The 72089-nt window shown below is 33.7% G+C and overlaps 3 protein-coding genes across 4 annotated transcripts; 2 read left to right on the top strand and 1 right to left on the bottom strand.

The window, feature by feature from the left end:
• Window positions 1-19217: 19217 nt before the first annotated feature.
• On the top strand, window positions 19218-21482 carry LOC145958585 (uncharacterized). The gene is made up of 3 exons (XM_083076090.1): window positions 19218-20371; window positions 20716-20769; window positions 20873-21482. Exons 1-3 carry the CDS (start codon window positions 19218-19220, stop codon window positions 21480-21482), a joined length of 1818 nt encoding a protein of 605 aa, XP_082932216.1.
• Window positions 21483-23908: 2426 nt separating this feature from the next.
• Window positions 23909-27164, bottom strand: LOC114916496 (uncharacterized). Of its 2 annotated transcripts, none has more exons than XM_083076821.1 (4): window positions 26883-27164; window positions 26607-26683; window positions 25766-26380; window positions 23909-25113 (listed from the first exon to the last, which is right to left on the bottom strand). In XM_083076821.1, the coding sequence occupies exons 1-4, from the start codon at window positions 27052-27054 to the stop codon at window positions 24208-24210; spliced, it is 1770 nt and encodes a 589-aa protein (XP_082932947.1). In that variant the 5' UTR covers window positions 27055-27164; the 3' UTR covers window positions 23909-24207. The 2 variants fall into 2 exon arrangements, with proteins under 2 accessions (XP_082932947.1, XP_029129109.1); XM_029273276.2 differs by having other exon boundaries at window positions 23909-25122; window positions 26883-27160.
• An 8508-nt stretch (window positions 27165-35672) lies between these two features.
• LOC109808966 (uncharacterized) lies at window positions 35673-42632 on the top strand. Its single transcript, XM_020372167.3, has 9 exons — window positions 35673-36133; window positions 38142-38273; window positions 38633-38767; window positions 39125-39259; window positions 39859-40211; window positions 40612-41356; window positions 41593-41689; window positions 41787-41841; window positions 42205-42632. Exons 1-9 carry the CDS (start codon window positions 35779-35781, stop codon window positions 42286-42288), a joined length of 2091 nt encoding a protein of 696 aa, XP_020227756.2. The 5' UTR covers window positions 35673-35778; the 3' UTR covers window positions 42289-42632.
• The last annotated feature ends 29457 nt before the right edge of the window (window positions 42633-72089 follow it).

The raw sequence follows: 72089 nt of genomic DNA, 5'->3' as shown, positions 1-72089 counted from the left end.
AGATTCTTCGGTGCACTTTGACAATGTTGTAGCGGCCTAGAAAAACTTGCTTGCTCATTTTTTGATTTGCAATTAGTCTTCATTTCTTCTTGGACTTCTTTTCACTCTTACTGTTACCATAGGAAGTAATCGTCAATAAAATAAGGTCTTTGGGTTCACCATTGTTTCAGTGATTGCCAAAATTCTTATCTCTATTGACAAGGTTGATGGGTCGGAGAAGAAAGATGCAGTTAGGAGTGATTTGATAAGAGTCGGAGGGGTAAGGGGTGCTTATCATTAATTTTTCAATTCCTTGAGCTCATGATCTCTTATTCTCAAGAATCCCTTTTTATCAGTTTTCCTTACTATGTTTTTTCGAAGAAATTTCTTGTTTTTTTGTTTTTTGTTTTTTGCTTCGATTTTTTTTGTATACCTCCTTTTGAAATTTTGAATGACTCCAATCCTTTTTTAGCATGGCATCTTTCTAGGTTGGAAGAAATCCCAGAAGATGTAGACCTTATCTTTTACTGAAAGAATGATGGAAATCCCAAAGTTTGGTCAGACTTACTTAGTATAAGGGCACATGGACTAATGATTCTTGTAGTTTAGAATGTTCTCATTTCTCAAAGATCTTTGCATACTATGTTTATGCCTTCCATTTCTAATGAATGTATATGCTAAACTAAAAGATGCATGATATTTGTTTTTGCCTAAATTTTACCAAATTTTTTTACTAAGGATTATGATGCATGACTTTTTTTTGCTATGCACTTTTTGCTTTTAAAACAAACTATCCTATATGATGCTTTGGGGTTTGGGTATACAGAAGGGAGTTAATTTTTTTTTATTGATATTTGTTTGTTTGCGATTCTTATCTACTTGGAATAAATAAAAAAACACAACAAATGCCACACATATGCTCAAACAAATGTACACCCGCGAACAGTCACGTCCAAATCCTTGGTCTGTGGTCCTTGTCAAGAAAAGTGCGTTGTATAGGACGGTTCTAAGCTCACTTGGTCTTAAGGCCCCCAACGTGCCCCCATTATAGGGACCTAGTATCACTATCGTCGTCACCTAGCAGACTCTAAGGTCTGTCGCAGTATTTCGGGCTAGAGTAACCGGTTATAACCTTAAGTGTGATTTTTGACAAGGCTCGCAGGCTCTAAGGCCAAACTTGGGCAGGTCGGACGTCAACCACTCCCTATGTTTAATACCGTCATGCCCCCGGGTGTAGGGAGAATTGTTGTGTGCAAAGGATTGTGTACAATTGTTATTCAAACAAGTGTAGAATTTGAACAGACAAACAAATATTAAAGCCAAATAAATAAAAAAGACAAAGTAAAGGGAAAAATATTTAAATTATTATTCTTATTTTACTAACTTCATCATTTATATAGGCCTGACCCTCTTTAAACTTCCTAAGTGGAGTCGCCATCTGTCCTAACCCGAAAATTTCTGATCTTGCGACTTATGATTTAGACATCCTTTCGAAAATGATGGAGATCTCCCTTCCATGGTTGAAAGTGATGTGATAAAGAGAGTCACCTTGCCCATGATCTAGGTTCACCAAAGGGAAAATGATTGGGGAAGTGTTTAAGGTGGGGTTGTTTTGGACGTGAAAGTAGAGGTGAGATGGTGAGGGGTGGCGGAAGTGTATGGTGCATCAAAGGTTGGCTCACTCCAAAGGTAGATGGAGGCTACTCTAGGTTTCTCACTCTCCAATGGTGGAGATAGGAGAAGGTTAGCCAAAGGTAACCTAGTGACTAAGGAAGAGATGTTGAGGCAAATAATGCTCACTCAATATCATATAATCCAAAGTATTTATAATGTGTGGTGCATTGGGTATTTATAGGAGGGGAGGCATCTAGGGTTGCATTTGGAGGATGCATGGCCAAAATTCACAAGGCAAATGCACTCAAATGAGATGCAAATTAACCCTAGATGCAACTTGGTGGCCAAGGATGGAATCTTTGGGTTTAGATTGGCTATATCTAGGTGCATGATAAGACCATGCAACATTTGCCCTTCACTTGGGCCTAAGCCTTTCTAACACCAAAAATAGGTCCAAGAACACCAAAAAATTGCGTCACCCCCTAATTTAACACCCTAGCCCAAAATTAAAACCCTAATCATCTAGAGCATCCCATAATACAAGGGTAAAATGGGAAATACAAAAGAAAATAAATTCTAAGTCCTAAACACCCCAAAATACAAGGGTAAAATTGGTAAATAAAATAAATCCTATACTAATGAAGCTTAGGAGAGAACTAATACTCTATGATCATGAGGAGAGTGTCCCTTGGTGTGTGAGCTCCCTCCTCCTCTTCAACTCTCCTAGCCATGGACCTAGTGATGGGGCCCACATGTGTCCTCAAGGATGGTCCTCCATCAGAAAATCTCATCAATTAAGGAATGTATGGACACCAAACTAATCCTTAATTAATGGTTTTGAAAAATAGGTTCATGGAGTCGCCACCAATGTTTTACTCAAAACATTGGGAAAGAAAAGGTTTTTAAAGATCCAATGATGGTCTTGATAACCAAAATCGGGTTCGGGGGTCGATTACGTGTAGGGAAGGTATTAAACATCCTTACAACGCCCTTAATCGGTACCCTTATGATGAAGTTAGCATAGTAAGAATTAATAATTTAAATATTTAATCCCCTTTATGTATTACTATTTACATGCTTAAAATTTAAATTACACGGTTAATCCTAAAACGTCTACATGATTGCTCTTATTATAACAATATTCGAAATAAGGGAATAGAGAAAAGAAGAGAGAATCAACTGAAATACCTCTTAAATGAGCTTTATTGAATCTTCAAATATGGAGAACTTTAGATGCTTTGTGGCAACCTTTCACACTACAATATACCTCACAAATCTCAAGAAATACAATAGGAGGGGGAGAGAGAGAAAATTTTCGAGCTCAAATGAGTCTTATACGAAACTTCTCAACCCTGAGAACAGTGCATGAGTCTGCTATTTATAGACATCAAAAGTGGCCAGAATGGCCCGTTCCAAATTCGGAACGACCTGTTCTAGACCCCTTCATTATGGGTTAATTTCGTATCTAGAACAGCCCATTTTTAAACCAGAGCGGCCCGTTTCAGAGTTAAGTTTAGCACATAACTGCCTGTTCTGGAACGGCCCGTTCCAAACTAGGGTTTTAGGCCTTTTTGGTGGTTTGGAACGGTCCGTTCCATTTTAAGAACGGCCCGTTTCACCTTTGGAACAGGTCATTCCAACTTGAGAACAGCCCGTTCCAGTTTTGGAACGGGCCGTTCTGGATTGGAAATAGCCCGTTTTGGGATACTAAATCAGTCTTTTGTTGGGCTTTAGGCCTTCTGATGTCATGTCCTGTTGTTTCCATGCTTGGGAGCTCCTTTTTTGATAATGGAAGTCCATTTTCTTATTTATACTCCCCAGACTAAATTAGTTGTCTACAAGGCTGTTACTCTTCGACCTCGTGACAAGAAGAGGAAAATAACCAAAAATCTGATTTCGGGGGTCATGACATCAAAGGCTGCCACATCTACAACCCCAATTGATCTAATAGAGAGTCCTCGCCCTCCAATTCCGCCAATTGAGCCTATGTTGGAGGATGCCTCCCAAGGTGCTCAAATAGTGTCTTCTCCTATTCAATAAGTATACACACTTACTTGCTTATGTTTTTCTTAAAAGATTGTTTTGTGTTTTGTCATTTTAGCTTGCTTGGTTTGTATTGTTTTTGTGTTTGCAAGTTACATCGGCGAGCTCAACCACTCTGAGGATCGATGTTATGGCCAATCCGGGAGCTACTCCTTCCACAATGGCACCACCGAGTTCAAGTGTTGTTTCTACTTCGTGATTGTGGTGCATTCACTAGAGGTTCGATGTGAGTCATCCTTTGGCGAGGTAGGACCATGTTAGCATGTCACCAGATGTGACCTCCTTGTGGAACCCGAACCTGACGGTCGAGGGTTTTTATAAGGAGGATCCTATTTATGTGGCTGATAAGGCCATTATTGAGAGGGTGGGACCGATCAAAGGTCTCGACTCGATTGAGGTTTTTATACAGAGATCTATAGCCATAGTGGACCACTAAAAACACAAGTGACAGAAAAACATGGCCGAGTTCGAGAAGGCCAAGAAAGGGCAAGTTGAGATAGATGAGGTGAAGAAGGAAGTCCTTCTTTGCTATAGTCAAATCCAACTAGACTTACGCGACCAAGGTGGGTGACCTGTTCGAGAAGGTTAGGGCTACGGAGGTCGGGGTGGATAGCGCGAGAGCTCAAGCTCGATCTCGTGAGGAGGAGACTACTAGAGATTTGGAGGAGAAATTAAGGGTCTTCGAGGAGCAACACCAAAGTGACAAGGCCTTTCTTGTTGCCATCGCCAAGGAGATTGACGATCTGAGGATGAACTCCACGGTGTTGGTTGTGGCCAAGTAGAATGTGGAGAAGGAACTCTTGGAGACCCAGCGCCAGATTGTAATTGAACATAGAAAGGGGTTTGCCAAGGCAGTCCGACAGGTGAAAGTGCTTGCTCCCGAGGTCGACTTCTCCTCTTTATGATTTGACAAAGATGTTTGTAGCGGGTAGTTGGTGAATGGAGACAACCTTTCTGATAGCACAAGCGAGGCGAGTGCTTAGTTATATGTTTTCTTTCTGTAATGGATTTATTTCGTTTTCTATTTTTCTCTATTTTTTTCAAGTTATGTACTTTTGTCATCGTGATGAATATTCAATTGATGTTTTTATCTATAAGTATTTTCTTTCTGGCTTTCTTCTTTCTATCTCTTTTTTTGTTGTAGATCTTTGTACTTAATGTTTATCGATCAATATGCCCGAGTGTACCTTTGACATTTTGACTCCATGTAATTCCAACATAAAACCATGGTTCGAATTCGACCAATCATGCATGTAAACTTAGACATTTATTTGAACTTGGTTATTCAAACATAGCTCCATGGTTCAAACACGACCAATAATGTATATGCACCTAGGTTATTCATGTGACACCCTCTACCCCGCATATCATAACACATAATAATAAAATTTGAATAATAAAACATTTTATAATTAAAAAAAATCTAACGTGTTTTGATAGAGAGTACCACATGCATAACTTAACAAAATCAACAAAATTTAAAAAAAAATAAAATAAAAGTAAAGTCTCCAAAAATAAAATAAAAGTAAAGTCTCCAAAAATAATTTAATAAGTGAACATTCTAATTTAATCCTATCTACGCCCCGATGTCACATGTCCTATCAGAGCAAAGCCAAACTCTGAAGCCTAAGCTTCATCACCTACATTTCCAGCCTCATGCTGATAATCACCTGTACAATAGTCAAAGGAGAACAACAAAAAGAAAAGGGAGTGAGAAACATCTCACTCTAGCTCACAGTGTAGAAATACACACCGAATAGCCAAACACAAACAAGACAGATATAACAGATTTATTAATAACAATATTATTACATCTCACTCATCCAAGACATAAAAATATCAATTAATTATATAACATTGAAAATGCACGTGTATGGACACGGACTACATGTTATCATGCATGTGGCGCCAGTAAAACATCACATGGCATATTGCCACTAGCAATACACGAAGAGTAGTCTAGGAGTACATGCCGGGTCACACCCTCTGCGCACTCTCACTAGAAGGATATACTACCAGAGTCTCGTCGGGATAGCTAAGCCGCGCAAGATACATCCCATGCACACAATGGGTGAGACTGAGACTTCCAAACCGAGCTATCCCCAAGGACTAATCCCCAAAGCTTTTACACTAGGGGGCCTTCTCTGGCGGTGTATTCCATATCGTACCCTTAAAACACTTATGCAAATGATGCATGAAAATCAAGACTATATGCATTCTCATATCACATTATCATTTCCCATGGTCATATCACATCATCACATTATCTCATCATATTTCATTATCACATTTCATATCTCATGTCTCAATCACATTTCACATTATCACATTATCTCATCATATTCACCAAGCCTTCACAGAGCACTTTAATTTATATCAAAACTCGTTTATTTATAAAATTAAATACATATTTTTACATCTCATCAAACAAGAAATATAACAGAACAATCAGAAATCAAAACAAAAAATATTTATATTTTACCTATTTCTCATAGGGTTTCCCGCAGGAACCCGTAGAGCACTCTAAATCATATCAAAACATATTTATTCTCAAAATTAATCACATAGTTACACATTACATTTAACAAGGAATACAATAGAGCAATCAGAAATCAAAACAGAAAATATTTATATTTTGCCTATTTCTCGTAGGGTTTCCCATAGGAACCCATAGAGCACTCTAAATCATACAATTAATTGCATATAAGAAAAATAATAAGTAAAACAGTTACGATTGGGAGAAACCCCTCATACATGAGCATACAAAAAAATACAGCAAACACAGGATTGGGAGCCAATCCCACTACCCAGCATATATTCCCACACCCAGAGCAAGATTTCTCACTCCCCCTTACCTCGATAAGCAGGAGTCGAATCTTGATGGTCGCCCCCTCTAGGTTCCCCTTCGTCTTCAGATGTAAAGGAAGAAAAAGATTAGAAAATGAAGAAATGAATTTTAAAGAGTGCAAAACGCTCTTTTTATAGGCACTAGGCCGCGGCCAGAACAGCCTGTTCCAAATCCGGAACGGCCTGTTCTGGATTCCTTCGTCACCTCAAAAATATGCCACCGGAACGGCCCGTTCTGGACTTATTAATGCTATGTAAAAAATGTTACCGGAACGACCCGTTCTTCAATCAGAACGGCCCGTTCTGGGTTCCAACTTTGCTTATAAAATCATGTCCTGGAACGGCCCGTTCTTAAATCGGAACGACCTGTTTCGATGCAAGATTTATATGCTATTCTAGTAGTTTGGAACGGCCCGTTCCAATTTCCCAACGGCCCGTTCTGGGTTACTAAAATATAAAATATTTTTTTTGTAAATAATAATTATTAAAATATTCATATTCATTAAAAATATCTAAAATACTTTATAAAACCCATTTAATTAGTTAAAATAATCATAAGAATTAATTTCCATATATAAAAATAATAATAACAATTAATTATTACATTAGTAAAAATTTTCAGGATGTTACAATTCAAATATAAATTATGGTTCAAACTCGACTAGTCATGTATATAAACTTAGGAATTTAAGTTTCACATATGGCTTCATATTCGGCCATAACTTAGGCATTTTTATTCTCCATGATTTTGCACATATGGCTTCGCATTCGGCCATGTTGGCTAGCTAGCCGACTTTAATCCTAGAGTGGCACATCATGGATTCGAACTTGGTCATGTTAAGTTGTCAATTTTTGACTACTTGGATGAGTGCTTATATGGCTTCGAACTCGGCCATATAGGAAATTCTTGTTAAGAAAATCTCGGATAGGTTAAGAAACCAAAGACATAGAGAAAGTATGTAAAAAGAAACATTTTATTAATGACCTCATATGTGCCTCGTTAAAACCTTTTCAGCCAAAAATCATTTTTTTTATTGGAAAAAAAAGGTTGAGGTAGTAAAAAGAGTACATCACTTGAACTTTACAAACGGCTAGCTATAGTAGAATTTTAGATGGGTGACGTTCCATGTCCTTAGGAAAGCTTTGCCATTTAGTTCTTCTAATCGGTATGAACCATTTTCTAGGTTCTCGATAATTCAGAATGGTCCTTCCCAATTCGCCACGAACTTTCCCTTTATTGAGTTCTTCTTTGCTTCTCCTCCTCTAATTCGCCATACAAGGTCTCCTACTCAGAATCCTCGGGGTTTCAACTTGGAATTATATATTTTGGAAGCGCGGAGCTTGCAAACTTCTTCCATAACTCGAGCTTCTTCCTTAACTCAGGCCTTTTCCCTGACTTCATCTAGTAGGTCGAGGTTGTGTATCATTTCTTCATCATTCTATGTTTCATCAAAGGTGAGTCATCGGTGTGACGTCTCTCCGACCTTTACAAGGATCATGGCATTAGACACATAGGTCAACCTGTATGGAGTTTCTTGTGTTGTTGATTGTGGGGTATAGTGACACGCCAAAAGGACACAGGGCAACTCATCCACCCATTGTCCCTTAGTGTGTCCAAACCTCTTCTTCAGTTCCAGGTGTATTACCTTGTTCATGGCCTCACACTACTAGGAAATTACTATTTTACGTCGCTACATTTACATCAATTTTCGAAGAAACGATGTAAAAAATATATGTGGTGGCAAACTTGTAAATTAGTAGAAACTATAAGCACATTTACACCGGTTCTTCATAAAACTAATGTAAACATGAAGTATTCTACATCGGGTTTCCTTTTAATCGATGTAGAATATATGAGCAATTTCTTTTCTCCTTTTCGCGCGCGCTAGCACAGTGCCTTTAGCGCCTCTGCAAAATTTTGCACACGGTCATCTCCGCTGGAAGCACATTACCTTTAGGGCTAGCACAGATTGAACTTCGAAGGTACCTAGCTCGCACGAATCACACACTAGCAGGGTCGTTGATCTTCGAAGCTGATTTTCTGATACACTACTATGCTCGTTGAAACTCTTATAGGTAAACATTGAAACCCTTCTTTCTTAGGTGTTGCGTCTCTGATCTTGTACAAATGGGTGATGATGGTTTAGGGTTTGTAGACGCTCCTGGAGGAGTTTTCCCGAGACGTGGTGGTCTTGTCGTGAGTCCGTTGCTGAACGTATCTCTTTGAGGTATGTTTCTCTCCATAGCAAAACAGAGTAACTCAAATAAGTCGTGGTTGTTTGTTGCTGTCTTGTTTCAAATGCGAGAAAGAAGATAGTATTTTAGGGTTTGTGGGTTGCATTGAAGACGATTCCATTGATGGAGAGAAGAGAATATGCTTTTGGAAGATTAGGGTGAACGAATTTTCAAGCTGCAATGGGAATTCAAGATATTTGGGGGTGGATTTCAGATGTGATAATTTCAATGGCCTGCATATGCCTTCCGTGGGAGTGAAGAAAATCTGAGGTTGATATTCAGGTTTTCTAATCCCTCGGTTTGTTATGTTAGTTTCTGTTATTCATGCTCAATTTGACTAGGATTAGGAGTACTGCGTTTCTTTTGTTTCATCTGTGTTGGATTGCTCAGAACCAAAAAAATCTGTATTGGATTGATGTTTCCCTTTGTTAGTGATTGTGTCTTCTTTGTACTTGTTCCATTTGTTTTTTTCTTGTAGTGTTTCTGAAAAACATTCAAATTGAATAAAAAAGCTGGTTTGCTCTACTGTATGTTTCCAAGTTAGCGCATACCCGGATGCAGAATAAGGTTTTCTCTCCATAGAAAAACAGGGTAACTCAAATAAGTCCACATAGGATTTTTGCATTGTTTTGGTGAGAGAATCAAATAGTATGGTTGGCTTGGTGTGGTTGTTTGTTGCTGTCTTGTTTCAAATGCAAGAAAGAAGATAGTCTTATATTAGAATAATAAGTGCTTGATCTGAGTCATGTTTGCAGAATGAAGAGATAGGTCTTAAATTGTTTTATGTTACATATCAATTTATTCTCCTTAGCATCTTAAGCTTTTTGCTTCCCTAATTAATTTTTTACCCCTTTGAGATGCATATCCATCAAAATAAATTCCTTCTTCACAAATCTATCATAGGCTCTCAGTTTGCTTTTACTATTATTGCAATTATGATGTCAATCCTAGAGATTTAAAATGTTATCTTCTCAAAATAAGGACCCATTCTAAAGTTATTGTATCAGGAAAATGTTATGTTTTCTCATTAAGTTGATTATAACGGTCTCTTAGTATTTTTGTATCACTCAATCTACCACGTCCATCAGGCAACTTATCTGACACTGTTGTTAGTTTTTTATTTCCACTCTTCATGGTATATGCCACTAATTTAGAGGTTTTTGTGGTAGGTTGAAATTCCTCAAGCTTATGAGAAAGGTGGAGCAGCATGCCTAAGTGTTTTAATGGATGCAAAGTATTTTAAGGTAAACCAACTAACTTGGGATTTGTTACAACGTGTGTACTGTTATATAGTATTTGGTTGGTCGAGTACTAGGTGATATTGCAACTAAATGATAACAAACTCTACCTTAATATTGTCCAGGGAAGCTTTGAAAATCTTGAAGCAATAAGAAAGGTTGGAGTAAAGGTTTGTTTTGTGAATTGCTTAGTCCCTGATATTGGATATATTCTACTGGCTACTGCCTTTTGTAGACTGTGTTGATGACTCTTGACAAAATATGCAGTGCCCTTTGTTGTGCAAAGAATTCATCATTGATGCATGGCAACTCTACTATGCTAGAACTAAAGGTGCAGATGCAGTCCTTTTAATTGCTGCTGTTTTGCCTGATCTCGACATCAAATACATGGTTAAGATATGCAAATTACTTGGACTGACTGCACTTGTTGAGGTAAGCTTGGTGCTTTTTCATTCATTTCCTAAATTTAAATGACATTCAACATTGACAAAACATTTTAAGCGTACTGATATTTGATGTTTAATAGCAATTTAGTCCTGAAACAAGATTTGTGTGCTTAAATATTTGATTTCTGTGGGTGCTTATTGCATGCAATACATTAATTAGCATAATAATATAGTAAACACAAGGCAACATAAAGCGTGCTTATTTGAATACTTAATTATTTTGTGTTTGAATCCCCACTAACAAGCAAGAAAGTTTCCTACATTTAGATCATATACGTATAAGGTTATTTACTCTTTTTTTCTAATTGTTATTATTATTAGGAGAGAAAGAGGTAGCAAGTGCCTCTTAATTTAACACTAGTGGAAGAAAAAGTCACTGTCTTTCCTTTTTAAAATTACAAAGTAAATTAGTCAAAATTTGTGAACAACAAAATAAGTATAAGTTATTAAATATATATGATTATGTTCTCGTACAGTTATTAAGTATAAGTATAAGTTATTAAATATATATGATTACTAAGCGCACATAAATCTAAGGGGGGTGTATTGGATTAGGATTTTAAAGGACTTTTTTAGTAAAAAAAAATCCTGCGGATTTTAAAAGACTTTGCAGGATTTTCATGACTTTTAAGATTTTGCAGGATTCTACAAGATTTAAACTCAGGATTTTAATGGATTCTATAAGACTTTTAAAACAAGATTTTAATGGATTTTGTGGGATTTTATGGAGTTTTGACATTTGATAAGATTTAAAAAAAAAATTCATACATTCAAATTTAAAAAGAGTCAAAGATAAAAATAATTAAAAAATAATAATGTCTAGATAAATAATAATAATAATTCTCCATAATATTCTATCATCTTTTTATAGCATCCACTATCAATTGTAACAATTCATTGGAATCCTCCTTGGTCCAAGCTTCATGGTTTTCTTTCTCTTTTCCTTTTTCTTTATTATTTCCATGTGAATCTCCCATTTGAATTACTAAAACAATATATGTTGAAAACTAGTTATATAAATAATTATGGATAAGAGACAAAATCAATAAAATTATATTATTATTTTTAGAAGCACACCAATTATACAAGATCGAATATATCTTGGCTATCCAAATAGATCAAATATCTCAATCATTATAAAAAATATATAAAAACGAAAATATAGAAACAAAAGATAATTTTTTATATAAAAAAAATCAGTATATTCGATACTGAGAAAATATTTAAATATATAATCTTTTTATATAAACGGAAGTATTTAGATATAAAATATATATATATATATATATATATTAATTTTAGTTATATATTATATGATAATTTTTAACGATATTTATAAATGTAAATTATTCTAACAAATATTTTAACAATATTTTATTTTTTAAAAAATAAGTTAATGAAGGCATAAATCCTAAACCCTAAAAAATTAGATACTGCAATGTCTTATGTTAATTTTCTTTTTTAAAAATATAAAAAAAATCTTAATTTCACAATATAAAAATAAAAAGAAAATTTCATAGTAAAAAAAATAAAATAATTGTTGAGTCATAAAAGGAGGGATAAGAGTAACAAATTCAAGGGAATGAGAGAGTTCGCAGTTTTTATGCTGAGAGGGTTCTTCCCCAACTAAGATCTATTTTCATCTCATTCTACTCACAGAAACCCTAACAAATTCATCTTATATATATATATATATATATATATATATTTAGAGATTATGATATCAATTTCATCTTTCACCTTTTTCTTTTCTTGACGTGTGTTATAAAAAAATTACCACTTAAAACTTGAAATTTCAAGCATTTTTTTTGTTATATAAAGAAACAAATTCAACTACATAGAATAAAATAAAGCAAGTCAATTAAAGAGAACGAACAGAAAAATAGAACAAGTCAATGACACTATTATTTACATATCAGAGTTTCTCAAAATAGGAGAATGAGTGAGAACAGTACTACAATATTATGTATGAGCAATGAACAATGGAAAAATCACTTCAAACAATCCTTCAAAATCCATTGGGTTTGGATGGGATTGTTTTATGAATCTGGTATTTATAGATAACACTAGAAAGTCCTTCAAAATCCCTCTCACACAACAATCCTTTAAAATCCTTATATTTTTGAATACCAATGGATTGTTTTTAAGTTGTAAAAAATCTTAAATGAATACCAGTGGATTTTAATGGACTCTTTAAAAAATCTTGAAAATCCAGATTGAATACCATTGGATTGTTTTTAAGTGACATAAAATCCTGATTGAATACCAATGGACTTTTTTACTCAAAAAAAGTCTTTTAAAATCCTACGAAATCCTAAACCAATACACCCCCCTAAGACTTTTGATACAGTTGTTTTTGGGGCCAAATGAGAAATTAACATTAATATATATGATTATGTTCTCGTACCCCTTTTTATTATTCAGTTATTAAATACTATTAATAAAATGGTGTATTTTTATTAAATACTATTAATAAAATGGTGTATTTTTTTTAGCAGAGTAAAGTGCCTTTGATATCTCAGTCAGGGGTGCATCAATTACATATATTTATATTCGTGCTGGCTGTTTTTCACATTTTCAGTCATCAAAATTTTTACTGCAGATACTATATATCTAGCTTACAGTTGCAGAAAAGATTATGACAAAATGTTTTGAATTTGTTCCCCATAATTCAGCTTTGATGAGTAGGTTTCAAATCCTTTGGTATCTTCAACAATTCGATCTAGGGAATATTATAGTTGGGCATCACAATAGATTTGTTTAATGTGTGAATAAAATTTTAGTTGAATCATCACAGGACTTCCAGTTAGTGGAAAAAAGGGAGAACCAAAAGACAAGTGCATGCTGTGACACCCTTACTACCCCAACACATATACTGTAACTTTACAAATAAATGTTTAAATTTCAGTAAAAAGGGTTCACATGAGAAACTTCAAAAATCGTTCTTCAATAACCACAATATTAAAGATTTAGAAAATGAAACACAAAACTTTACAAATTATTTTCAAAATGATATTTACAATTCCAAATCCATATAAAAATTCTATCCTAAAAGTCCTCTGCCCCAATGTCACAATATCAAAGCATACCCCCAATTTAACTGTTGACATTCTAGATGTCACTCGCAGTCAAATCTTCCTCACCTAAAACATCCACAAAATTATACGGTGAGAAAAGAAAACATCTATATGTAAAGTACATACAAACACACAACATATCATCTCATTATAACTCGATACTTAACAAAATATTCATAAACATTTCAATGTATCATAACTTTATCAATCGCGCATCATCATCGTGTCACAATTCGCAATCACAACAATTATCACAAATCTTGCAATCAATCCTATGCCAAGGTCACGCCTATAGCATCTCTTGCCCAAGGTCGTGCCACCCCCGACATAAGTATTAGTTGTCTCACACATCCCACCCTATGCCAAGGGTACACTCGTCCCAGAAATATCACCTACCCAGGGTTCATATCATCCCTAATCATCCAGGGGTACGCTCGTCCCTGAAGCATCACCTACCCAGGGTTCGTATCATCCCTAATCATCCAGGAGTATGCTCGTCCCTGAAGCATCACCTACCCAGGGTTCGTATCATCCCTGATCATCCAGGAGTACGCTCGTCCCTGAAGCATCACCTACCCAGGGTTCGTATCATCCCTGATCATCCAGGAGTACGCTTGTCCCTGAAGCATCACCTACCCAGGGTTCGTATCATCCCTGATCATCTAGGAGTACGCTCGTCACTGAAGCATCACCTACCCAGGGTTCGTATCATCCCTGATCATCTAGGAGTACGCTCTTCCCTGAAGCATCACCTACCCAGGGTTCGTATCATCCCTGATCATTCGTGTGAGGGACCACAAACACATCATAATCACATTCATACAACATCTCATCTCATATCACAATTACATATCACATACAATTACATATCACATACTCAACAGATAAGTCCAACAAAATAAGGGTTTACACACCCCTTAAGCAAATTCACATCTAGATCATCACTTATTATCAAGTAATATAACATTCATAAATTAATATAATAATTAATGGAATTACACATTTAACATAATCTTAACATATAGTAAAATCCCCAATTATTCCAAAACCTAACTCAGGCACTTTTCTACAATTTCGTTCTCTCTCCTAGATCATCATTCTTACAAATTAAATATATATTCGTAGTCCTAAATATATATAGAATAACATAAGACCAATAATTCTCCAAACAGAAAAAATTATAAAATTACTCATAATCCTACGAGCTTCCTCTTCTACCCAATTCCCTCATGTAACTTTGCATACAAATAATCCCCTTTTCCCCCGTACCTTGATAAGTAGTAGCTAAACCTACGCAAGATCTGGTTGGTCTCCCTCGCTAGGTTACCCTCGGTTTGAAGCAGAAAGTAGAGGGAAAGAAGAGAGAGTAGAAGAAAAGAAATAAAAAAATGAGAGATGTGCCTTTTGGGAGTGGCAGAGAGCTCAATTTATAGGCATCAGGCTTCGCCAGAACGGCCCGTTCCAAATCCGAAACGGCCCGTTCTGGACCCTTAAATCACGACTAAAAATCACATCCAGAACGGCCCGTTCTGGGGTGCATTTAATACTGACAACGGTCATATTTTGGAACGCCCCGTTCTCAACTCTGGAACGGCCCGTTCTCAATTTTGGAACGTCCCGTTCCAATTTGGGAACGCCCCGTTCCCATCTAAAATTTGTAGCCAATTTTTGTATTTTGGAACAGCCCGTTCCAGTTTGGGAACGGCCCGTTCTAGGATACAAAATCATTCTCGTTTTAGTCTTTTGGAACGGCCCGTTCCGATTTGGGAACGGCCCGTTCCGATTTGGGAACGGCCCGTTCTGGGCTACTAAACCACCCCTATTGGGCCTTTGGGCCCTCAAACAATATGTGAAAATCGGGCTGTTACACATGCACAATTGTAGGTCCTCCTAAATACAAATCAGAGGAAATTTCTTTGCTTTGATCAAATCCAAGTCACTGTCGTTGTATAAAAATACTGAATCCAATCCTCTTCTGATATTTGCATAGAAGTTTGATAGTGAAATTAACAACTATATGGAAGACATTAATCGCTTCTGCAACATATAGTTGATTTGGATTCCAGGTTTGCACCTAAACTTTGTTTTACTTTCACACTCCAATTTACTCCAATGGATTATAGATAAAAAAAAACTTTAAAAAATTCTTTTAAGCTTGTATGCAAATAGGCTCTTAAAATTATTGTTTGAAAGCATAACATTGTTCAAATGATTGTAGGTTGATTTACTAAAATGATGACTTTATTTTTATCAATTTTTTGTCCTGACTTTCACATTTGGTATGTCAATAGGTTATTGGTACTTGGGATGATCAAGATTATGGATTAAATGATGCAAGAAAAGAATTTCATGGAAAAGTCACAAACCAAAAGTTTCTTCTTGATTTCTTGGATGAACCTCAAGATAGTCCACAGTGGGTATATAATCTCTTTTGTCTTAAAAATAGTTACAATCTACAGATTTATATTGGAATAATTTTCATTACATAATTCATACAATTGTTTATTTGACACCTTATTTTATAATTATCATAAAATTTGTTGCTCATGATTTAAATTTTTCTCTCTTTTATTATGCTTGTATTAGTGATATTTCATATATATGTATCCAAATTTGTTGAATCCATGATGCTAGTATTAGGCATAGTAACTTTCGAGAGAGGGAATGAGTTGAATTTACAAATTTATTTTAAATTTTTAGATTTTTGTTTTCCTTCCCTGTTAGAGGTGTCAGACACTGATTTTAACTTAACATCGCACACATACTGATCTATAGTTATTTATACCTCTGTTTTATTGACTCTTAGTCAATATTATTAAATATTAATTATTTTTAGTGTAGTTTGTTGTTGGTATATACAGTTTTAAGTTGGTTATATTTCTCATGCAAGAAACTTGAACAAGAGTCTGATTTGGGAGAATAATGCAACATGAAATTGAATGGCATAACTTATAAAATATGACATATTTTACATCAGTTCTATCAATAACTGATGTAAAATATGCCATATTTTACATCGATTCCACCCAGAACTGATGTAAAATATGACATATTTTACTTCAGTTATGTCAATAACCAATGTAGAAATGATACTTTTTACATCGATTTTCAAAACCGATGTAAAATGTCTTGCACTTTTTACATCGCTTGAATCTACATCGTTTTCAAAACCGATATAAAATGTCTAAAAAAACCGATGTAAAATGTGCCTTCTGTAGTAGTGTATTAATGAGTTTGGTCGTTAGTTTAAGGGTGTTCGACTGAGGTAACGTGATGCTTGATGTTGAGCTCATGAAGGAAGCTTTCAAATTTTTGGTCAATGAAATGTCTTTCGTTATCGGTGATGAGCGAATGTGGAAAGCCATATCGACATATCACGTTTTTCCAAGTAAACTTTTGCACGTTTTTTACAGTGATCTTGGCGAGTGGGCTTGCTTTGATCCATTTTGTGAAGTAATCAACTATCATGACTAAGAACTTAAGTTAGCTCCTTGCAGGGGGGAAAAGGGCCAAATATGTCCATTCTCCATTGTGCAAAGGGCCACGAGGACTATATTTGGTGAAGAGCTTCTGGATGGAGATGATGTACATCACCAAATTCTTGGTACACTTTTCATTTCTACACATAATCTCTATAGTCTAACTTCAGTGTGGGCTAATAGAACCCAGCTCGAACTACTCGGGTGGCCATAGAGCGCGAGCTAGAGTGCATGCCACATATGCCTTTATGGATTTCCTCAATAACATATCTAGCTTGGGACTTCATTGAATCTCCTTTGCTCGGTAAATTAGTTGCTTTAATGGGGGATACTTATAAAAGAGACTCTGATACTTAAGTTAGTTTTTAATGATGTAAATGTCTCTTATATATAATGCACGTACCTGGATGAATTTAGGGTTATCTTATCTGTCGATTTGACAATAATTGTAATATAGTATTATAATCATATCTTATCTTTCAAATTAATACTTTAAATAGAAAGAAAAATATTTATTTTGTGTAAAGTTATATTTATCAAAATTCTGTCACCAGTCACCACTTCAAAGTGTGAATAGTTCAACCAATACTATAGTTAAAAAAAAAAAAAATAAATCAAGCTCCAGGCGCAGCATACAAGATCACCTTACTATGCATATGCCCAGGACTATCCATGAACCGATTTAGCATGTGGTCGAACTGCTCCGAACCGAGAGGGCGTAGTCTAGTGAAGTAACGGTAAATCTACGTGATCACTATCACGGCGACGAGGCCGAACCCGCACATGGACAAGAACACCGCTGTGACGAGGAAGAACGCAATGAAAAGTGGGACCCATATTGGGCTTGTCTCTAAAGCACGGATACATGAAATCTTATCCCGTATCCGTATCGGATACGTATCCGATACGAATACGTTTTGATACGTGAAAGATACATATCTCATTCGTATCCACAGTGATTTTGTTAAAAAAAGAAAAAAAAAGAAAAAATATTTTTCAAATTTGTTCCAGTACGAAAATATTATTCGGAAATCAAGCATAAAATAGCAAGAAAACACAAACTTGAGAGGGAGATACTTTGCATTCCAAAGCCAGATAGGATTCGTTGCTACGTTTAGGCACCAGATTGGACATAGAAAACAACCACACACCAGTGACCTAGGTAAAGCATATAATCTCCTTTTCTCCATTATTCTTCCGGTCATGCATTGTGAGATGGAAACCTAAAGAGGATGCGCAGTGAGTGCGACACCTTGCACCCATATCTCCCTTGAGTCTCCAACTCTCTGGTCTCGACTTTTGGGGGAAACCGGAGACTATTTTGGCTTTATGCTTTGATTGCTTTATGATGTTGCGTGGCGTACAAATATATTTCACTTTTGAGTTTTGAATGACAAGTGTGTTGTGCGGTCAGTGACATTATATGCTTTCTGATGAAATTATAATATTAAAATATAATATTAAAATAAGTTAAATACTTAAATACTAATTAAAAGGTGCATATAATATTAAAAAAATTAAAATGTAAGCAAAATACTTTTGAGTCTATTGCCATTTCACTTTTTTCTTTTTTTTATATTTTACTGTGTTGTTTGTACCTTTATTTAATTTTATAATTTATTTAAAAATATAAAAGGTGTTAGCATAAAATTATTAATTTTATGAATATTAAAAAAATGGATAATTATTTTAATAATTATACACATTTAGGACAATTACTCACCATTTTTTTATATTTAATTTTATAATTTATTTAAAAAGTTTTTAATTTTATGTAAAACTGTAAATTAATAATAATTAGAATTTTTTAATTCTTTTTTAGCATCTCTAAAATGTATAAAAAATTGTAACAAATTTTTAATTTCTAGTTTTTAAACTAACAAAATTTCAATCTCACATACATGTTTTTTTTTTAATTTTAATTATCTTTCTTAATTTTAATTTTTTAATATATACTAATTTAGATGAAATTATAATATTAAAATAATTTAAATACTTAAATACTCAATATTTATATAATTTCTTTATATTAATATAAAATTATAAATAAAAAAATATTTGATAATATTTAATTTATTATTTTAATATTTTCAAGTTATAGTGTCTTTTGTGAAATTACTTAATATTTTATAATTTATATTTTTATGATTCATATTTCAGAGTGATTAAAATTTTTAAGTTGTGTAATTTATTTAACAATTAACAATTTAACATAAATATACTTTTTTTTTGCAGAAGCATAAAAAATATTTATTTATGATGTCAACAACAAATGTTTCTAGTTCTGATTCTAATAATAATTCTAAAATTCCAAGTAAGTTCGTTTCTGCCAATGTTGTACAAGATGATCATGCTCCTCTTTGGTGTTATGTTAGCATATTAGATAAAAGTTCAGAAGGGGGAGGAAATAAGAGTTGGTCTTGTAATTTTTGTCAAAAGGTTTATAAAAGTTCTTATTCGAGAGTTAAAGCTCATTTGTTGAGGATTTATGGAACTGGAATTTCTGTGTGTGCAAGTGTAAATGATCAATATTTGGTTGAATTGAAATCCATTGTTGAATTGGCTGAAAATAATGTGAAACCTAAGCATGTCCCATTACCTATAGAGAAAATGCATCAGAATTCTTTATTGAAAAAGAGAAAAGTTGGTCCTTTGGAGAAAGCATTTAATTTAGAAAATAGAGATAATCTCAAAGCTCTCATTGCTAGAATGTTTTATTCTTTTGGATTGCCCTTTAACCTTGCCAGAAATCCCTATTATGTGAATTCTTATTCATTTGCTGCAAATCACATGCTTAATGGTTTTCTCCCTCCTGGAAACAATGCCTTGAGGACAACTCTCTTACAACAAGAGAAGGCACAAGTTGAGAGGTTACTTAAACCTATTAAATCGACTTGGAATGCAAAAGGTGTTAGCATAGTATCTGATGGATGGACAGATGTCCAAAGAAGACCTTTAATTAATTTTATGGCTACAAGTGAAGGGGGTCCAATATTTTTAAAAGCTATTAATGCTTCTGATGAGATTAAAAACAAACATTATATGCCTGATAAGATGATAGAAGTTATAAAAGAAGTAGGAGAACAAAATTTTGTTCAAATTATAACAGATAATGCTCCTATATGCAAAGGTGCTGGAATGATTGTTGAAATTTCTTTTCCTAAAATTTTTTGGACTCCTTGTGTTGTTCACACATTGAACCTTGCATTGAAGAATATATGTGCTGCCAAAAATACTGAAAGGAATGAGGTAGCTTATGCTGAATGTAATTGGATTACTCAAGTTGTTGATGATGTTTCTTTTGTTAGGAACTTTATCATGAATCACTCAATGAGATTGGCAATTTTTAATCACTTTTCACCTCTAAAATTGCTTGCTATAGCTGAAACACGCTTTGCATCTATTCTAGTGATGTTAAAGAGATTTAAACTTTTGAAAGGTGCTTTGCAATCGATGGTTATTAGTGAAGAATGAAACTCTTATAGAGAAGATGATGTGGGTAAGGCCCAAGCTGCAAAAAAAAAATTATTTTGAATGATATGTGGTGGGACAAAATTACATATATTCTTAATTTTACCGAGCCTATTTATAGTATGCTTAGGGCTTGTAACACAGATAGTCCCACACTTCATTTGGTCTATGAGATGTGGGATAATATGATAGAAAAAGTAAAGACGTCTATATATAGATATGAAGGAAAAGAGTTAAATGATACATCAACATTTTATGAAGTTGTTTATTCTATATTAATTGATAGGTGGACTAAGAGTTGCACCCCTCTCCACTGCATGGCTCACTCTTTGAATCTTAGGTAAAATTAGCCTATTAAATATTTATTTGTTTTCATTATTTATTTATAAATAATTTGATAGTTACTAAATTATTTTATTTATTAACTTTTTATTTATTCACAGGTACTACAATGATGAATGGCTTCAAGAGGCTCCAAATATAATTTCCCCACATGAGGATGAAAAAAATTCTATGGAAAGAAATAAATGTTTAAAAATGCTTTTCACAACAACTGAAGAAAAAAGAAAGGTTTCTCTTGAATATGCTGATTTTTCATCAAAAGCTCATAATTTTGCTTCTTTTGACTCAATTGAAGATAGATGGACATTAGATGCTAAATCCTGGTGGGTAATGCATGGTTCTTCTGCTCCTCTCCTTCAAAAGCTTTCTTTAAAGCTTCTTGTACAACCTAGTTCTTCATCTTGTTGCGAAAGGAATTGGAGTACTTATTCCTTCATTCACTCCCTGAAAAGAAATAAGTTGAACCCTAAAAGAGCAGAAGACTTGGTTTATGTACATACTAATTTGCGAATCTTGTCTAGGAAAAGTGAAGAATATATGCAAGGGAGTACTAGAATGTGGGACATTGGTGGAGATGCATGGGATAGCTTTGGTGGTGTTGAAAATCTTGAAGTGACATCATTATCTCTTGATGAACCAGAAATGAAAGGTGTCTTATTTACAGATGATGGCCAAGGAGGTGATGAAATTGATACTATTCTTATTTCTTAACAATAAAAAATTATTTATAATTTTTTTTAGTAATATTTAAAATTTAAAAAGCAAGAAATGTATTCTTAATTTTAATTTTTGAATAATATTTATTTGCAATTATTATTATATATATATTAATTTAATTTTTTAATACGTATCTTAAACGTATCGTATCTTATATTTTTAAAATTTGACGTATTTCCGTATCGAATACGTACGTATCGTATCCGATACGCGTATCATATCCGTGCATCATAAGGGCTTGTCAATATGATCAACGGCGCCAAGAGGATCAGGCCCAAAACGGTTGCCACGAAGGTTAGGCCCACTAGGAGGAGCAAAATGGATCCCGTTATGAGAAGGGTCGAAACGCCGAAGAGCTGCCCAGAGTTTGAAACGCGCTCTCCAAGTATTCCAAGCAATGATGATGAAACTGTGGTGGTGGGTCTTCTTCTTTGGGCTTGGGCTTGGGCTGGGCCTGGGTGATGGTCGGGCATGGATGCTGAAAGTGAGGACTTGTGATTAGTTGAAGGGAATGAAGTAACTTAAAAAGGATGACGGGGAGGGTTGTTGGGGTTCTGCGCATGGACAAGGGCAATACTATATCTTAAGAAATTATTATGCACACGTAAAACTATATGTTTAAATGTTATTGGATACATATTAAATTTTTAAAAATAAAAAAATTGATAGAAATTAGAGACACTTGAAATGGTTGACTTTGATTTGGAAAATGTCACCTAAAGTTAAAAGACTAAAATCAGTATATAGGCAACCTTAACAAATCAAGAGGAATCTAAAATTAGAAAACGAAATCAACACAAGTAAAGGTTTTTTTTATTTTTTTTTAATTACCAAAGTTACATTTATGATCATACCTATCATAGAAAGTGTATATTCTATTACAGTGTAACAATACCCGTCATAGAATATGTAATATATTATGAAGGGTAAGGTCATACTTATCATAGAATGTGGATGTCAATGTTATGAAACATCACATTTTATACTCATATTATGAATGACATTGACCATCCGATATAAAAAATAAATTTTTTATGTTGTATATTGATTCGTCATAGAACGTGTGGACATTCTATGTCATGGGGATCTGTCATATCTAAGGCCAACATAGAATGTCCAAAACAACCAACATAAAAAGTCCCTAACACAATAGTGTTCTACCATTAGCTTATTCCTAACACTTGCATCGAAAGTAACTAATCTCTATACTCAATCATATGATATGAACAACTTATGTTAAGATACCAAGATTTAGAGTTATCACCATCAAAATTTGTGGTTACCATCAATAATTCTTGATTAGAATCTAACCCTTTGTCTTGAGAAGGATATGTTTCACCATCAAACTTTCCCTTTCCTCCTTTGCCAATTTTACATTTTTTGAAAAGTGATCCTAATTTTTATAATTATAACACTGGATTTTCTTCTTGTAAATCTCGTCTTGATCATATTCAATTTGACACTAATATTAACCATTTGATTAGTCACTAGTTCCACCATTCTTGCCACCTTTGCACTTGCCTTTTCCTTTCTTGTTCCAACAATCTACACCTTTCTTCTTGTAGTTGGTTTGAGCTAATAAGATTTGTTCTTATATGTTTTCATCATTCCTTCGATCATTTAGACTTTGTTCATGGGCTTCAAGAGAATTCTACAACTCCTCTACCTTTATAGTCTCAATATCTTTGGATTCCTCGATTGCATTGAAACGAGGAGGCAAATTTCTCAACACCTTGTCTACAATCTATTGATATGTAAACTTCTCATTGTAAGATTTCATTGAATTAATGAGAGCTTGAATTTGATTAAAATAATCAACTATGGACTCCTAATCATTCATAGACAACAATTCATATTACCTTCTTCACTTAATCAACACTTTCATAAACTTTATGTAGAGTATCACAAGCTTTTTTTGTTGAACTAATTTAACAAGTTTTCTCAAAATTTGCAAAATCCACACATTGATGCATCAAGAAGAGAACTTTACAGTCTTTCTTCTTAGACTCTTTGTAAGTTGTCTATTGCGCCTTTGTAGCACCTTCTTCCACTTCTTGAATCTTGTTCTTCACGATTTCCAATACTTCTTGGAAACCAAAAAAGACACATCTTCACACACCATTTCTCAAAGTGTTTGACATCAAAAACAAATAAATTGGCAAGGAAAAACCCATAAGAACTAGCCATGATTTTCCCTTTCAACACCATGCAATAAAGTTAAAGTATCCACACATGGATAGTAGAAACTCACAAAAGAAAGAGTTTATCTCACAATATAACACCTTGCAATCTAGTGGGGTTAACACACATCACCCTTAGATCCTTTACAATCAAAAAACTCTTGATACCAATTTGTTGAGGATGACACACACAGAAACATATGCACTCGTACATAGAAAATAACAACAAATAACAGAGAGTGAAAAATGAGTAGAGAAACTTTATTCTCATACTTGTGTATTACACCTGACTACTCGACTCTTAAATAGCAATGATACAAATATATATTTATAGAGCATATTAAACTTTAATGGTCAACTTAACAGATGATACAAACATATAACACAACAGTCTAAAGTATACAGCTGATACCTATAGACTTTACTATCATACTATATGTACAAATTAAACCTTCAAACTATATGTACAAGCCATATAGGCAAATATAGACCATTCATTTGAATTACACTACTCAACACATAATTAATTAAGGATATTGTTATTTGATCATGAAACATGCTAGCAGGATAAGTGAAAAGAATAAAAATGCTACCAGCTGCACCAACATGGTTTTGATCCAGTTATCCTTTCTAGACATGGGCTCATTCCTTGAATACACTTCATCTGAATGACCAGTTTTATTATTCTTGCCACCTTCATTCTCTTCAATGGAATCAATGTTGGTGAAGCTCTTAACACTTGAAGCCAGCTCCATGATCTGCTCACACCTTGTTTCTTTGTCATCTACTGTATTATTCTCAACTTCCTCTGCCATATCTTGATATGTAGATAATTTAACTGAATCACTAAAAGAGACCCTCTTAATTTTTGACATTATAGGACTCTCTAATGATTTGAATGTACTATTCTCAGTTTGGGATAGGTTGATCACTGGACTATTAACACTATCTGATTCAACCATTGACATAGAAAACCTACGTGTCATGCCAGGGCTGCTCGCAAAATTCCTACCCTTTGATGAAATTTTGTTAGAAAAATCTTTGATTTTCCTCCAACTCTTCATTTTTATGCTGCTGCTGCCACTACTTTGGCTACTGGAGGAGCTTTCAAAGGTAGTATTAGTTTCAATTTCATCACTCTCATTCTCATCCAATGTGGCATTAGAAGATACGCTTTCAATCTCAAGATCAGATACTGATGCATGCTTTTCCCCACACAGTTCTTTGTTTGAATTCTGGCTGCAATCTCTTCTCGAGGCCTTTCTACTTTGTTTTTGATGATCCTGGACTTCGAACCTCAACAAAGAGTAAAGCCACCGTTGGTACACAAGTTCCTCAACCATGTCAAATCTGTTTCTCTGCAATCTTTCAACTTGTTCTGAAAGTTCTTCATGCACTTGACGTAAACCAGTGATTTCTTCGTTTATTCGGGCACCTCTTTCCTCCTGCAGAAGCTAAATATAAAACACAATAGTAATTAACACATGATGGGTGCTACACTACTCAAGATGTATGTTTAAGCTCAACTTTGGCACAAAACTTTAAACTAGTGAACTACTATTCTAACTGAAGGTACTTCAAATTAATCCCTTCTTAAGGGGTAATAATAATTTATAGGTTGAGAAGAGTGACATAAGTTTCACCCAAGGCTTTGGTTTTTATGTATATAACTAGCATGGTTTTTGATTGTATAAGCATCACAAATTAATTACAAAGTTCTATCACTTTATCACCAACCATTCATGAGACGCAAAAGGAAGCTACACATGGTAACTAAACCATGTGATTAATACGTAATGTATAAGGAGAAAAATAAATACTAACAAAAATATTATTTTAACTTTTCATTGAAATGTTAATTCTATGTAACATTAATTGACGTTCTTAGTTAACGTGAACTATTCTTTTTGAATCGGAGAAAGTACTTATTATTTGACCAAAAGAAATATCTTCTATTGGATGGAATTTGTTGGGTTCCATTCCCAAATTAGTGAGATTAACTTCAATTTCAACTATAAGGGAGAATGTGTTATGTGTTGGAAAGAATGTGTTAAAGGGTATTATTATTAACATTCCTTTCATCTATGGTTGTGTTACCTCTGTTCTGATTCTTGCTTGGGCAGTGACCAACTTAATTCCCATCTCTCTTTTTTCCAACTCAAGCTCTTTATTTCTCCTCTTCAGTTCCAAAACCTCTACCTCCATGCCTTGAACTTCTTTAAGTTTCTTATTTGCAGTAGCATTTCTACCTGAACTATTATGCTTCTGAAATTCAGTTACTTGCTGTTGGAGCATCAATATTTGCTTCCTCACAACATCCTCCTTCTTCCTTTTCATCTCATTTATCATTTTATTTGTAATATCTAGCTCTTTTTTTGACAAGAGATCCTCTCTTACTTTTTCTAGAATACTTGTATTCTCTGACTGTAAGGAAGCAATGGTCTTCTTAAGAAAGTCCAATTTTTCTGTCTTTTCATCTAATTGCTTCTGCATTTGGACAATGGCTGAATGTTCTTCTCTTAGTGCATTCAATTCAAGAAGCTTCCTTTCAAGGTTTACTTCTCTTTGCTTGTAATTTCGTATTAAATTCTGCAGTACCTCTTTTTCAGTAACATTGTGGATTTTCTCACCACCTACTAACAGCTCCAAGCCCTTAAATTCCCCTTTTATCAGATTTTGTGGCATTCCAGAGTTATTCTGCTCCTCTTCACTCTGCAGCCAAAACAATCAATAGTTGGTATGATGGTCAAATACTTTTTTAGTTCCTGAAATTTTGTCAACGTTTACTTTTAATCTATGAACAAATTTTATTTGATTATATTTCTAAAATTCAAAGACTAAAAACATATTTATTCATTTGTTTGATAGTTTCTTTTACCTTTTTTTTTGTTTTTTTTTGTTTTACACAAATACACATAGAGGGTGCATGACTCTCTACCTGTAGAACATGATTAGCCTTAGAAATGTTATTTTCCCTCTCTTCAAACTCTTGTTCCAAGTGTGACCCATCACTTCCTTTGGGCGCCAGAAGCATCGTTCCAAAAGTGTAGAATAAATCAACATAATTAAGATTATAACACAAAAATGAATGAAGTAAGGAGTTTATCATGATAAGGTATTGAAATTTGAAACTTCTTACACTATCATTACGTAAAGTAGCTTTTTCAGACAAATTAATTGCTCTTACATATTAATATAGGAAAAATGTTGGTACCTTGAGATTTTATTGAACCGTTTCTCTTTGTGGAAGAAGTGGATTTTGTCTGCGAAATCTTGAGTGCAGCAACCGAAGCTACAACCATGAAGCTCACTCTGATTATCATGTAATCCTTCACACAAGTAAGAATGGTTTGGTAATTTGGTTCCCAAATGGGACTTGAGTACATGCCACTGAACTGAAGCTAGTGAAACCCTTTAACAATCACTACATTCTTATCAACATCATAGAACAAAGCCAAATGAAAATATCGACATTAGTGAAGCTCATCACTAAGTAGTGGTTGGCTTTGGTCAAGACAATGGAATTGAATGCAATTGGAAGAGAATGATATATCCACTTTTGTTTCTATTGTAGACACTTTTTGGAGCACGCACGTGCATCAAAGTACAATAGACAAGCATTAGTAGTCGGTAGTATAATCCTTTGCATGATTTCGTGCCACGTTCTTAAGAAATGCCTGAAACCTTGATTTTTTGTTTGTTCCAATGAAAGTATCTCTCGCCAAGAAAAGAAGGTTGAAAATATCTCTTTGTTTAAATAAGGCTTCCATCAATCCGTGTTATCCTCACATGCTTGCAGGTTATTGTAACTAAAATAAATTTGTTTACGTATTTTATATTAGTAAAATAAACTAATTTATAAGTTATAATTTATTTTTATTTTTATTCTTATTAATTTATTTGAATATAACTAAAGATGTTCTTTTAAATAATTTTACACTAATTTACTAAATTTATTAAATATTTCTAATTTTCTTAGTTAATTTATAAATCTTCTAATTTTTAGTTCTTAACTTATAATTTATAAATTTTTATTAGATTATAATCTTGTAAATTAGTTTTATAAACACACCCTATACAGCATAAATGAGGGATTCGGACTTTCTATTATTTGTAATACAATTGATTATATAACTTGTTTTAAAATAAAGTGAGAAATAGAGGGGGAAAAGATAAATTTAAGATAATACGACCGATGTTATTGAGAGATAAACAAAAAATATTATTGTAAAAAATTTTTAAAATTTTTTGTATAAATAATATTACTCTTTGATGGGGTTATTTTATAATATTTGCTTGAGGAAATATTTTATAAGAATTATTTTTATCAGAGGAGTATAATATAATTTTATTCATGAGTTTCTATTTATAGAGAAAATTTGTTATACAAAATTAAATATTGATATTATCCTATTCTAAAAATAAGGAAACAAATCCTAAAATAATCAAAACAAATTAAATCTAAAATATTTGAAATATAATTCTCCTAAAGATATTTAGGCATATTTCCAATGTTCCTCCTTAACTGAATATCTTTATCACTTAATTTGAATTTCAAAATCTCTTTTCTCTTTTTGATCAGTTTCTTCTTTTTGTGATTTTTGTTGCAATCTTTCTTAAGTGGGACCACTTTAGCATTTGTCTTGAACTTCTCTTTTGAAGGTTGTTTTCCATCATTTTCATTCTCCTCTTGATCATCAAACTTCTTTTAAAGATATGCATCTTTGTGCTCTTCACTTGTATCTTCATTTATAATTGACTCTTCCTTCTCCAAATTTAAAGCAAAACTCCTGTCTTTCATATGAACATTGAACACCTTTTTGTTGTGTATATCTTTAATCACACAATTTTTATCTTCAAATAACACTTTATAGCCTTTTTCCAATAACTGAGCAACACTCAATAAATTTTGATTAATATCAGGAACATATAAAACATCAGATATTAATTTCAAACTTGAATGACTTTTAATAACCAGTGTTCCTTTCCCTTTTACTGTAAGGTGTGCTCCATTCCCTATTTAGACTTTAGAGATATTAGTTTTGTTGAGTTCTTTGAAGAGTTCTCGATCATAAGTCATATGGTTTGTACAACCACTATCAATAATCCAAGTTTTTGAGGATTTTTTGGTCATAAAGCATGACATTCAAAGTAGTTGTTCTTCTTCCTCTTCTTGTTGATCTTCAATAATGTTGTCTTCTTCTTCTTGCTCATGAGATTTGCATACATATTTTAGGTGTCCTAATTGTCCGCACTTGTCACATTTTGAATCAGGTCTCCACCAACACCTCTGTTTGGATGATTAGTCTTTTGCAATAAGGACATGGTGAAAAAAATTTAGTGATTTTATTTTGATTGTTCTCTTGGAACAATTCCTTCTTCTTATTTTTAGCACCATTATTGTTCTTCCATTTAGCTAAATATACACCCTCCATAGATCCTTCTTCTCTCATAAGTATCCTTTTTTATAATGCTTGCAATGCATGTAACATCTTTGCCAAAGTGATCTTACTCAGATCCTTTGTGTTCTCCAAGACTGCTATTGAAGCTTCATATCTTTCAGGTACAGTTACTAGAAATTTTTCAACAATTATAGAATCAAGAAATTGCGTTCCTAGTAATCGTACCTTATTAGCAATGCCAAGCAGTTTGTCAGAGTATTGTTTGATTGTCTCAGTCTCCTTCATTCTTTGTATTTCAAATTCTCTTATTAAATTTAATACTTGCATGCTTTGAATCCTTTTATCTCCAGCATATTCTTCCTTTAGATAATCCGGAATTGCTTTTGCCGATTTGAGAGTCATAATCCCGGTGAAAACATTTTGTGAAACACAGGCAAAGAGACAACTTTTTGCCTTTGCCTTCTTGATTTTCTTTTCCTTGTGAATTTTCATTTGGGCTACGGTAGGATTGTCTGGCAACGTGGAAACATCATAATCTTCTTCTATGACTTCCCAGAGATCTAAAGCTTCTAGGTATGCCTCCATTCTCACCATCCAAAGATCGTAACTTTCTCCATAAAAAATAGGTGGGGAAATTTGTGAAAAGTTTATTTCTACTTGTTGCGGTTATTTTTATGGTATTTGTCCGAGGGGGCATTTTATGAGGGTTATTTTTATAATATTATTACATAAGCATACTCCACAATAGTGAGATATTGTCCGCTTTGGGCCTAAGCTCTCACGGTTTTACTTTTTGGTCATCACCCAAAAGGCCTCTCTATCATTGAAGTATGTTTATGTTATATAAGTTGTTATTTCTTGTTTTATTTTATCGATGTGAGACTTGTTTCTATCCTAACAACCCTCCCCTCAAACAAGGGACCTAACCTTTCATGCAGTGGAATATGACTTTATATATTACATTATATGTTATGAGTTATGAGGGGTTATGAGGGTTGTTACCGCATCCAACCAAGCGGCTCTGATACCACTGTTGGGGTTATTTTAATAGTATCCGTTTGAGGGAATATTTTATGAGGGTTGTTTTTATAAGGTTATTACACAAGCATACTCCACAATAATGAGATATTGTCCACTTTGGGCCTAAGCCTTCACGATTTTGCTTTTTGGTCAGCACCCAAAAGGCCTCTCATCATTGAAGTATGTTTATGTTATATAAGTTGTTATTTCTTGTTTTATTTTATCAATGTGAGACTTGTTTGTATCCCAACAATCCTCCCCTCAAACAAGGGACCTAACCTTTCATACAGTGGAATCTGACTTTATATATTACATTATATGTTATGAGTTATGAGGGGTTATAAGGGTTGTTACCGCATCCAACCAAGCGGCTCTGATACCACTGTTGGGGTTATTTTAATGGTATCCGTTTGAGGGGATATTGTATGAGGGTTGTTTTTATAAGGTTATTACACAAGCATACTCCACAATGATGAGATATTGTCCACTTTGGGCCTAAGCCCTCACAGTTTTACTTTTTGGTCAGCAATCAAAAGGCCTCTCAATCATTGAAGTATGTTTGTGCTATATAAATTATTATTTCTTATTTTATTTTATTAATGTGGGACTTGTTTGTATCCCAACACTCTTTAATATTTGTAGCACTAAAAGCTCTAATTGGGCAAATTTGGAAAATTTTGGTGTTGTTATTCCTTGTAATTGAACACACTTCAATTTATAAAAATATTTTGTAATTGATATAGTTTTATAAATGTATTTCGATAAATATTTTATAAGCTTTTTAATTTATTTTAATGAAATTTATAATTAAACTTATGATATAAAATTTTGTGGAATAAATACTTAATTTAATTATTTATTTAAAACGTAACCTTTTTTATGCATTTATTTAATTTTATTTAAACGTGACCTAACTGTAAAAGTTTGGTGTACATGAAAAATATTTAAAAAATGTAGAACTTGGTTTAAATGATCGAATGGAGTCTCTAGAAAAGTAATTAGTGGTTTGATTTTACTCAGTAAATAAATAAATAAATAAGTGACTCAAAATCAATTTACTTCATCAAACAAGCTCAAGGCCTAGATAATAATTTTCAAACTCAAAACTTACTAAACTTTTTTAGTTTTATTTTTATTTTTATTTTCTGTTAGGTCAAGTTTTAATGTCAATAAATATAAAAGTTTTTCTAGAATTTTTTTTTTGCGAATAAATAACGAAGGAAAATTAGACACTAAAATAATTAAGTTATCTAGCTAGACAAAATTCTTAGTTTGAAAGATACACATTTTAATTTTATATCATTTATGATGTCTAATAATAGAACCGCTTGTGTTTATAAGATTACCTACCATATCGAATGAATTTGGTACTCACCTTCAACTAAAAGAAATAAAAGACTTGTTTTTTTGCTAGAAAAAGACAAGTAGATCCTCTAAATCATGACAAATGCCAAATAAAGCTACTAAAAATTACTCTAACCTGACATACACATGAATTCACCCATTTGGTACCTAAAAGATGATAAATAGCTTCCTTGATTATATAAGAAGTGACAATCTGATGAAATGCATTTAATACATCAATGAACACTTCTTTCCATAAGGAACAAAATTAAAGACACACGAAGTAAGTCTGTGAGAGATACTCAAGAATTTACAATGGTCATCTTTATAGAAGCACCTATATAAGGAAGCATGATGATTTAGAAATAAGAGTATTCATTATTATTTATTGAACATATTCATATTTATTCTTAATTTGTGTAAATCAACTCTAGATTATATTTGTTGTATCGCATCTTGTAGCTAGTAAGACAAAACAACATTTAGCCAACTACAATTTAATGTTACTACTTTGAACTTGTAGAGACTTGTCTGTAAAAGAATACTTGGTTATTAAAATCTATAAAATTAAAACTTTGTGTTAAAAAATACCTAGTAATTACTTGAAGAGACAAATCAAAAAATACTTATGTTTGAGATAAAAATAACTTGAGAAAAAAATATTTATATCTTTAATGATTGGATCAAGAACTAAATATAGCCTTTGATAATTAAGATAAATCAATATAAAATTAAGTTGTATTCATATTCTTATATCTTCATCTATACTCCTTGTATTTTGTTGTTTCAATCCGTTTGAGTTTTTAATTAACCCCTTTTAATGTTTCTATTTTCACCACAAGTAGCATATAAAAATTTTAGGCCAACTCAAACATAATTATTAATACTAGATTAGACAAGTCAGTCAAACTGAAAATTGGTGGTCAATCCAAAACGATAAGCTCATCAAATCCAATATGTAATCGAACAATATTAGATCGAGTAAAAGTGGCCAATTTTCACGAAAACCTAATTCAGTTTGCAAAATGGTTTTAAAATAATAAAAAATATAAGAAATAGTGTATTGATACCACGGGAGGACTCAAACTTTGTCACCGCACTTTAATATACTAAACACATCACTAAGCTAGTTAACAATTGCATGCTACATTTTACAAATATATTATATACACATATAATTTTATATATTACAAATAATAAAATTTAAAAACAAGCACTTTGTTATGTGGGAGAATTCAAAACCTTGTCTCTTGAGAACCATTGTGTCAATTTAGTAGTGAAGATTTAATTTTAATATTTTTGTTTTGTAATTCTAAAGTCTTGTCCCTTCACATTAAAATAGAATACAATTACTAATAAATGTTATGTTTTATATACGTATACAGTTTTTTTTTGTTTTTTTATTTTGAATTATGTTACTTATATATCTTTTTTTAAAAATTTAATATAAACTGATTTTATTATTTAACAAGTGATCTTTCAATTCTATCATAAATCATCAAACTACTACCTATATCGATTCAATGATCAGTTCGATCCATATAATACTAATCATCTCACTTCATAAGTATTGACTTGACAATCTTACCTAACTGGATTCATTTGACAACTTTAGTTTGATTTGATTTTTATTTTCTTGCTATTGTATAAAAAATTTTCAACTACGTAATTTTTTTTTATTATATCGATGATTGGTTTTTCAGTATATTTTATGCTTACTATTGTCATCTTTTCCGTATAAATTTTCATATTAAAACTATATCAGGATTTAAATTGGTATTAATTTACACTTGATCTTTTTCTTTAAAAAATGTTAATGATTTATAATTGTTTTTAAAATTTTTTTAAAATACTAATAATTTATTTGTTTATATATAACTTTGTTTTAAATAAAAGACAAGTGTATATTAATGGTTTAATTTTTCACTCCCATATGAATTGCACTTTTGAAAACATATTTAAATGCATGGTTATTTAAATTTTAATTGAATATCAGCTATAGTTTTTCCTTAGTTTTAAAACTGGAATTTCTCTACTAAAATGATCATTTAATAAAAAAATTAGCTCGTCTCAAAATTGATGAGAATTTGCAAAGAACTAGTTAAACGAGTACAAAAACATTAAAATACTGGTGTAGAAAACTGATTTGAAGACTTTTTCAACATTTTTCTATTTTAATTTTTTTAGTCTAATAATAAAGCACATATTTAAAAGTTACACTTAAATATTATCAATTATTATAAATCTTATAAAAAATTGTTTAATTGTTTATATTAATTCACAATGTTTACATCTTAATTTATTATTTTTTATATTATTTTATTATTTAAAATATTTAAAATATTAAAATATAAATATAATTATTATGGATCCGGTTAAGATTGAACCATGAACTAGAGCTGTCAAAACGGGCTACCCGGCCCGGCCCACCACGGGTTGGTGGGTTAAACGGGTTGGCTCACCTTAAAAAAAAATAATTTTTTTCATTTTTTTTTCTTAATATACAACTAAAGCCCAAAAATTTAAACTTATTTTAAAAATCTGAGATTCTTAATTAAGACATCCTTAAATGAATTATTCATCCCAAACATTAAATGATAATTTTAAATATAATCAAACCAAATCTAAATAATCTCAAATAGATAAATATAATCCAAAATTATCTTAAACTTCAAATACAATCCAAAATCACAAAATTACATATCACAATCTAACATTAAATTATTATTGTCTCATGTTGGACTACACAATGACCCAATAATTATTGTATTTTTCAACAACAAAAAAATTAATCACAAGTTGGTGGGCCAGCCCGGCTCACCACGGGTTCAACCCGGGTGAGCCGGGTTGGTGGTGAGCCGGGTTCAAATTTGACCCGTATTAAAATTTTTAAATTTTTTTTAACCCAACCTGGCTCGAACCCGTGGTGAGCTGGGTTGGCTCGCCGGGCCAAACCCATTTTGACAGCTCTACCATGAACCCATTCTTTCACTTAACCTATTCATTTTACTGTCTAATTTTAAAAACACTGCTTCGCTTTTTCATAACATTCATCAACTTTAATATTTTTATTTTCGTTTTCTTAATATGATTTTAATTTTAATTTTAATACAACATTAATAAAAAAATATTTTTATACTAATTTAAATATAGATTTTAAATAATAATTATGACATTTTTCAAAATTAACATCTTCACAATACTTCACACAATATCATTGGTAAGAACCTTTTACTTACTAGAATTCTTGCATGTAACCTTTTGAGATGACAATCATATCTAAAATCAGCAACTATATCTAGAAACTAACACAATATTTTTTTAATATATTTTTTATTTATTCACATACTTTTTTGAAATTTTTTAAAAATCATTTATCTTTAAATTATTTCAAGTTAAACATTTTTAGTTATGAAGCTTTATTATGATGAATTAGACATATCTTATTATTATAAATAGTAGGTATTGGGAAAAACCCAAGTCCCACATCGACTAGAGATTAGGCAATTGAATAGTATATAAGTGGAAAGCAACCCTTACCTTATAAGCCGGTTTTGTAGGGTTGAGTTAGACTTAATCCACTATTCTAACATGGTATCAGAGCCATTTAGATCCACTTTAAAAATGGGCCACCCACCATTGATGCATGCCTCATAGGTATGAGGGGGTGTATTGGGAAAAACTCAAGTCCCGCCTATCCTAGATCATTAAAAAAGGGCCACCCACCATTTATCCACGCACCAAGCCCAATAGTACTGGACGTGAGGGGGTGTATTGGGAAAAATCCAAGTCCCACATCGACTAGAGATTAGGCAATTGAATAGTATATAAGTGGAAAGCAACCTTCACCTTATAAGCCAGTTTTGTAGGGTTGAGTTAGGCTTAATCCACTATTCTAACAGTAGGAATTAATTCATTTAAGTCATTTGCATTATATAATATGTGAATTCTTTTTCTTTTTACATATATAGATAATTACAACAATCATTAAACACATTAATTAATTTATAAAAATATTTAATATTATGAATTCATTCAAAGCATATTTTATTAATATTATTAGAAATTAGGATATATAATTATAAAATAATAAAAAATAATATTAAACCTTGTAATAATAATAATAATAATAATTATTATTATTATTTTTTAATTTTTTTTATGACATCCGATTCCCACCGGGGAGTACGTAGCTACTTTACTACTTACTTGACTACTCTTCTTCTCCGTGAAGAAACCGTTGAAATTGAAAGTCCCATATAAAACGAACTCTAACTAACTCCTCTTCACATAACTTCTTCTGCAAGCAACATCATCACATTCCGTTACACGCGCCTCCCTTCCATGGACCCGCACTCCGCTCCGCAACCCGAATCAGACCCCGATGACTCTCCCGCTCCCGGCTCCGCCGCCATTCCGCCGCGGCGTCAACATTCCGCCGCTGTGCCTGTTCCCATCACCGGCATTCGCCGCCGCACCTCCGGCGACCAAATGCCAGTTGGGGGCTACAGGCCCCGGTATTTGCCGCTCGTCGGCTCGCCAATTTCGTCTTCGACTTCTTCGAGCCTCATCGGCGACCGAGAGTTCTCCGAGGACTCTTCCGGCCCCCGCGACTTCCCCGTAGGGTTTGACTCTCCGCTCGAGCCGCCTCCGGCGACTTCGCCGGAGGTGAATGTGATAAACCTCTCTGGAGGCGCTGGTATGCTGACTATGTTTCTTGAATTTCTTTGGTTGTGTTTAGTGTTTCAAATTGAAATGTTCAATCGCGGTTGTAGTTGTTATTTTGCGGTTTTGATGTTTCTGCGCGTTGTGATTAATTACCATGGTTGTGAAGTGGTTTAATGTTGAAGTTAAGTTAGGTTATGTATTTCATGAATTGTTTATTAGATTGCTCTGAATACTCGTTGTCTTCTAGTCATTATTTGGGAGTGAAGTTGGATTATTAAAGTTTTATGGAATGTACGTTGTGTTGCTCGACTTTTTGGGTCTAAGTTAACATTTAGGGTTCTATCTGAAACCATGCGATGCCAAAGCTTGTCTCCACTACTCTAGTTTACCATTTATTCCCTTGTCTCAACGTTTTCACTGCAAGGATATCATTTTCAAAAAGCATGCATTGAGGTGGTTTCTTCGATATTCACTAGATTACATGCTTAGGTCATCTAATGTACAACAACAACAACAAAGCCTTATCCCATTAGATGAGGTTGATTACTTGAATCACAGAGGTCATTCGACTCTGTTAAAGACTGAAGTTTCAAAGATGTTATTTAACACAAGATTCCTCTTGACAACTTCCTCCAAAGTCCTTTATAGTTTCATTGCCAGTCCAAGCTTGGGTAAAGGAAGAAGGTTGTGTTAAGCCTTCAGCAACTAACGTAAAACTGACCAATATACTGAACATGGATCACTCATGATAGGTCATCTTATTAACAAGAGAAAATCCCATTGGTCCCACATGGACAATGTATATGCCCACTATACCTTGTGCTAAAATATATTTTAATTTTGAAGAATAGGTGGCAATAAGTGAAATCCTTACCATAGTCATAAAGGCTTTGATATCATGTCTTAGGGTAACTCCATGCTCAAGTGTATGTTTGGTTTGCCGTTATAATAGAGCTTAATGGATGTTTGGCTCAATACACAGTTATCTCCTTTGTAATGCATATATACAATGGCTTTCCAATGGATTACCAGACACAACCTAAGCTGTTAGGTGGAGGTTTAGGGCTGGTCTTATTTATTTAATATGCTTTGAGTTTGAGCGTTTGGGGTTCAAATGTGTAGTGATTTATATAAATCTTGTCTCTTATTGGGATCAATTTGTATCAAAATAAAAGCCTCTTGAACATGGTTATTTACATTTATTTGTTGTTTTTAGCACAAGTTTTATTAGATGTATTCTAAATAATAGAGCAACTAGACTCTTGAATTTAGGAAATGTTATCTAGATATGATTGCCAATCAGCTTAGTTTTTTTTTTCTTCTTTAAAAAAATCATTTTATGTAAAGTTCATGCATTTGCTAGAATTCGGGATCTTTAATATTACTCATGGTTTAATACATCAATAGGTCTCTGAACTTATTACAAATTTTTCATTAGGTTGCTAAACTAAAAGATTATTATAATTAGGTCCTTGATATTCTCCAATTTTTGTAATTAGATTTCTAGAACTAGTTTATGACTTTATGGAGGTTTAAAACTTCCAGCAAGATAACAATTTGTGACAATTATACTAATTTAAGGGACTCGATTACAATGATTGTGAAAGATCAAGGTCCCAATCACTATTTTTTTTTTTTTTAAATTTAGAGACCAAATTAAAAATTCTCAGAAAGTTCACGGACTTACATATGTATATCAAACCATTACTCATGACCTCTAATAGGTGAATGTAAGTCTACTACTAGAGGATAAAGTAAAAGGAAAAAACCCAATCATTGATTTATTAAGGGTATTGCTGTAAAGCACTAGTGGCACTGAGGTACTTTATTTTTTTTAATCTTTCAGTCCACTTTTCGTTCTGCTAGTGGGAGGGGTTCTATTTTACCTGGCATTTTTTTTCTTCAACCAAAGTGGTTTTAGATTTTTGCTTCTTACAAAGGCAACAAGCTGTGTTACCTCCGATAGATAGCTAATTTTATGTAGAATTATTTGCATTTCTTATTCCATTACATATAAATGGCAACCAAAAATCCTGCAGAGAAGAGGGAAGAGCCTACCAAAGGACTGTCTCATCTGACATCAATTTTAAAGCCACTTGAAGCCAAAACTACGGAGACTGAGAGACGAGCCTTGCAGGAGGCAGAAAGAGCTGCAAAAGCTGCTTCTAAAGGTTGTACCCATTAGAATTAATTTTATCCTTTTCTCTTTCTAAAAAAATACCAAGATAAAACTTATCAAGCTGGTTCATTATATGATAAATTTTTCATAATTCAGATGCCTATGTTTGTTATGTACATTCGTATGAAGTTTAAATTCAAGAGTTTTTAATCTTTCAGTCCATTTTTGGTTCTGCTACTGGGAGGGCCTCTATATTACCTTGCATTGTTTTTCTTCAACCAAAGTGGTTTTTAGATTTTTGCTTCTTACAAAGGCTACAAGCTGTGTTACCTCCGATAGATAGCTAATTTTACGTATAATTATTTGCATTTCTATTCCATTACATATAAATGGCAACCAAAAATCCTGCAGAGAAGAGGGAAGAGGCTACCAAAGAAGCACTGTCTGATCTGCCATCAATTTCAAAGCCACTTGAAGCCGAAACTACCGAGACTGAGAGACGAGCCTTGCAGGAGGCAGAAACAGCTGCAAAAGCTGCTTCTAAAGGTTGTACCCATTAGAATTAATTTTATCCTTTTCTCTTTCTAAAAAAATACCAAGATAAAACTTATAAACCTGGTTCATTATATGATAATTTTTTCATAATTCAGATGCCTATATTGTTATGTACATTCCTATGAAGTTTAAATTCAAGAGTTTTTAGTCTTTCAGTCCGTTTTCGGTTCTGCTACTGGGAGGGGCTCTATATTACCAGGCATTCTTTTTCTTCAACCAAAGTGGTTTTAGATTTTTTCTTCTTACAAAGTCTACATGCTGTGTTACCTCCAATAGATAGCTAATTTTATGTAGAATTATTTGCATTTCTATTCCATTACATATAAATGGCAACCAAAAATCCTGCAGAGAAGAGGGAAGAGGCTACCAAAGAAGCACTGTCTGATCTGCCATCAATTTCAAAGCCACTTGAAGCCGAAACTACAGAGACTGAGAGACGAGCCTTGCAGGAGGCAGAAAGAGCTGCAAAAGCTGCTTCTAAAGGTTGTACCCATTAGAATTAATTTTATCCTTTTCTCTTTCTAAAAATATACCAAGATAAAACTTTTGAAGCTGGTTCATTATATGATAAATTTTTCATAATTCAGATGCCTGTATTTGTTATGTACATTCCTATGAATTTTAAATTCAAGAGTTTTCCCACTCTAAATATTGACAACTGCCTGTTACATTAGACTGTTCTAAATATTGAAAAAGTGTAGATTACTATTTAATCAATCTTGGTTCCTTATTTACCATAATAACTTTCATGCAAAGCGGCATAACCGAATTCGACGTAATTTCAGTAAGTTTTATGAATTATGAATTCTAAAAAAAGTTACACTCTTCCTTTGAGCAGTCTGGTGACTCTTTGGGTTTGTGTATATTTTTTTAGTATCATTCTCACTCTTCGTTTTATTCAATGTGATGTTACAATTAGATAAAGTTCTGCATAAAACTTGGCCTCGAAAAAGAAAATGGAGTTCAGTGATTTATTAGATGGTTCTTAACACATCAGAAAGTTCATTTGCTAGTTGCTGATATTCAGTAATTTTATGCCCTTTTATAGTCTGTGCTTATGCTTTTAGTTGTTTTATATCCAGCTGATGGAACCACAGCAGTTGCTGAATCTGGGGGAGCAGCCTCCAGTAAAAGTACGAGGCATTCTTCACAAAAGAAAGATGGTCTTCTTTCTATGTCGTTAGTAGCTACCAACAAGAAATCAGGAGATCGTCCTTTGGAGAAAAAGAAAAAACATGCTCCTCTTCCACAAATGCAATTCGATGATGAAAACAGAGTGGAAAAGGCAAGAAGGCGTGCAGTATTTGATCAAACTGAAGCTAGACATAGAGTTGAATTATTTCTCCATTTGCCTCAATATGAACATGGGACTCGGCTTGCTAAACTTGAATCGATGTTTTTCCAACTTGATTCACTGCATCCTGCTGTGTGGAAGGTACTCTTTTGGAGTTTCGTAAGGTTGATTCAAAATAATCTAGATAGCATCACTTTTTAGACAAGGTTAGTTAAATATGTAATCTTAAGGTGAATATTAAGTTATTAACAATAAAAGTTTTAGTATTTTTTTCATTCACTAGATCAATAATCTTTGGTTACATGTAATTTAACTGCAATTAGGGGACCATCTTAAATTAATTATTAATCTTTGACTTTGATGTTGAATTTCCAATTTCTTTGATATTATTATAACTTTTATTTTTCGTTATGATACACATGTTTTGAATCCTTAATATACTTTGAGAGACCTTGATAATCTCGAATGTGTCAACTTTAACTGCTTGTCAAAGTGTGCACGTATCTTGTGATGATGCTCATCAATCTTACTTAATTGTCAGGTTGGATTGCGTTATTTGTCAGGAGATATATCAGGGAGTAATGCCCGATGCATTGAAATGCTCTTAGCATTTCAGGAAGCCATTAAAGACTACTCCACACCGCCTGCTAAAGTCCTTGTTAAGGATTTAACTGCAAAAATCAATAGTTATGTTTCATTTTTTGCTGAATGCAGACCTCTTTCTATTAGCATGGGAAATGCTATTAGGTTTGTAAAGAGTTGTATTGCAAATTTGCATTCAAGTCGTACTGAATCTGAAGCAAAAGAAACTCTTAGTTCACATATTAATCAATTCATTAATGAAAGAATAATTCTTGCTGATAAGGTGATTGTTGGACATGCTGCTACAAAGGTTAGCGATGGAGATGTTCTTCTTACATATGGATCATCATGTGTTGTTGAGATGATTCTTTTACATGCCCATGAAATTGGGAAACAGTTTCGTGTAGTGGTGGTAGACTTGCGACCAAAGTTTGAAAGCCAGGCTTTACTTCGTAGGCTGGTGGCTAAGGGCCTGAGTTGTACATATACTCATGTAAATGCTGTTTCTTATGTCATGCATGAGGTCACACGAATTTTTCTGGGAGCTTCTTCCATTATGTTTAATGGAACTGTAAATTCAAGGGTGGGCACTGCGTGTGTTGCAATGGTGGCTCATGCATATGGTGTTCCGGTATTGATCTGTTGTGAAGCTTACAAGTTTCATAAAAGGGTGCAGCTTGATTCAATATGTTCAAATGAACTAGGTAAGTTTGAGTACAGGTTTGTTATTATTATAATTTTCTATTCTGCATATGCTTGATACATATTGAGAGAGATATTCATGGGAATTCAATTGTAATGCTATTAATTGTTATTTGTTACGAAAAAATGCGGCAATTTCCTCCCACTTGTATTGGCTGCTAGCACTGCCAAACAATCAACACACCATATTTTGAAAAATGTTGGACACTGAATTTGATAAACTTAAAATTTCATGCAGGTGACCCAGGTGCTGTTGCCGTCGTTCCTGGAAGAATGGATATCAATTATCTGGACAATTGGACTAGTCAAGAAAACTTGCAGCTTCTGAATTTGTAGTAAGCTTTTTAAGCTTTAGATATTTGATATTTCATATGTATGAACAACCCTCAAAATATATAAATATATATGTACTGATTTTGTTTTGACGGACAGTTATGATGCTACTCCTTCAGATTACGTATCGGCCATTGTGACTGATCATGGAATTGTAAGTTGAAAAAGTGTCTACTTTATCATGTTTTCATGTTAGCGCTGTACTGCTTTGTGTCACCTCTTGGTGGTTCTAGGTTTTAACTTTTAAATTAGATGGCATCCAGTTACTTGATTTCTTTCGTGTCTTTGAATTTTTAGAATTCTAACTACTCTTCCATTCTTATTTTTTTCCTTTATGGATCATTTTTCTGGTTAGGTGATTTATGATTGAATTTAAATGATTTCATTTGTCGTATCCAATTATTATCTTCTTAAGAAAGGCTAAAATTGTGAATATCTTTGTATACCCTTTCTTTTTAATTCTTGTAGTTTTAACATTATTTCCAGTTACATAATATGTTATCTGCTTTTGTTGCAGATCCCTCCTACAAGTGTGCCCGTAATTTTGCGCGTTGCAAAGAAAAGTCAGCAAGTGGCTTTAACTGCTCACAACCGATTTTGATAAATGGAATTTACTATATAGTTGAAGTTTAGTTCCCAGAGTGAAAATTTTGTAGCTTTATCCCTCAACAATTATAGAGATGCATATTCTTTCTGTAGTTCCATTTTGTTTTGTATACTCACTAGGATTCTGTAACGCTGTGTGGGATAGGAGTGAAAAATAGGATGAAAGATGTATAGGAGAAATAATAGAAATATAAGTGAATTTGAATGGAAATTTGTGGTGTTTGGATCGATGGAATTGAGGAAAGTATGGAATAACTGTGTTTGGATACAGCATTTGATAGTAATGTAAATTTTTTAGGATACTTCAATTGTTACTCAATAAAATGCTCTGTTTGGATACTTAATTCCAAAATTTAAAGAATTCCGCAGCATTTTAATCCTTTGTTAAATAAGGAGTTTAAAATTTCTCTAAAATAGGTATAATTTGTAAAATTCTCTGTTCATATTCATCCAGTAGAGCGAGATTTTAATCCTGCCAAAGAGGCAGGGTTTTCAACAATTCTGAAAGGCCAGTGTGTTTGGGTGGGAATATTGGAAGGACTCACTTTGACATTGGGTTGAAGTTTTCGACTCATCAATATGCTTTGATTTCTTCTGTTTTAATCTGTCAAAAGACAGGTTGAGGGTGGGATGAGTCCGGAAGGGTAAATCTGCCAAATTAGTTTCTTTCTTTCTTTCTCTTTTTTGTTTGTTTGTTTGTTTTTTTTTTTTTTTAAATTATACATATATATATATATATATATATATATATATATTTGAATTAGGATTTTACTTTATTATATTAATCAAAGAGATTTAAATAAACCAGTGGTATTAGTTTTAATTTTTTTTAACTTATGTTTAGTATTATATATTATATATAATTATATATACACATTAACTTAGCATAAATAATCATGTTAATTTTTTTTACTTAATTTATTATGCCTAAATAAATTATTTAATATTTAAGTTAAAATATTTAATCTTAAGGTTTGGAGGTATTTTCACTAGAAAGACATACTACCAAGAAGGTTTGATTGGAATAATTTGTTGGTCTCGAAAGAACACGAATTTAGAAGACACGGGTTGAATACATTCTACACTTAGATGACTTTCTATGATCTTTAAAACCTTTTTCTTATTCTCTTATTTCTTATCCCAATTACAATTAATCAAATTCAGATTACAAATCAGTAATAAGATACAAAATATCATATATAGCATGCAGTAAATCAAATACTTGTAATCTAAATTGATTTTAAAAATTACCGTCTTTTCTTTTATTATTACCAAATTACATATATGATGAACTAAATATGAACATTAATTGATAAGAGATAAAGAAACATTTTCTAGAAATCCTTTTTAACAAATATCTCAAGTGGATAATAAAATTATATCAAGAGATGAAGGTTAAGAGATAATTACACAACGATCTATACTAGTTTAGCCATAAAAGGGCATACACCCAGTTCTTGACTTAGCACACCACTAAATCAAGTTATTCCACTATAATATTCTTTACACACACCATGTAGAATCATAATGAAAATCATATACAATCTTGAATCCACAAGATTTCATAAACAAAGATTCCTACACCCCACAAGAACCTACTTGAGAAAAACCTAGTCTTAAGATTTCTCTTAACTCTTCTTGAGACATCCTATCTCAAAGAGTAACACAGCCCAAAAGCACAAACAAAGATTTAAGATCAGATAGAATACACTTTATATGTTTAGAATTATCTTGTATAGAGATTAGCTAAAAAAATCTTGAAATCTTTCAAGAACTCATCTTCTTCAATCAATCTTTAACACTTGTATTCTTTCTGAAAAGTTTGTGATATTATCTTGTTCTAAAACGTTTTTCAGAGTATTATTATATTTTTAAGTTTTGAAAAGAATTATATTTATAGTGCAAAGAGTATTTCAACATTTAAAATTTTCATAACAGTTGTAATCTATTACTTGTGAAAGTAATCTATTACCAGAGTTTTAAAACCAAACCACATTGATTTTAGAATAGACATAATCTATTACCAGACATGGTAATCAATTAATCCATACTTCTTAGTAAGCATAAAACTCAATTTGTACAGAGGTAATTGATTACTAGAATGGGTAATCAATTAACCCGATACTGAAAGCACTTATTTCACTCAAAAGTCACCATGGTAATCTATTACCACAAATGATAATCGATTAAAACAGTGAGAGCTATGAATTTCAATCCAAATACTAATTTCAGTAATCTATTACTTGAAATGGTAATCTATTACCTCACTTAACATTTAATTCTTTTGAATGATTCAAGTTTCATTGAATGTTAAAACACTTCGTAATCTATTACCAAAACTTGATAATCTATTACATTATCTTTTCACATAAAATGAGAAATATTGAGATATGTTTACTAAAAAAACAAGATAAGTTTTGAAAATAAACAACATAACAAGCAAAACACATACAAGTTTAAGTCTTATGAAACAACCAATATAATATCCTTTTAACATGGGCCAAAAATATAAAATGAAGCAAACTTAAACAAAGCTACACCAAAACTGAAACTACATCTTCAAAAAGGCTTCAAACTCAACATAGTTAAGTTGTGCAAGATATATCTCATGCTCACCAGGGTAATATTGAGACTTCTAAACTAAGCTATTCCCAAGGTTGGTTCCGAAGCTTTTACATAAGAGGCCTTCTTTTACATGTATTCCACATCGTACCCTTAAAAAACATCTTTTCTGCACGTGATGCATGTCAAATAGACTATGTGCATTACATTCATGGGGTTCCATAACTTCACATTTCATGTATCCATTATATCCCATTACTCATCATCATCACATTATAAGATTTACAACATAGAATTACACAAAAGAACAATAGAAGAATCGTAGGTAAAATTTTGCTCAATGACACACATCTTATGCTCAGCACAATACCTTCAAAGGACCACATTGGTCTCTGTTTGGACCACACCCAACGTGATCTAGTTCATGCCCTTGAGAACACCATTGAGAGCTCCTATGCCATCCACGATTGACAAGAATTAGATCACGCACGACGGAAGCATCATATGGAACTCTTGGAGCTTCTGTGCCCGACGAGGGTCATCCCATGCTTGGCATCAAAGACCTTGAGAGCAAACTTCGACCTTGATGATGCCTGATGCACCTTAAGTGGCACTTGATGACATATCAAAAACCACATGCAACAAAAAATGTAGAATTACAAGAAACAACTCAATTCACCAAAACACAATTTAATCGGTAAAAGTGTTCTATAACATACAATTAAAATTCCGTATCCCTCAATTTACACATACAACCACTATCCTTACACTACCATCACAACAAGTTCCCATTGGGTTTCCTATGGGAACTAGTAGGGACCTTAAGTCACATAATTATAATTCAAATCACACAATTGATTAATCATTCAAACAATTCATGTTATTAATCAAGTATAAGAAGAACAAGAAGCAAAACAAACACAATTGGGAAAAATCATTCATACATGAGCATATACATCATACATAGAATTGGGGGTCAATCCCACTGCTCAACATACAAACCCGCACCTAAAGTGAGGTTTCTCACTCCTCCTTACCTAAATAAGCATTAGATGACAGGTGCACAACTTCAAAGTGATTTCCTTCCTGTCCTTGTTCTCTAAGCTTTAAAGCACATATGTAAAAATAAAAGTGTAACAGGGGTTCAATAAGAAATATGCTATTTTAAAAACCTTAACCTCCCTTTAACCCTCTAGTTAAAATATTTTAACCACAGTTACAAATTGTCTTCCCTTTTAATAAATATTAAAATAACCTTTTAATAAAATACCTTATATAAAATATATCAAAATATACCAAATAATCAAATAAATATTAAAAAAGTCCTTATTAATAAAAAAAATCAAAATTACTAATAAAATACTTATATTACATTTTATGAAAAATGGGATGTTACAAGTGTGACATTTCTCCAATGGTACAAGGCCACCAAAGGGGAGATGAATAATACGACAAAGTAGGGGTGAGCACAGGGCGATCATAGTCGAATTTAGGTAAAAAAAAAACCTTATCCATATTATTAATCAAAATTGGAATAAATTAAACCGTTTTCGACCAAAGAAGGCTATGGGTATGTAGGTGCAATAGGTTATTCAAGTAGGTTTAAGAAAATATGATGAAGTTAGACATGAAACACATAGAAGGGGGGTTGAATATGTGTGTGTGAGTATGAAGGAACTTTAAGCTATTTTTTTAAGACTAATGTTCTTCATCCAATGCACTTTTAAATACCAGACGGTTATGCAGAATTTTCTTAACACAAGGTCACTGCGTCTGAAAGATTTATCATCTGCTGAGGAAAATGGTTTATATAATAATAATTAAAGTTCTTGCATTTTCCTTTTCAAGATAGTTTCATTTAAGGATAAGTAGTAGATAAAACTTTTCAGTGTAATATATTTGTTAAACAAAATTTGCATCTTCGTCTAAAAAATGGTTTTAATGAAGAATAGACAGTAGACAAAGTTTTTAACATGATTTGTCAATTAAGAAGAGTTTGTGTCTGAAATATAAATAAAAAATGCAATCATTTTCATACTGATTCACTCAACTGAGCTACGTCCAGTCTCCTTTAACTGAAGGGTTCCACTAGATAAACAATTCAATACAAAAGTATTGTCGACCACTTCTGGCCTGTTGACTTCACTCATAAACACTAGTATCTTCTTATCAGCCTCTTTAGGCTAGCATTGAGTATTATGGACCACCTAGGTCAGAACCACTCCTGGTCCAAGTATTCTCGACCTCTCTAAGCCCTGAGTATTCTAGACCATCCCGGTCACGGCCACTCCTAGTCACGAGTATTCTCAACCACTCCTGGTTGGCTAGCTTCACTCACCAGCTCTAGTATTCTTAAACCACTTTTGGTTCCCCAAGTATTCTCGACCACTCCTGGCTTGCCAGCTTCACTCACCAGCGCTAGTATATTCTTATCAGCCACTTCTAGCTAGCAGTGATTATTATGGACCACCTAGGTCAAAAGCACTCCTGATCCAAGTATTCTCGGCCACTCCTAGCCCGCCAACTTCATTCACCAGCGCTAGTATTCTTTAATCAGCCTCTTCAGACTCACAGCGAGTATTCTTTGACAAGCCCCTCCGGGCTTTACAAGTATTCTTTCCCTAGCCTCTTCAGGTTTTACATTTGATAGACATATAATCAAGTTTGAGTGTTTGGGTTACTCTCACAGAGATGATACATATATGAACTACACTCTCTAAGGTTTCACTACCTTAGTCCTACAAAGATTTTGAGTGTGTGGGTTACTCTTTACAAAGAGGATACATAAGGTTATAACACTCACTAAGGTTTCCTTCCTAAGATACACTTGGAACACCTTAGACTACAGAGATGGATACAATGATACATTGTAGATTTAACTATGAAGAATCGATCTCTGATTTCTCTATTTTTCTTTTGGGCTTGATATTACTTTTGGTGCTTAATGCTCAAAGCCCAAGGCAATGCCTATGATCATTCTTTCGTTGCTTCTTGCCAGCCTTTTTTGGTTTGAGGTTATTACATACTTATAGGCCTGTAGAATTTGCCCGTTGCATATGTATGTTAAAGCTGATATAGTCGTTCATGACTAGTTTGATCCTTTCATTTAATGTATTTGGTCTTGCATTAAATGTTGCTTCCTATTTTTAGACATTGCGTGTATTCTTCTCTGTCTTGTTACCAGCAATGTTTAACTTTATCTGAGACCTAAAAATTGTTTGTCTTTTTCTGGTCATGCAGCAATATAGTTGTTATCCTTTTCTAAAAAGGTAATGTACTTTTTCTGACACATACATGCTTTTTCTTTTGCGTGCTTCTCTTCTTCTTCGTTTCTTTATTTAGATCACGTGTTTTACGTTGAGAGCTTCTGTGTGGTTGTAGATGATGCCTTGGTTTATCTCTTGAGACTTGATTCTTTAATTGCTTGCGTGGCAGTCTTCGTCTTCATCTGTTGGTTCTGTGCATCTCAATCTTGACCTTCGTCTGAGTGTCTGGGTTTAATGTTTTGCTTTTTCTTTGATCTGGTCAACAATATGAATAAACAGACATTATTTCTGTCTAGAGTGTCTTTCAGTCTGTGTTGTCCTTTGTTTGATGCATAGTTGACTTTCTTCTTATCTTTGTCTCACACTTGGTCCATTTCTTCACGTTGCACTGGAGGTTGTTCTTGACACACATCCATTTGATATTGGACCCATAGTCTTCTGGTGCACATATTGTACTTTGTCTATTTAATTAGCTTGAATTGTCTGATTCTCATGATGTGCCTTGCCTTAACTATTCTTTTAACAGAGTTGACCAACTTTTCTTGTTTCAGGTTTGGTCTCGTTTTGGCTTTTCTTCTGATACTCCAATGTCTCTTTCTGGTAGTAGCCCTCATCTGGTGTTTGTTGAATGTTCTTTCGTCTGTGAGCAGACCTCGTTTTGATGCTTGACTAACCATCATCTGATTCTCTTGTTTAGTTTGCACAGGCTTCGTGGATTCTTGCATTTAATGCATCTAATCTTGCATTAAATGTTTGCTTGCTGAATCTACATTTCATGGAGTCTTTTTATACCGTTTGCTTGCTTCTATATCTGGCATTAAACATGACCTAGATATCTCTGTACTTTCCTGGTTTTGTAGCTACAGAGGCGTTGTCCTTTATTGAGTGGTAGGTGTACTTGCTCTGACACACGTAGTTTTGATTTGTGGATAAGCGCTCATCCATTTTTCTTATCTTTCTTCTTCTATTTTGATGTCTTCATGTGTTCCTCTGAGAGTATGGATGCCAGGTAGTTCGTCTTGTTGTATCTACAAATGCAATCTAGCACTCTTGATCTTTGTTTGTGTTATTCGAGTCTCCGTCTGGTTGGCTGTGACTTAGTTTTGTCCCACGTCCATGGTCTTGTATCATTTGAGTCTTTATTATTTTTCTTCTTGTGCTGGACTTGATTCCGTTTGATCGTGTTGTTAGCTTTTGCCCTTCAACTTGGTTGCTCATGTCCTTTTTCTTTATTTCTTTCGTGTCTATGTTTGTGGGTATCTTCGTCTGATGTATTTCCCTCTATTTGATCAGCCTTTATCCAATGCTTGCCTTATCTCTTGGTTCTGATGTGGATAGTAACTCATGCATATTCTTTATTCTTTAGTTTGCTTGTACTTATGTCTTTATCTGAAACACTAACACACTTGTTAGAAATAACAATACGCATTATATTTGCCTCATTCAAAACCTTACTAAGAGTTGCTTCGTCTGACTTAACATATGAACTATCTTCATTATAAAACAATGCTTTGTTCACAATGAGGGGAAAACAAAGTAAAGGAATAACAACTTGATGCCACTACACATATATATGCCTAGGGACTATCCACCAACTTGAACTTATAATCTGAGTAACTCTTAAATCTCCATGGCTAGTGTGGGGAGGTGGAGGTGCAACCATACAAGAAAAAACAAAAAACCTCTTGAAGACTTAAACTCTACAACTACTTTGAAGTTATTTTACCATCTACTTGAACACATGTTATTTGCATTCAAAAACATATTTCAATACACTACATGAATCACAAAGATATGTTACAATGCTTTAGTGTTTCACACTTTAACATGTATTATAGAGGCAATGTCACTATTATTTTACAGTTGTACATGAATTAAGCATGACATGACATGTCTACACAAATTAAAAATATAAAACTTCATTTAACTAGTATATGTTGGTCGATTTGAGTTTTAGTGGAAAAAAATTCTCAAAATTGGACTCATCAATTGTTATCCATTTTTAATTGTTTATTATACCCACTCAACTCATAGAATCTTTTGAATTCACTTGAACACCTTTTTATTCATGTAGTTAGTTCAGTTATGGGTTGATCTCCATATTTCTGCTCACCCCTATGACAAAGCTAATGTGAGTATGTTTGTTGAAATATGGTTAAAGTGATTTTGAATTCTTCACAACCTTTGATGGTAAGTGAGGCTTAAAGTAAATTTTAAGAATTTATTTTAAATGAGAATAATAGATGTTATTTTTTTTTGTTAATATATGAGACTTGGTTTTCAATAATGTGGCCTTTGACAATGACATCCCTCTACGTAGGTGTGTTGTTGTCGTATAATTTTGATGTCATTGTTATCCATAACTTTGAGACTTCAAATGTCATAAAAGTCTAGTCTTTGATTTATCGATGAGAAATTTGTGGGCCCACCCATTGCTTCCTCTCAAAGAAGCCTTGAAGCTACTATCAAGACAATGTATCGATTATGGAGTTCTAAACCAACATTGTTATAGACCACTTGAGAGGGAACTTCTTGTTGTCATCATAGGGGTTTTATCCTTAATCTCAAGGTCGGCCTAATGGCAAGTAAGACCTATATCAAATTCTATGTGTTTTTTTTTTTTTTTGTAAATAAGAATAAACAAATGTTAGATTTTTTTTGTTGAATATATGAGACTTTTTTGTTAATATATGTGGCATTTTTGCCTTATAAAATTTAATAACAAATATTTTTTTTTTGGGTGCACCTAAAGCTTAAGCTTTAGTAGCTTTACTCTTGGGTTAACCTTACTTGGTCTAAAAGCCTAGGTTGGATGGAGTTTAAAAGAAAAATCAACGTATTTTAACCTTCTTGCTTTACGTTTGTAAAAACTATATATGATATTGTGTGAGAATGTAACCTTAGGGTTTGGAGTTTTTTATTTTATTTTATTTTTATTTGAACCAATTAGTTTCAATTGGGTTCGATTGATTCAAGTTTCTCCTTTTTTTTTTAGGTCTCTAACCCAAACTTAACCAACTTGACCATATTTAGGTTGGTTTAGGTCAAGTAATCAAATTTATTATTAAAAAAATATAAAATGGTAAAATTGAAGAAAAAAGGAAATTGAACAATAATGATGACAATATGTTTTTGCCTCAACAATGACATGTTTATACAATTTTTTTTTGGTAAATAACGTGTTATACATTGTTAATGCTAGAAAAAAATATTAAATTACTATTAATTGTTAACTCAACTACATATGATAATTAAAACATTATTTAAAAAATTAAAAACTAAATACATACATTTAATCGAGTGGATTGATTCACTTTGAGCTTGAAAAATCAAAACTTAAGACCCATATCCAATTGATCAAGTTTGTCATTTTTTTTATTATCTAAATCAATCCAATGACTCAAACTGATCTAAATTTTTGTTTCAAAACCATCAGGTCAATTCAGACTGATGTTCATCCCAACTTTTCATGCCGTTTATTTTACTATTCCAAGACCAATTCTACGGTGGACTAGTATATCACGTGGTGTATGATGAACCACAAATAATAACCTTTAGATTAATCCATGTTTCAATAATTATGATACACCTCCCCACACTTTAACATTCCTTTTCTCTTTTGCAACAATCTCACCACCATTGACCATTGGACACTACCACTCCCTCAACCCATCAATGGCCTCCTTTTCAATTAAGTCCCTCACCATCTTTGATGATGATGGCAACGATATCCAACTATTTCACTTCCATTCTTCTTTTCCACTCAAACAAAGCCACCTTACTCCATCAAAGTTGATTTGCAACCACACATAGCAATTGCATGCAATGCCCCTTCATTCATCAAACTAGATCTAAATTTTTGTGTCTTCGGAAAAGTAGGAAACAAAATTGGTGCAACAGATCTGGGTTTGCACCTTTGCCATGTCATAGTTCACACTTATGTTCCTTCTTCATCACATTGTGTGGCATTGTGCAACTCTGTGTTTCACAATCCCCCATCTTCATTACATGTGGTATGCACTTAAATGCCCATGCTTCTACATGCGGTCCCACTTGTGGGTCTTTGCCACTATGAGTTTTTTGCTCGCATTTGTTGCCCCATGAAACCTACACTTGTTTTCCTTTTTTGCACCAAACATGCGAAACAAAAACCAGACCCAAAAAAGAGTGGAAAAAGAAGAAGGAAAAAGGAAAAAACAAGGAGTGTGGGTGGAAATGGTGCCATAAACAAGGAGTGTGGCTTCCAAATTAAACCTAGTTTAACCTAATTAGCATACTTTAGTATTCCTTGTATTTTCCTATTCTAATGACCTAATTACATTGGTCAAACAATTACAATGGAAAGGAAAAATTACAAGAATGAAAATGAGCCCAATATTGGGTACCAAATTCCCAAAGGCCCATGAAGCCCAAAACTAGGCCCAACAAGCCTAAAACCTAAAATGCTACTCTATGTGGTCCAAAATACAAGACCAAAATATATGATACCTATACTAACATGATGTATACAAAACATATGAAAATAGCTATAACAAAATATGGCCCATGAAAAGTTCAACTTGGGCCTTCCCAGGCCCATCAGGCCCATTGGGCCCTGACTGGCCCAAACCTTCATGTCTAGCCAACTCCTCTTGGCTCCTTCAATATGTCACCTCTTGCCTTCCTAGGCATGATTCCATCATCCCCTCCCTCTTGAAAAGGATTTGTCCTCAAATCATGAGGATGCATGGAATAAGAAACATCACCTACATACACAACAAACCATGTATAAGAGGTGACATGTTTATGATGAGAAAATGGATTATGGATCCTAAGAGGAGTCCTTATATCTAGCCTAAGAAAAAATAAACTATCAAAATTAGACTCCCTAAAAGTAGAAATAGGCTCCTCTCCTAAGCATAACCTAGAAGTAAAACCTAAGAATGTAATAACACTATGACTAAGACAATGAAAAGAATGATTTTTAAACACTACAATATCTTGCCTAAAATACCCTAAATGGTAGCCTAGGATTTTCCTAAAATATAAAGAAAAGAATACTAGAAAACGTCCTAAACAATTTTGAATCATATTGTTTGGTAGATAAAATGTCTTGGAAAATCTTGAAAACTCATATAAACTATTTTTGTCTTGTAGGGAAGGGTGCAAATTAAGTTCAAATAAAGATGAACTTCCCATAAGATCAAAAATAGAATATGAAATATGACAAGATGTATCTATCAAACAATATATTCCAAAATTTGGGTGCTTTATTAGAACAACTATGGTAGAAGGATTCCTAAAGAGAGGAAGGCTATCTTCCTTGGGCACCTCCAAGGAAGTAGCACAAGAAGTGGAACTAAATGTAGTCCACTCCTTCTTCACTACATCTTGAAGTTGAGATTCATTTTTCTTTAGAATGATTTGTTCTTGAATCTCTACTTCATGACTAGTGGTAAGATTAGGGTAAGAGTTAAGGTCTTTATTTATGAAGAGAGTATTTTGTAAATGATTTTTAGTGGTAGAACAACTCTCTTCACTCACAAGTCCTTTAGAAGAATGATTTTCCTCCTTACTCTTCCCTAAGAGCAATGCCTTTTTTCTTTCTTTTTCTCTTGTTTTTCTCAATTTTTCTTTTGCTAAAAGTTTTTCTCTCTTTTGTTTAATAATGTGAATTTCTTCCTCTAAAATTGCAATTTGTGCTTTTTTTTCAAGTTTTTCTTTTTCTTTTTTTAAAGCTTCTTGCTTTGTCCAAGGTGTTAGTGATTTAAGCCTTTGAGTAGAATGTGAAAAACCTTTTGGAGAGCTTAATTCACTACCACTTGAGAAATATTTTCTCATGATTAAACAAAAGAATTTTTTTTGTATATGCTATGCAAAAAGTTATAAAATGTTTTTGGTATTTTCTAGGAATCAAAATAACACTTGGAAGTCTAAGTGTACAAGTTGCACTATCAAGGGAGGTGAGCTACAAAGAGCCACTTAATAACCAAGCCTTTTCAAGTGGAAATCACTAAACTCCTTTGTGGTATCTCCAATTCCCCAAAACTTTTCACAAAAATTTTGAATGCTTTTTCACAATTTGTTTGTTTTTGGAGACTAAACTAAACGTGAGCATGTAAATCTACACAAGTCTAGACGAATTTAAGCAACTAAGTAAACACAATTAAAGTTCAAACACTTGAAGGAAGCAAGGATAAATCAACTAGTCGGTTTGCCCTAGGTGGAAGCTTGAAACATATGAAATTTTCAAGCCACTTCCACTAGTACTACACGTGAGAATGCTAACAAGGAGTTAGATATACCTGACCAGCTTCTTATTACTCCCTCCAAGCTTTACAAGTTGATTTTAAAATACAAGTGAGATTGCAAAATTTAAACTAGCCTAGAAAGCAATAAATGGCGGTTTTGGTGACCAATTAGTGACGGTTTTTGTGTTCAACTTTTCTAACACTTGTTTAAGTGTCTTAATCCGCCACTAATCCTTCAAATTTGATGCTCCTGGACCTGCAAAGAATCACAACAAAATAGGTTAATGGTGGCTGCCTCACAAGGTGAAAGGAATGGTCACTCAAGTGAAGGAAGTTTAGGAGAAGTTTTGGTCACTAATTTAGGTCAAATTTTTAGGTCTTAGTGTCCAAACTTTTCCTACTCTTTGTTGAGCAATGCTTGATCCTTGAGCAAGGATTTGAGGCCACTTCCAGCACAGGGAAATTATTGAAAGAAAACTAGACAAGCAATAGAAGCACAATTTGAAAAGCTTATACCAAAAGTTAAGAGTAATATGTATATATGACAAGACTCAAAGAGGTTCAACAAGTAAAACTGGAAAATAAGACTCCAAATAAAGATAGCACTCAGTTAGGAATGTTCCTAGATAGGTACTAGAGTAGATGAACAAAACAAAAAAAATTTGAAAGCAATTGGATAAGTATAGCAAAAATAGTAGTCAAAACAATAACAAGGAATCAAGTAGGTTTTTCACCAATGTACACCTCTCGGCTTTTTCCTTTTAATTTGCTTTCTCTATTTTTTTTTTTTATTATTTCTTTTTCCAGTTTCAAGTTAAGAGTCCAGAGAGTGTATTTGCCTTTTGTTTCAAATTTTTCTATGATTCCAAGCTATAGAAACCGAGACTACAAGTTAGCCAAAAATTAGGTCAAAATTCAAGTAAACTTGAGAAACTAGTAAACTAATCTTTAGGTTTTGATTTGGCTTCTTTATGAACTCTTTTCTTTTGATCTTTTGAACACTTTAGGCTCTGTTTTAACTCTGTTTTTCCAGCCTTAATGTATATATATTTTTTTTAAAAACTTGAATCCAAAGATAATGCACTAGAAGTACTTGAAATTTTGAATCATAAATGTTTTTGTAAGATTTTTTCAATGGAAAGTGATTTGAAAACTTTAAGAACACAATGGAAACCTAACTCTAAGGAAACTTGCTAGGACTAATAGCAAATCATGAACACAATAAGGTAAAAGAAAAAGCACATATAGGTAGGCACATATGAACAATGACCGAGAGCAAAATTAATGAACAATGAACTCAAAACAAAAATTAGATCAACATGCTATTCAAGGAATTTTATGACATATAAGGACTACACACAAACTCTAAGACAAAACAAGATTAAAAACCAAAAATCTAAATGCATGAGGTCCAATCACGGACACATACAAGAATGGAGAGACTCAAAGAAAACAAAATATAAGCACAAGCAAAAAGGTCCTAATTCATGTTGATTGTGAAAGAAACTCAAAAACAATCAACCAATGGATCTATGGAACACAAGAGGATTCAAAACATATCCACAACGAAACTTAAACAAGACAAGAAGAACATATTGAACACAAATTTGGACACAAAAAGATGAAGCACTTATCTCCTTGAAGAACCTTGCTCTTGATACCAAAAATGATGGAAAAGACTAGGAGGAGTGGTAGATGATTTCTCCTTAGCTTCTCCTTTGCTCGGATCTTCTTCAAGGAGATGGAAACCACAATGATGAACACTAGATGGAGGATGATTCACGGATTGGAAGAAGGCTTAAGCCTTGGATGGAAGCATCCAAGCTTAAGGTTCAAGGGAAAGCTCACTTCAAAGAGGAGGAAACCTAAAAGGGTTCCTAAAAGTGTAACTCTCTAAATTCGGTGACTCTTGAAGAAATTTGGCTGAATAAGCTCTCAAATTTCATTATTCTCAAAAGTGAATACAAAAATGTGAAGGGAGGACTTAAGTATGCACGGAAATGAAGCACATAGGCACCTAAACCAAAGCTACACAAATTGGCGCCTAAAGTTTGAATTCAAATTTGAAATTTGAATTCAAACTTTGGTGCACATGTGTAAGTCCGAAAATTTAGGTACCAAGGTGCATTTAGGTCTGATTTGAGAGTCATTTAGGGTTAATTTGAGTGTCACATGTTCAGCCACCAATGGTGCAAAACATGTGACTCAAATGTAACTTAAATGGCTTCCAAATTAAACCTAGTTTAACCTAATTAACATACTTTAGTATTCCTTGTATTTTCCTATTCTAATGACCTAATTACATTGGTCAAACAATTACAATGGAAAGGAAAAATTACAAGAATGAAAATGAGCCCAATATTGGGTACCAAAAGCCCAAAGGCCCATGAAGCCCAAAACTAGGCCCAACAAGCCTAAAACCTAAAATGCTACTCTATGTGGTCCAAAATACAAGACCAAAATATATGATACCTATACTAACATGATGTATACAAAACATATGAAAATAGCTATAACAAAATATGGCCCATGAAAAGTTCAACTTGGGCCTTCCCAGGCCCATCAGGCCCATTGGGCCCTGACTGGCCCAAAGCTTCATGTCTAGCCAACTCCTCTTGGCTCCTTCAATATGTCACCTCTTGCCTTCCTAGGCATGATTCCATCAATCCTATGCCAATTTTGACATTGTTCTACACTTCCACTTTAAACAATTCTTTTGTTTGCACTTAAACATCTTACTGTCATTCAATTGAAGTAGTAATGCCATCATTCAAGAAGTTCATTTCAACTATCGGTTATCAATGGAATATCACTTTCATACATTCGCAACAAAATTATAAATTTATAATTATGCCTATAGACACCAGTTTCTGTCCAAGATGAGAATTTGAAGACATGAAACTTCTAAAGCAAGAGAATTGACTCTTAGAAGACCTTAAAAACTCTAGGATACTTCAAAAGGAAGAAAAAGACCCATAGAAGGCACCCCAAGGAGCCAAAAAAACAAGGAATCAAGCCTAAGACCCTTGATAACAGACATACTCAACATGAGAATGGGCATACTAATGTTTTAAGAGAATGACCATTCTCAAGGAGAGTATAGCTGTTTCCAAATCCACCATTTACACACAAAATTGAGGTTGAGAACAACCATTCTAAGGGGAGAACGGTCGTTCCAACCTCCTGACCCCTATTTAAGGAGGTTAACCCCCTCCATCACACACACACACACTCCAATTTATCAAAAATTGGGGTTTTCTCTCTCTTTTGACTCTCTTTAGGTTACTCCGAGTAGAATAAACTCGTTATAGTTCCTGATTAAGAAATCCTTAGATCATTATTGGGGATTTCGAAGTTTCTTGGTCAAGTTTTCGAGAGGAAGTCAGGTTATTATAGAGTGAGGAGGTTGTTGAGAATTTTGTTGAAATTAACTTTTGTTCTTGTTATAAATCATTTTAATTCTCTCAACAGACTTAAAAACGGCAAGTATACTGGCCGTACAAGTATTAAATTTAAATCTTATCCAAAGGGACTAGTTAGGTAAAACAAGCATTTAATGACTATTCATGACTAAAGAATAATTCCAATTTCTCATAGATTGTCATGCAATTTGAAGTAAAGGTTAGGACTATTGGAATGTTAAAACTATAAAACTATTTGTGTGTGTGGAAAGGATAGAAATGGTATTGTGATTTTGTAAGATTGTGGGGTCAGATATCACCGAACTTCACACTGATGAATCTTTATTATCTTGTTACATTCATTGCCTAGTCAACCCATAAGTTTACTCAAACCTAATCCCTTAGAGCAAGAGTCTAGGTGTAGGTAATGAATATCAATTCCTTGAGTATTCAATACATACACCAGCGTTACGGGTTAGGGTTTAAGACTACTAATGGGCCAAGCTCCATTCCTAGATACATTTCCCACTAGGCATTTATTTTAGAGCTAGTTTCAAAGGTTATTTTCCAATACCCAATAGACTCTATATCAAGCAAAGGAGAATCAATCCAAAACAAGCATTAAGAATAGAAACATAACACAACAATGAATGAAATAACATATATATATATATATATATATATATATATATATATATATATATATATATATATATATATATATATATATCATTGATAACGTGAAGATTACAAAAGAGTTACGTTGGTTACATCTAACCCCGCAAAACAATGGGTAAAACCGCTCAAAATAATGAGGGTGAAACAAAAATAGAAATGGAAGAGAGATGGAAGAATCGAAGGAAAGACCCACACACGAACAGTCCCAAGCACCGGGAATTCCTTCCACAACTCCTAGAATTCACCCAATGTGTGAATGAGGTGGTAAAGCCTCGAAGCTTTGCTCAAATACGAACTGGTCGAGTCAGGATAGGGTTTACATGCCCGACGCATTATACCTTGCGCCCGACGCATGGTCTTCTAGAGGGGTAATTACTCTCTGTCTCGAAGCATGCCCGACGCGGATACTCTTGCGCCCGGCCTGATATTACTTCTCCTGCTCCTTTGCTCTTTTAATTTCCAATCCAAAGGGTCTTCAACTTCAACTCTTCACTCAATACCTGCACAAAAAATGAGGTGTATCAGGGTATTGTTAGATGAGTTTTGGGTTAGTTATATCTACACAAAAATTGAATAAAAAAGAGAACAATTTATTGCAAGAGTGCATGGGGTGAGTGGAATTATTCAATAATTCCTATCTAAACATATGTATAAATGAGACTTAACAGAGGTTACTACAAAACACCTTCATTTTATATGCTTTCATTTTGATTCATTCTAAACAATTCATACTCATGAGTGAGAGTGTTTATCCTAGATCTTTTAACATCATTAATACCTTCATGTGTTACTTCTAATGTATCCCACATTTCTTTTTCATTTCTACAATTTGAAACTTTAAAATATTCATCTATGCCTAATGTAGAAGTAATTATATTTTTGGCTTTCAAATTGTATTGGACTTTTCTTTTTTCATCTTCACTCCATTTATCTTTAGGTAATAATTTGATCTCATTTCCTACTTTAATTGTGGGAATGAAATGACCATTTTCAACAACATCCCATATGTTTAAATCTATGGCTTCTATAAAAATTTACATTCGGGATTTCCAATAATGATAACCTTCACCCTTAAATATATCTATTAATAGAGTTTCCTTTGGGAAATAAAAAGTTTGATGAGGTCATTGTTAATCTTGAATTTTTTAAGCCTTATACAAGATACCTGTTCTTGATACCACTTGTTAGACAAGTTGCCTCAAATAACTTAAGAGGGAGGGTGAATTAAGTTATCTACGTAAATTTCTACCTTTTAAAATGTCAGAACTACTTTCTTATCAATTCAACTTCCTTGATAAAATCTATATGTTGAAAATGAGAAATCTCACTTCATAAACACAATTAAAAACAAATAATTAAAAGAGCAAGGAGAAGGAATTGCAAACTCATTTTTATACTGGTTCGGCCAATCCTGCCTACATCTAGTCCTCAAGTCTCTAACTTGAGATTTCACTATACTTGTAATCTTTACAAGACTTGAACCCTCCAACACCTTGAAATTTCCTTTCCTTGTGTTGAGATTAAAAACCACCTAGGAGAAACACTTTCTCCTTATACAGATTGAATGATAGAATAGGTGTTTCAAAAGAACTATCTTGAAGAGTAGATATTTAAAGTATGATGAACCTTGTATAACTCTTAAAGAATTTGCAAGTAATTATGGCCAAGAAGTTTATAGTAATAATTTTTCACACTTTGAGTTCGTAACCCTTTAATGTGTATCACTAGGTTAGTTGTTGAGGAGCCTTCTTACCATAAGAAGTTCCCCATCATAAGGGTATGTGACCTCACATTTTTCTTCCTCACTTGTTTCTTCTTCATCCTCACTTGAAGATGGAGAAGTAGTAGACTCATCTTGGCTACTATAAATGTCTTGGCCCCTTAAAATCATAACCTTTTTGTTAGGGCATTGAGAAGTAATGTGGCCTCTCCCAAGACATTTAAAACATTTAATCTCACTAGACTTGGTGCTAGTGTGTGAGGTGTATTTTCCTTTTTCTTTTTCTTTTTCTTTTTCTTTAACTTTGTCTAAGTTCTTGAAGGAATCAAAAGTTGTTTTCTTTTCAAAAGCTTTTCCCTCCCTCTTGTGATCTTTCTTGTAATAAGGAGATGAGTAAAAGCTTTTTGAATTTTTTTCTCAAAATTTGTTGTTCAACCTTGATACAAAGTTGAACTAAATCATTTAAATCTATATATGGTAAAAGCTCCACTTTATCTCTTATTTCCAAGTTGAGACCACTTAAGAACCTAGCAATAGTAAGATTTTCCTCTTCCCTAATCCCAGCACTCATCATATATAACTCCATGATTTGCCTATACTCTTCAATACTCATGTGTCTTTTTTGGAGCCTTTGAAGCTTGCTCATAAGCTCCCTAGTATAGTATGAGGGTATATGTCTCCTCCTTAATGCACTCCTCAATTCATTCAAATATTGAATTGGAGGATCATCATGGAGACACCTATCCCTAACAAGGGATGTCCACCAATACATGTCGTGGCTTTGAAAGCTCAAAGTGGCAAGAGACACCTTTCTCTCTTCACTTACTTGATGGCAAGCAAAGATTTGTTCAACCTTTATTTCCCAATCAAAGTACCCTTCAACATCATCTTTACCATGAAAATAAGGGAGATCCACCTTGGATTCCCTAACTTTGGGTGCCCTATGAGACCTTCTAGGAGGGGGTTGATAATGATCACCTAAGGCTAGGATTTCTTCTTGGATAGGTACCCCTAAGACTGAACTATGGGATTGGGAACTACCACTTCTACTTCGGTGCTTCATGTGTATGTTTTCTTCCTTTTCCTTTAAAATTCGGATTTCTTCCTCTAAGATTGCAAGTTGAGCCTCTCTTTCAATTTGTTCTTTGATCTTTTGTTTAGCTTCTTGTTCTCTCCAAAGTTGTACTGATTTCAATTCATGTGCTACTTTTGAAAAGTCTTTGAAAGCACTTGCATCACTATCACTTTGGTGAGGAGAAAAATCTTCCATTATAGGCAAAAGTTTTTCTTTTAGGAAAGAATTTTGGAAATAAATTTTGAAAGGCTTGGACTAAGTACATAGAGGACTAAGTATACAAATTGAACCTTACCACTTAATAACCAAGCCTCTTCGGGTAAAAATTACTAATCCCCCTTATAGTTAATCCTTACCAAAAAAAATTTTCAATGAAAAGTTTTGCTTCTTGTGTTTTGTGAAACTATCTAGATGGATATTTGAAAGATCAATGGTTAAAAATTGCTGAACATAAAAAGCTATCTAGAGGTTTCATAGGGTGAAAGCTTGATAGGTACCAAAGACCTTCAAGAACCACTTTAACCAAGACTAACGCAAGCTATATGGTACTATGGAGAAATGGTTGTGTACCTAAGACACTCCAAATGATAAATTACAACAAAAGAATCAAAACAAATGCATAATTGAATCAAAGGTGGCTTTAAAAATTAAAGAAATTAGCCACCGAGTTAGAGACGGATTTAGCGACAGATTTAGTGACAAAAATTTTGCGATGGAAAATTTTTGTCTGTAATTCTAACTCTAAACTCTGTTTTCCATATTTTTTTTTACAAATTTCTCAAAATTTTTCTTGCTGGACCAGATCTATCCAGATGATTCCACCACTCCAGTGCGTGATTTGTTGGGTTCTTTTAGAGTTGTTTGAATTAGGTTTGATGTGAATTCTTTGGTAAGCTAATCTGAACCTCCTTCAAGTCAAATTCCTTCCTCAAGACTACCTTAGCTTCCTTTTGATGACCCTTGGAGCCTTAGCTTCTAACAAGAAGAATTAGTACTTTCTTGATCCAACATTTAGAATATAATCAACAATTATACAACAAAGACAATTTAAGAATTTCAAGGAAGGCAAAGAATAGAACAGGTTTGAAAGTTTCAAGATGAAAGACTTTGGCTAGCTTCAAGAAAGAATAATCCGAAATGGTGCTAGATTGGATTGACAAATCCAAAGAAATCACAATGTATCAAAATTGAAATAGTTGCTCAATTTTTCCAACATCAAAATTCACATTGACCGAACACAAATTCAAAGATTTGTTAGACTCCTTTTCCTTTGGATTTATATATATATATATATATATATATATATATATGAATATTTTCTTGTATTTCTCTTTTGTTATTTTTTTTAATCAAACACTTTTACACAAATTTTAGGAGTTGCCTTTTTCAAGAACCACTTTAACCAAGACTAACGCAAGCTATATGGTACTACGGAGAGATGGTTGTGTACCTAAGACACTCCCAAGACACTCCAAATGATCAATTACAACAAAAGAATCAAAACAAATGAAGAATTGAATCAAAGGTGGCTTTAAAAATTAAAGAAATTAGCCACCGAGTTAGAGACGGATTTAGCGACAGATTTAGTGACAAAAATTTTGCGATGGAAAATTTCTGTCTCTAATTCTAACTCTAAACTCTGTTTTCCATATTTTTTTTTTACAAATTTCTCAAAAATTTTCTTGCTGGACCAGATCTGTCCAGATGATTCCACCACTCCAGTGCATGATTTGTTGGGTTCTTTTAGAGTTGTTTGAATTAGGTTTGATGTGAATTCTTTGGTAAGCTAATTCGAACCTCCTTCAAGTCAAATTCCTTCCTCAAGACTACCTTGGCTTCCTTTTGATGATCCTTGGAGCCTCAGCTTCTAACAAGAAGAATTAGTACTTTCTTGATCCAACATTTAGAATATAACCAACAAGTATACAACCAAGACAATTTAAGAATTTCAAGGAAGGCAAAGAATAGAATAGGTTTGAAAGTTTCAAGATGAAAGACTTTGGCTAGCTTCAAGAAAGAATAATCCTAAGAATGGTGCTAGATTGGATTGACAAATCCAAAGAAATCACAATGTATCAAAATTGAAATAGTTTCTTAATTTTTCCAGCATCAAAATTCACATTGACCGAACACAAATTCAAATATTTGTTAGACTCCTTTTCCTTTGGATTTGTTTTTTTATATATATATATGAATATTTTCTTGTATTTCTCTTTTGTTAGTTTTTTTAATCAAACACTTTTACACAAATTTTAGGAGTTGCCTTTTTCCTTCTTTGAAATTCAAATATGAGTTTCGGTCACACAATTAGCTAGGTATCGTATTGTCTGAATTTGAAATTTGAATTTTGCAAGATGTAAAGAAAATTACACTTAAATGACATGAAATGAGATCATGCCTTTCTTGCTTCAACAATCCAATCCATGTGCCATGGCCTAGCTTTAACTCTTTTCAAAATTTGAATTCAAATTTTCTCAAACAATTTCCAGCAACTATTTTCAAGTATTTTAGATCAACGAATTTAAAGAACAAGTTTAGACAACCAAAATGACATAATGGAATTCCTAACTCTAAGGAAGATTACCAATGATCTACTAGTAATCTATGAACTCAAAGATAACAAAATGAAAAGCACCAAAGCATTTATACTAATCGGTCAAAAACAAAATTGATCTAGCATTTATCATATAATTTGAATCAAACAAGCACAACAAGGAATTATAGACAAGAAAAATGACTAAACATGACTCTAATGACAAAACCAATTGGATTCAAAAATCAAAGACTCAAATATTTGTGCATATGACCAACTCAAATCTTAAAATGAAGAAGACTCAAAAAATACAAAACGAACATAAGATGGATCCTAACGTATTTTATGGTTCATGATTCATACGGATCATCATGTTATGAATCATCAATGAAGAAAAGAGAAACTAGATTTATCATTAGATGAAAGAAATTAGACCTAGGAAGAAACTCTAATATGAGCAAGTAAAGAGATTTCAAGGAACAAGGAAAAAAAACACTCATCAAAAGATTGAATACTTATCTCTTGATGAACCAAAGCTCATGATACCACTTGATGAAGCTCTGAATTCTTCAAGCTCCATGATCAATCCGTTAAAACTCTTCTAGCCAAAATCCTTGAGAAGATTCAAGGACGGAACAAAGATGAAGAGTCAATGTTGAATTCAAGTTGCACCAAAACTTTCGGATTAGAACTTGGATGATCCAAGGCTCCAAAGAGGAAGTCTCAAGGAATCAAGTGGAGAGAATTCTCCTTAGAGGACTTTCGGAGGGAGAGTCAAATTTAGAAAATTGAATCTCATTAATGCCAAAAGTGAATTCTACACGGATCATAAGGTACTTATAGGCTTTAGGAAGTGTGCTTGAGAAGCTACTAGACCATGAGTTAATATTAAACCACGGTATGGTTTAATTAACCATTGGCACCAAAAAGAATTCAAATTTGAATTTTAAATTTGAATTCTTCCTTTCTTCACGACACTCAATCCGGAGCCAAATGGTAAGTTTGAATGTTTATGTAATTTAAGTCACATTTGGAGTGGATTTGAGTCACACCATGTGCACCTCCTCACATGGCTGGCCACATGGTCCAAATCCAACCTAAATGTTCTTCAAATTACATGAAACTGAAACTCACATGTAATGAATCATAAATGGCCTAAATACATGGCCGAAAATTCAACCTAACCTAAATGACCCAAAATATAAGGTTCAAGAAAAATACAAGCCCATTAGGCCCAAACCTACTCTACATGGGCTTTAGAGTATAACCCAACTAAAAAATATTATGGACTTTTCTTTAGAACTGACCCACTCTTCATGCATCCTCTTGGCCATGGCCCTGGTAGTTAGGCATTTGGCCCATAAGCCTCCATCATAATTGACCCCCGAACTCAATTTTGTCTATGAAGGCCATTTTGGTAATTTTAAAAATGTTTTCTTTTTCTGATGTTTTGAGTAAAACATCGGTGATGAATCCTTCAATTTTTTTTTTTCTAAAACCATTGATTAGGGATTAGTATGGTCTCTGGACATTCCTTAATTAATGAGATTTTCAAATGGAAGTCCAAACTATTTGTGGGAAAAATTAGAATTTTTTGGATTCTAACACCTCTATACCTGAGGGCAAGAGTGAGTTATGACCATAGGGAGTGTGTGACATACAAATGACTATAGATGAGTCTAGCTACCCACAGTTCATTGTCAAAAATTATCGCTCGGGGTTTTAACCGGTTACTCTAGCCCGATGCACTAGACGGACCTTAGCTGTCTGCTAGTTGACGATGATTGAGATATTGAATCCCTATGATGGGGCACATTGGGGGCCTGAGATCGATGAGAACTGTTAGAACCACTTAATACTACGCACCTTTCTGCAGGGACTCAATCCATGGAAAGAACGTGACTGTTTATGGGTATATGTTGTTTGAGCATGTGTGTGTGCATTGTTTGTATGCGTTGCTTCTCTTTCGAAGGAGTGGATTTGAGTTTGTTGCAAACAAGTAGTTAATTACGGTTTTAAGTTAAACAATACCCTTTTAAGCATGCTTAGGCCATCATAGTAAAACATACAACATCATATAAGTAGAATCCATATTTACAGTAAAATCATATACATAAAATATACCAAATAAACACGTTATCATGCATCATTTTTCGTAGAAATAAAACATGATAAACGTAGGAAATAATCACAATGACATGCATATTTTAGGTTAAACCATTGAATTTTCAAATTTCTTAAATTATGGAAGAATTAGGTAATAGCATGCACAGATAGTTAAGAAAGGTTAATGTCTTAAAATACGTCATGTTTAAGATAGAAAATATCTACGCTCTAAAGTGAGGCCCAAATTGATTTTGAAAGATACTATGGTAGGGCCCTCACTTTTATGAAAATGTATGTTAAGACAAGTCTTCTTGTATCCTAGTCTACACTACTTACAAAAGCCCACTAGAATGAAAATGTATAAAAGGCATTCTAAGCAAAAGCTGAGGCAAATTATGAGCTCACTAAGACAAAAGTATTGAGTGGAAACAAACAAATAGTGCAAACTTAGGCACTCATAAGGCATGTTTTGCACAGACATCAGCCACCTTGTTGCTTCTTTAGATTTTTGCAAAACTGTCAAAATCTGTTAAAAGTATTAAGCATTCACCAATAAACAAATCAATATGACTGATATTTATCAATTATTGACTGTCTTTGCATTTTGCATTACATTCATTTAGAGAATATCCTTCCTTGTAATTAAATAAGTAAGAATAAAAAGAGAAATTTAACCTATGTGCATTAATTAATTGGAAATAATAAGAAATAAGTTGGTGGTAATCAAGTCCGCACACTATAGTAGGACATGCTTAAAAGTTAAGCCAATTACAATCCAAGCGGGTAAAGGGCAAGAAATAGTTAAGGATCAAAATGTCAAATCCTTTCCCACATGACAAAGATAAAGTCGTGTCGTGGGTCTGTGAAATCCCAAGCATCATCATCTAAAGACTCATCCAACGTCTCTAGGGTTGGAGGAATAACTAGGAGTGGCCAAGTTTACACTCCTAGCAAATTGTAAGTTATTACCTCCAAAGATAAGAAGAAGAAAGGAGAGGAACTTGAGGAAAAGGATGAATTCCTCAAAAGCTTAAGGTAGAGAGAATATGAGGGACAATACATGGTCAAAAGAGCTTTCCCACCAAGATAAATTCCAATATGGAGAAGAAGCATTATTCTTTAAGGCATTGCTCGAGCCCGCTAGAATGAAACCCGCAAGGGCATCCAAGGCAAAAATTAGGGTAAGAAAAAGTCTGCCAAGATAAGGGTCTTAGACAGAAAAGGGATAAAAAATTCGGACAAGATACCTCTTATGCAAAAGTTAGGGATGAAAGAATAAGGAAAAAAAACAATGCCTACTCGAGTTGAAAACTGAAAGGCGGCTCGAGTATTCCTTCTAAGCAAGATTTTATGAAAATTCTACTCCAAGCTCTGTTATCACTCCTGCTTACAATTGCCTCCTAGGAAAGGCCATACAAAACATGAGTTGTACCCTCCGCACTCCACCAGAAGATCAAACATGTAGTGAAAAATAAGATGATCAACAAACCACTCACCATTTCATATGTGGATACGGCGGAGGAAGCCCTAGAAAATGCTTTTCAAGCATTAGAAATCGCCTACAATGAAAAATTCTCAAGCATGGGAAGCTTGGTAACACAGATGCTACTCAAAGAAAGGTTATTGGCCAGGACAAGGGCTAGGTAAAGGTGCTCAAAGGGTAACTGGGTCTCCTAACTTTTAAGACAATCCAAGGCGATAAGGCTTAGGATATGAACCAGCTACATCTTCAAGGGAGAAAAGTTGACAAATCTCCCTTTGCATAAAATTTTTTGAAGCTTTGATATGCAAGCATTAGAAAAATCACCTCTGGCGGTCAAATGGACTGAACCTCTCTAAAGGGCACCCTCCCTCTTTCTCTTCGTGTATGAATTACGAACTCGGGGCATGCCTGGACTCTCGAGCTACATTAAATGGGCACGTGTATATCAAAGATACTATCTTAATGTCATACATCTATCTATTTCATTTCTCTTCTCTCTTTATACATATACTCTAAACCTCATCAATAAACCTAGAATAAGCAAATATTTAGAAATAATAGTTTAATATGCAAAAAGTAATAACGCATAAAAATAAATTAGACAAAAATAGCATGACTTGTGGATAAAAATCCAAAATAGTGAAATTAATGCAAGGGGCATTTTCCTTTTAGTGAAAGAATAAGTGATGATCGTTTCACAAATGTTGAGAAAAAAATAAAATCTTGCTAAGACAAAAGTCTTGAAAGCACAAAATAAAGGCAAGAGCTCGATAGGAAACCCACTAAGAGGGCCGCATAAAAATTAGGGAAAGACCTGTTAGGAAACCCACAAAAAGGATAACCTAGGCAAAAGTTAGGGTCGAAAGAAAAGTTCGCTAGGAAGCCCACAAACCGGGTGACCTAGGCAAAAGTTAAGACACAAAAAGTAGCATCCCGAGCTTAACTAGAAAGGAAGCTCGGGAAGATCATCAGATCAAAATGTAATCTCAAGTCATTGCTTGACTCTCAGAAAAAATAAGCTAACGCGAAAAATGATTTTCCTATTTTGAGTATGCTCGCTTATCTGCTTAAAAACCAGCCTACCTTGGCTAACCATGCTTCTAAAAAAAAATTTAAAAAATTCTTCTGAACAAACTTTTTGAAAAATCAAAGATATCCCTTTCTCTATTTTCTCTTGAGCTATATGGAATTAAGATAGTGTTAAGAGATGCACGGAGTATGCACAGTGAATACTCACGGAGAAAATTTGGAGGAGTCCTAGAAGAAAGTATAGGAAAACTTGATCTAAAGAGCTGACAGATCATATCCTATACAAGCAAGTAATGGCCAAATTGTACAAACCTCAGGTTCAAAGAGGAACACCCGGTGAAAGTGGATTTGGCAAGGCTAAGGCTAGCAAACCTCACCGATGATTAATGCGAATAAATTAATTTCTTAAAAATTAATCTGCATTTTTAAGCTTATCATCGAAGAAATAATGCATTACATGCATATGGCACAAGTGTGCACAAAAAGGTATAGTTTACCACACAAAAAATATATAAAAATAACAAAAACAACAAAAAAGAGAAAAAAATGGAAGAAATCCACTTCATTCCTGCTTTGCATTCTTTTGCATCTCTGCATTATTTGCTTGTATATACTTGCTACGGATCATGGGAAGCTTTTGGGCCAAAGCACTCGCAAACAAAAGAAAGCTCAATAGCTTAGCAAGGCCACAAAGGCTGAAATTGTATCAATAAAGGGGCGTTAGAAGCCTAGCCCAACTAGGGCACTCCCTAAAATTTGATCCATAAGAATACGCGAAAAATCAATAAGTAAAGAAAGGCATGTTAGTAGTAAGACAGAGCAGAACCTACTAAGGAGGAATAAGAGAGCTTATAGTCAACATGAGGCAAGAAAAGGCCACCCAGCTAAAGGGTCAAGAGACCAAACAAAAGGCAAATGAATCTCAAGCATTTACTTTCCTAAAGAGTCTTCATAATGACATGAGTCAAGCTTCGAACCTAGGAGGTTCTGTCTTCAGCTGAATCAAGGATGATTCAAGAGAATGTTGAAGCCAAGAGTGGCTTAGAAAAATACTCTCCAAAGCCAAGAGTGGCTCCAAAATAATACTTATCAATAATACTCCAACAAGCACCATCATCGCAGAGAGGGCATCTCTTCGCCATTTAGCAACTACAAATAAATCCAAAAATGAAACAAAAAAATAAGGGATTATTGTTCAAGCACTCGGCATTGATTTTCATCCAATATGGGTTTAATTACCCAATGGCATTGTTTATCAAAAATTCAAAAGGGATTATCATCTCCTCAGAGATTTATACCAAGCCTGAAAAGGGTTTAGGGAAATAATACTCAAGTGCCAAAATCATCCCTAGTGGGAATCAAGCCTAAAGAGGCTTTGTCAATAATACTTAATAAACAACTATGCAAAGATTAACAGCCATATAGGCTATCAGATATTTGAGATCCGAATCAGGGGCAAGGGTTGCCACGAGCAAAGGTACCCAGTTAAGTCAGATTGATAACTGGGTAACTTGGCACAAGCAAAGATACCTAGTCAAATCAAAATGACAACTAGGTAACCAAGATTCACACAAGCAAAATTCGGCTAAAGAGTAGCCTCTTCCCTAATTGCACATACCAAGCTTGGAGAGGCTTCAAATAAACAATACTTCAGCTAAACATATATTAGTGAGAGCAGCCATATTTATACCTAGTAAAGAGACAACTTTCAGATTATTTTCCTTGTTGGACTTTCCCGCCTAAGGTCAATAGTCATCTCTAACATTGATTTCTCATTTCAGCAGATTTCACGCAAAGAACTGAATTCCCCAATGGAAGAGACCAAGCCTATAGAGGCTTTAGCGAAAGAATACTTAAACCAGAACTATACAATCTCTAGTGGATAATTGCCTAAGAGAAGAGGAAAATCAAGTTAAGGAAACCTTTCAAGAGCTAGGAGTGGCTTAGAAAGAATACTCAAAAGCTAGGAGTGGCTTAGAAAGAATACTCAAAAGCTAGGAGTGGCTTAGAAAGAAATACTCAAAATCCAGGAATGGCTTAGAAAGAAATAGTCAACGGTTGATAAGAATTGTTAATTCTTGTCTATCTTGGAGAGGTTGAGTTCAGTTAATACTCACAAGCCATGAGTGGCTTAGAAAGTAATTCTCAACGGTCGACAAGAACTGTTAATTCTTGTCCATCCTAGAGAGGTTGAGTTTAGATAATGCTCAAAATCCCCACTAGGCATAGAGAGGCCTCATAGAATGCTCAACATCTAGATTAAAGAAGATTGTGTAGAAAACTCAACCTTAGAATCTCCTAGCATCAATGATCTAAAGGCCCAAACAGACACATATATACGTCTTTACATGCCTTTGAATTAAAAGGTTCTATTTGAAGAACAAGTAAAGAGGGGCAGCTATAGATACCAGTTTCTGTCCGGGATAAGAATATGATGACATGAAGCTTCTAAAGAGAGAGAAGTGACCCTTAGAGGACCTTGAAGACTCCAGGATAAGGGAAGCAAGAGACCCCTAGAAGGCACTCCAAGGAGCCAAACAACCAAGGAATCAATCCTAAGACCCTTGAGAACATGCATACTCTCCATGAAAATGGGCATACTCATGGCACATGAGAACGACCATTGTTAGGGAAAGTATGGTCATTCCAAATACACCATTTTCACACAAAATTGAGGCTGAAAATGGTCCTTCCAAAGGGAAAACAACCGTTCCAACCTCCTGACCCCTATTTAAGGAGGCCAACCCCCTCTATCACACACACACACACTCCAATTTCTTGAAAATTAGGCCTCTCTCTATCTTTTGACTCTCTTTAGGTTACTCCAAGTAGAATAAACTTATCCTAGTTCCTGATTAAGAAATCCTTAGATCATTATTGGGGATTTCAAAGTTTCTTGGTCAAGTTTTTGAGAGGAAGTGAGGTTATTGTAGAGCGAGGAGGCTACCACAAAGCACCTTTATTTTTCTTTCTATAAAGCTTGCTTCGAAGGTTCCAATCGCTCTTTCTTTCTCTATTTATTGCTTTATTTATTGATTTAAATAATATGATATCATGTAGTTAGATCATCATTACATGCTTAATAAAGAGGTAAAATTAGTAATCTTTGCATTGTCTTGGTAATGAATACATCATAGGGTACTAATATTAAGCATTGTGGGATGTCTAATACCTTCCCCATCGTAATCGACTCCCGTACCTACTAATTCTATTTTCGAAAACCATTTCTTTTTCTAATGTTTTAAGCAAAATATTGGTGGTTACTCAACCTTTTCAAAACCATTAACAGAGGTCTAGTTTGGTAATCGACATTTTGATGTTGACGAGATTTTAACAATGGAAGTCAATAAGCCATCTATTTTTAGGTTGGGTTCCAACAATGCCAAAGCTTTCAAGTAAATTCTCACTATTGTCATATGTATAAACCCTAAACCCTAAACCCTATTCTCACAAGGTCTAACTAGGTTCTATGTGGCCAATACGCAAGTACACAACAACAAATCTATTTGTCACAAAATTCATATAATTTTGTAAACAATGTATATTAAATCCATATTTCTATCCTATTTCACCCCTCAAGACCCAAATAATCAATTTTTCTCATTTTCCTCATAGATAACTTGAATGTTATCCACAAATGATAAGCTAAGATTTTCATGATCTCCAAAGACTACGATAAATATACTTTTACTCATACTTCACAAGAAAAACCT

Source organism: Cajanus cajan, chromosome 6, assembly GCF_000230855.2.
Source record: "Cajanus cajan strain Asha chromosome 6, NIPB_CcT2T_4, whole genome shotgun sequence".
NCBI classification, from domain to species: domain Eukaryota; kingdom Viridiplantae; phylum Streptophyta; class Magnoliopsida; order Fabales; family Fabaceae; genus Cajanus; species Cajanus cajan.
This window is presented reverse-complemented; position numbering and strand designations above follow the sequence as displayed.

Bases quoted from the DNA above. Each gene is read 5' to 3' on its own strand.
- LOC114916496 (XM_029273276.2), bottom strand. From the start codon at position 27,054: ATGTACTCAAGTCCCATTTGGGAACCAAATTACCAAACCATTCTTACT. The intron at 26,684-26,882 runs GTACCAACATTT...TGGCGCCCAAAG, and splicing joins CGGTTCAATAAAATCTCAAG to GAAGTGATGGGTCACACTTG. The intron at 26,381-26,606 runs GTAGAGAGTCAT...TTTTGGCTGCAG, and splicing joins AGGCTAATCATGTTCTACAG to AGTGAAGAGGAGCAGAATAA.
- LOC145958585 (XM_083076090.1), top strand. From the start codon at position 19,218: ATGTCAACAACAAATGTTTCTAGTTCTGATTCTAATAATAATTCTAAA. The intron at 20,372-20,715 runs GTTAAAGAGATT...ATTAATTGATAG, and splicing joins TTTGCATCTATTCTAGTGAT to GTGGACTAAGAGTTGCACCC. The intron at 20,770-20,872 runs GTAAAATTAGCC...ATTTATTCACAG, and splicing joins GCTCACTCTTTGAATCTTAG to GTACTACAATGATGAATGGC.
- LOC109808966 (XM_020372167.3), top strand. From the start codon at position 35,779: ATGGACCCGCACTCCGCTCCGCAACCCGAATCAGACCCCGATGACTCT. The intron at 36,134-38,141 runs GTATGCTGACTA...AAAATCCTGCAG, and splicing joins AAACCTCTCTGGAGGCGCTG to AGAAGAGGGAAGAGCCTACC. The intron at 38,274-38,632 runs GTTGTACCCATT...AAAATCCTGCAG, and splicing joins TGCAAAAGCTGCTTCTAAAG to AGAAGAGGGAAGAGGCTACC.